Source organism: Phoenix dactylifera, unplaced genomic scaffold (genome assembly GCF_009389715.1).
Source record: "Phoenix dactylifera cultivar Barhee BC4 unplaced genomic scaffold, palm_55x_up_171113_PBpolish2nd_filt_p 000226F, whole genome shotgun sequence".
Lineage (NCBI taxonomy): Eukaryota > Viridiplantae > Streptophyta > Magnoliopsida > Arecales > Arecaceae > Phoenix > Phoenix dactylifera.
The window spans coordinates 34,631-106,719 of record NW_024067732.1 but is presented as its reverse complement, the minus strand read 5'-3'; the positions used below and the strand labels follow the sequence as shown (position 1 = coordinate 106,719).

At 41.2% G+C, this 72,089-nt stretch overlaps 1 protein-coding gene across 2 annotated transcripts; it reads right to left on the bottom strand.

The window, feature by feature from the left end:
* Window positions 1-32,880: 32,880 nt before the first annotated feature.
* On the bottom strand, window positions 32,881-47,514 carry LOC103696998 (MACPF domain-containing protein At4g24290-like). 2 transcript variants are annotated; one of them, XM_008778757.4, is made up of 7 exons: window positions 46,983-47,514; window positions 42,079-42,317; window positions 41,416-41,617; window positions 41,262-41,339; window positions 41,003-41,186; window positions 40,595-40,761; window positions 32,881-33,813 (listed from the first exon to the last, which is right to left on the bottom strand). In XM_008778757.4, exons 1-7 carry the CDS (start codon window positions 47,235-47,237, stop codon window positions 33,103-33,105), a joined length of 1,836 nt encoding a protein of 611 aa, XP_008776979.2. In that variant the 5' UTR covers window positions 47,238-47,514; the 3' UTR covers window positions 32,881-33,102. The 2 variants fall into 2 exon arrangements, with proteins under 2 accessions (XP_008776979.2, XP_026656894.2); XM_026801093.2 differs by lacking the exon at window positions 46,983-47,514 and adding an exon at window positions 46,620-46,951.
* Window positions 47,515-72,089: the final 24,575 nt, after the last annotated feature.

Here is a 72,089-nt window from a genome sequence, read left to right as displayed (position 1 = left end):
TAGAGACCTGAGAATTTTTTGCACCAATTCAGAGTTAGTATAAGAATTTCCTAAACTCTTTAGCCCATTTATGATTTCCGTGAAACGAGTAAACATTTCAGTTATGAACTCAGTGGATTCCATTTTAAACAATTCATATTTATGTTTAATATGTTTATTTTTGACTTCTTAACTTGATTAGTTCCTTCATGTGTGACCTCCAGTTTATCCCAAATTTCTTTTGCGGAGATGCATGTAGATATTCTATTGAATTCACTTACATCTAGTGAACAGTAAAGCACATTAATTGCTTTAGCATTTAGTTATGCTAGTCTTCTATCACTCTCATTCCAATCCATTTCTGGTTTGGGAATGATTGTGCCCTCTATACTAATTGTGGGTGTGTGAGGTCCTCTAGTTATAATATACCACAATTCATAGTCTAGAGCTTGAATGAATATCCTCATCCTAGCTTTCCAGTATGTGTAATTAGTGCCATTAAATAGAGGAGGTTTATTTGTGGATTGACCCTCACTCATAGAACATCCTACTTGGGTTGTCATGATCTTTGTCTCTTGATTGTGAGATCAACAAAATACTATTTGAGCACCTTGCTCTGATACCACTTGTTGCCCAAGGTGACAAGCCAAGAGGGGGGGGGGGTTGAATTAGTTTTTCTATATTTTTGCTATCTTACTTTAGTCAATTGATGAGTGAGTGAAATTAAACTAATATACAATACAAACACACAAGAAGTATAGTGGTTCGGTGCTCTCCTAAGCACCTACGTCCACTCCCCAAGCAACCCCTTGGGAATTCACTATAATCCCACGGATTACAGTTGGATTGTTTTCCGGGCTCACAATCTAAAAACTTTTACACTTTGCTTTTCCGGGATCACCAAAAACCTATGTTGGTTTTATGGGCTCACCAACGAACCTTTACAATTGGTTTTACGGGCTCACCAACAAACCTTTACAATTGGTTTTACGGGCTCACCAACAAACCTTTATAATGTGATTAAAAGGAGAAGAAAGTTGAAACTCCTAGATGAGCAACTATAACAATTATAAGCTACAAAGAAGAGTTTAGAATATAGTTATCACTTGATGAGACTTCTCTCTTCTTTGTCAAAAATGCTTCACTCTTCAAGGGTTGATGGAGCTCTTAAGGTTGCTTAAAATCTGCTTTACCACCTTCTTTTGACTCTTGAGTGAAGCACTTGGATGAAAAAGATTAGGACACTTGTCTTTCTTGTGTACGCTTTGATATTTTGCAAAAGGATATTTTCTCTGATGAATAGTATCCCTTTAAATAGTTTTCCTCATCCATTGGACACCCCCCATTGGTCAAATTTCAAAAACTAGCCGTTACTTGCTGTTGGGCGGACAAAAAGTACTTCTGCAGAACTAGCCGTTATGCTTCTGCCCGTGCTTGGGTCACCCAATCTTTCCTGGGGTCGACTCAAACCACTGTTCATCAGACTTGGGGTCGACTCAACTTTCACTAGGGTCGACCCAACTTTCACTTGGGTCGACCCAACTTTCACTTGGGTCGACTCATGCAACATTGGGGTCGACCCTCTCAGAAAATATAGAACCTTGTATTTTAGCCTTCCTTCACTTGGGTCGACTCAACTCTTTTTGGATCGATTCAAGGTTCACTAGGGTCGACTCAACTCAAATTCCACTCGGGTCGACTCAAATTCCACTCGGGTCGACCCTCTCAGGAATTCCAGAGAACTGATTTTTGAATGACATAGCCCTTTTAGGTATTTTCAACGTGAAACTTTGCCAAAATGGATTCTTGAGCTTTCTATCATTCTCTATTACAAATTATATCTCGTTATCAATTCTTGAGAGTGGTTTTGACCATATGTTCTTAATGTATCGTAAATGTATCGAGGGTGTGTCATTTATCAATGATATATCATAGTACCTTGTAATATTCAATTAGATATTCCTTCAATGGTTGGTTAATCATCAAAATACCACTATCATCCTCATTTAGATATCCCGTGACTCCTTACTGGGATTACCCTGGCCAAGATTTTGCTAAATTAATCACAAGACATTATCTTTTGTGTTCAGGAGGGGTCAATTTCATCTTGACTCACAACTGACTATGCAAGTACTTGACTGCACCCAGTAACCTTCTGTCACTAAATTAGAAATTTAGGTAGTCCGGTACCAAAGTACAGTGAGTTGCTTGCTAGTCACATATTGCGGTCTCAGGTCAGAGGGTCCAACTTATACCCATATCCACTTGGAACATCTCTCGACAGTAGAGCGTTCCGAAATTGGTTACGTTCGATGAAATGTACTCCTACACTTCACCTGTGTGGCATACCAGTGTCTCCACACTCCTTGGTTAAGAGGACAACCAACATATATGTCACACAACGACCTAATATCGATAATGCTGTCGTCCTAGTAACAACATATCATTTGGTCGCGAACAAGTTTAAGGACTCAAAGATAAATCTTCCTTTATCATAACATAAGTCCTAAGGACTTCATCATATATGAGTTCATTTGAAGATGAAATGATGAATAATGCCAAATAACACTTTATTAATTTGTCAATTCATTTACAAAATTCAATCATCAATATGCTGACGATTGACATTTAGGATACAAATCCCAACACTCAGAAACAATTTTTCCTCCTTGATTTAATCTTTGCCATTGATCTAGTAACCTCTGTTCGTAGGATAATGGGACGTATTTCTCTCTTAGCTTAATTTTCATCTGTCTCCATGTATTTATAGGTACTTTTTCTCTTTGCCTAGTGATCCTCTCAATATTTCTCTAGTATAATCTTGCATGTCATGTCAACCTAAGCTTGAAAAATTTGAATTTTCTTTCTTCCGACATTTCATACCACACAAAATATTGATCCACATCATTTTCCCAATCAATGTATACCTTAGGGTCTAGACTTCCTTCGAAGGAGGGTGCATCAAGTCTGATACTCCTAAGGACTCGTTCCTCCTGGTCTACATGATCCTGATGTGGTCGTCGCTGATTATGTTCAGAAGTGAAAAGGTGGCGATGGTGTTGGGGTGTCAATTTCGGCAATTCAGGTCCTACGTGGGTCTGTTGATTTTCCTCTAGGGTTTCTAGCCTCTCCTCAACTTGATCAAACCTATTGTTCAATTGTTTGAACTGCTCAGTCATAGTCCTTAGGATGGTCTCAAGATTGGGGTCCATGGCTTCAATGGGTTGTGTATGTGATGGGTTGTAGGGTGTTCCTGATCTAGTTGTCATACAAGGCTCAAAACAAAATGACTAACCTATGCTAGGGTTTGCTAAATCTAAATCAAAGACTTATCTAATCAAAATTGGTTCACCACTTGCCCAAGCCAGTTGGACCAAGAGTTCGTGTAACCGCCATTAACCATACTTAGCTGACACCAACCGCTTAATGGGGCTGGGCAGATAAGATGGTAGCCACGACCCTGATCGAAACTTTTCTAGACAACAAGGAATTAGCCAAATTCAATTAGCCTAAAGACTCGTTGTAGTTTATAAGTTAAGTTGGCTAGTTGAGTTTTAAATTAGGCTTGGATTCTAGATTTATGAGGGTGGTTGTTTTGGGCTAAGAAAAGGTGATAAAATCCTTCCCTTATGTTGTAATTAAAGTGCCCTTAATATGATTTATGATGGATGCAACTATTTTAAATGTCCACACAAGTTGAGATTTAAAATTTCAAATTTCAAATTTCGAATTTAAACTTTTGAATTTTGAATTTCAGATTTGAATTTATTTAGCTTTTGAATTTCAAATTTCAAATTCAAGTTTAAATTTCAAATTTAAATTTTGGAATCTCAGATTTTTTTTTTCAATTTAAGTCCCCACTTTTAATTTCAAATTTTGAATTTCAAATTTGGATTTTAGATTTAATGTTTCAAAATTTCAAGTTTTGAAATTCGGATTCACAAGTCAAATTGGAAATTTCAGATTTGGAGCCCAAATTTAGTTTTTCAAATTTAACTTTGAAATTGTTAACTTCAAATCCTAAATTTGTGAAGATCAAATCTCAACTTTAATAACTAAAATTCAGAATTAAAATTTGAAATATTCAAATTTAATTCATAAACTTAATAAGGCATGCAAACTAGGATTTTAGCATCAATGGATTTCAGCAAAGGGCAGAAATTTCAGCAAGTGTAGAATTTCAGCATAATCAATGTGCGTGTCCTAATTAGCCTGCTCTGATACCAAAAATGATGCTGGATGAATGCGAGGGATTTAAACATAAGGGTTATCAGTAAGTTATGTTGATTAACTAGCCTAATTGCAACAGAAAATTCAGTCACATATGAGCTAAGAAAGTATTATCATGAGCATAGTAATTTTAGGACTAGTTACCCGTATGTACTAATTCATTTAGAACTTAGGGTAATGGACCGTTGTGGTTGAGAAACCACTAGATGAAGATGCTTTCTTCAATAAATCAGACCTAGAGTTGAGGCTTACTAAATATTGAACTTCTGAAATTCTTCTGGAGGAGGATCCTTGATCTCACTCTTGAGGGTTGATGATTGAATAAGCAAGCTTTATCTTCCGTTGCAACAGAGCCCCCTTGCTATTGGTTTGAAAGAATAATAGACCCAATGACATGGAGTACTTTAAGGACCTACAAAGAAACAAGGATTAGAGGTTTGGTATGAGAGAGGAATGGAAATCACAAAAGAAAAGGGAGGCGAGAGGAGATAGGGCTGCGGTGGATGTCGAAGTCGCTTTAGCGCCTCACGCCCAACTTGGAACAAGGGCCTCACGCCCAACCTTCTCTCAAGGTGACAAAGCAAGACTGCTAAGGAAGAAAGAAGCTCTTTTTATTCATTCATCAACTGCCATTACAAGATGTCATGAGGAGGTATTTATAGACTTTCCTCATGATTTGAAATTTAAACACATAATGAATGGCGCCCCATATTTGAAGGCTTGATTGCTAAAGAAAAGGAAGAAAAGTTGGCCGGCTATAAGAGGAAGGTTTGAAGAGTTGTTGGCTCCCATTTGAAATTTTCTTGCATTTGAATTGTGGCCGACCTCTTGGACTTTGAATTTAGGTGATGTGTCAATTTGTATGAGGTGGCATGGTAATTGGTTCTTTTGATTTTGATTCTTCCATTTGGCATTATCCTCTTGGTTGAGATGATTGCTGATGTGGTGTTGAGGTGGCGTCCCAATAGATGGCACATAGCATGTTGCATAGAGATTGGTTCTTCTGATGAGGTGGCTGTTAGGTTTCCCAGTGCCCTAGGGCGTAACGGAAGATACGGGATTATAAAATTTTCTTATAAAACCCATTATATGAAATCCTAATAAGCCAAGATCACCTTAATAGTATAACCAAATAATGTAGAAAATATAATCTTGGTATAGAAGAATACCTATCACGCTATATCCAATATGTCTGAAGATGTCCTAAGGTGCCCAAATGTTCACCCTCTGATGTTGATCCACACTGGAATGGGTTCAAGACTCTAGCTCCACCAAAACTTAATTATAGTTGTTCAAGCCTTCCAAAGGATTTAATTGGCTGATTTTCCTTCACTTCCTTCTTCCTTTCTACCTCTAAAATATTCACTAGCCTTTTTGTCCTAAAGAAGATCCTCTTGTCTTGGCTTAGGACAAAAGAGGGAGGCTTGTAAAAAAGAAGGGATAAGGAAGAGAAGGAGAGGCTTTTTCTTGGATGATCTTTAGAACCCCAGGGCGCCTCCTTATTTATAAGAGATGGAGGGATGCATCATAAAGGGATGCATCCCATCCACACACCTCATCATGATGAGGCATGTGCCAAGAGAGGCATCCCATCATGATGGGGTGCTAAGGAGAAGGGTGTATCAACTTCTTTCTTATGTCTTCCTCTTAAATTCTGATGATCCAAGGGCCCAAATGCAGTGAACCAAAGCCAATGGTCTAAATCTAGGTGCCATCTAATGGTCCAGATCAAGGCATCATCATCCAGGGTTCCATCCAATGGTCCAGAAACAGGATGCCATCACCGATAGTCCAGATTCAGGCGTTGAGCAACGGTCCAGATCTTTCATTCAGAGAGCCATCCAGTGGTCCAGATTCAGGCGCCGAGCAACAGTCCAGATTTTTCATCTAGAGAGCCATCCAGTGCTCTAGAATAAAGCACCAACCAGTGGACCAAATCCTTCATCCAAGAAGCCATCCAATGGTCTAGATGAAGGCGCCAACCAGTGGACCAGATCCTTCATCCAGGGAGTGATCCAATGGTCCAGAAGTGAAGGCCCTATCAAACCCAATCCAATTGGGTTTAACCAACATAAAGAAAACATTAAATCTAATCAAATCATGTCTAATTAAAGCCAAATGGGTTCCAACTCTTGGCTAACCCATATTAGGTCATGATCTAATCATATTAGATCAACCTAATCTAAGAATCAGATTCGAATTTAATTTGAATAAGGAGCTAGGGTTTGCAACACGTGTTAGCATATTCATCTTGCAAACATGATCTAATCCAATTAGACCCTTGATCAATTCCCTTGTGTGTGACCCATTGGGTTTCTTATCTTAGCCAGCAGTAGGTGGAGGTGCAAGTTGACCTAATCTGATTAGAATACCTCTAATCCAATTTAGGTTCAATTTAGTGCTAAACCTGACTTAGCAATCAGAACCTTTCTGATGCTTTGATCTAATCAAACTCTTTGATCTGATCAACCCACAAGACAAGATTGACGTCTAGCAATATATCATGTCTATCTGGAAGATGAGGAATGTATTGGACAAATCCAAACATACCCTTCAGTGGCAAGTTACCGTGCAATTCAATCCCTCAGTCATACTAGATCCTGAATAAGTGCATAAGTATGGATTAATATCAAACTCAATCACTTATTCATGTCTCTCTCAATCTTTTATATGATAATTCAAACAATGAAACATTAAAAACTCTTTCTAATTTTCATTTTGCTTTGATCAAAGGCTTCTTAAATCATCATAAGATTAGAGTAAGTAGGATGTTACCTTCTCTTACTAGAAGTGACTGATTCCTTGTTAACCTACTCACAACCTTCGTACAAAATCCACCATATCCAGAATACCCCGTAAACAATGCAATGTCGTGAATGAGGGTAAACCAAAATATAGGTTCAAGTGCACAAGGTACCATGGTGATCTCAGGTCTAAGGCTCACTTGCACAACTCCCACTATGAGAACCATCTTTTGACAATTAAGTAAGAATCCATAAGATGTTCTCATGGCTGGTCATTTCAGTGAACTCATTCCTCTAATAAGCATGCACATCTTTGTATTAGTGTCTCACACAAGTGATTGTGAGATCAATCACCCTCTACATCGAGCATACATAAGATGTGCCAGTCTTTTCAGTAATATTGATCCCTGACTCAATATACCAATTTGACTAGAAAAATTCTAAATTAGGATTTTAGGATTTTAGGTGTTACTGGTATGATCTAATCATAACCCTAAAACCAATGTCCTAATTTATGGGGTTCATCATCCAATAATAAAATAGATAAGCAGCAAATGATGAAACACAATGCCTTTATTGATATATATCGAGTATCAAAGTACATGATTTGGAGGATTACAAAGAGAAACCCATCAAATGATTGGCTTATAGGGTATCTACCCTTTCAATCTTCCACTTGCACTAAAGCCAATTGCCCTTATATTTTAATCCCATACAATCGAGGTGACGATTGAATTACTGCTGTGGTAGAGCTTTAGTAAATGGGTCTGCTATATTGTTCTTTGTGTCTACTCGTCCAATCTTGACGTCTTGTCTTTCGATTATCTCTCGAATAAGGTGGAAGCGTCTCAAAATGTGCTTGGATCTATGATGAGACCTTGGTCCCTTAGCCTGTGCAACAGCTCCAGTGTTATCGCAATAAACTGGGACTAGTCCGATAATTTCAGGAACTACATCCAGCTCTGTGACAAACTTCTTCATCCAGACTGCTTCCTTAGCAGCTTCACTAACAGCTATGTATTCTGCCTCAGTAGTTGAGTCAGCTACAGTTTGCTGTTTGGAACTCTTCCAACTCACAGCTCCACCATTCAAAGTGAAGATATATCCAGAGATTGACTTGTTATCATCTGGATCAGATTGAAAGCTAGAATCTGAATAGCCTTCTAGTTTCAATTCTGATCCTTCATAAATCAGAAAAACATCTCTAGTCCTTCTCAAGTATTTGAGAATGCTTTTCACAATTTTTCAATGATCCTACCCGGGATCTGCCTGAAATCTACTTACCATACCCAAGACATAAGCTACATCAGGCTTGGTACATAACATAGCATACATGATCGACCCTACTGCCGAAGCATAGGGAATAGAACTCATTCTATTCCTCTCTTCAGATGTCTTAGGAGACATCGTCCTAGAGAGTTGTATGTCATGTCCTATGGGTAAGAAACCTTTCTTACTTCCATCCATGCTGAATCTCTTCAGCACATTATCTATGTACCTAGACTGGGACAAACCTAGCATCCTTTTAGATCTATCTCTATAGATCCTTATACCAAGTATATAGGGTGCTTCACCCAAGTCTTTCATAAAATTTTTTTTTGATAGCCAAGTCTTGACCGATTGCATCATTGGAACATCATTTCCAATGACTAATATATCGTCCACATATAATATCAAGAAGACAATAGCACTCCCACTAGTCTTCTTGTACACACAAGGTTCATCTATATTTTTAATGAAGCCAAACTCTTTGACTATCATGTCAAAATGGATGTTCCAACTCCTACATGCCTGCTTTAATCCATAAATGGATTTCTTAAGCCTACATACTTGCTTTGCTCTCCCTCTTGAGACAAATTTCTCTGGCTGTGTCATATAAACCTCTTCCTCAAGGTGACCATTAAGGAAGGCGGTTTTGACATCCATCTGCCAGATCTCATAATCATAGTATGCAGCTATAGCAAGCATAATCCGAATAGATTTGAGCATAGCTACTGGCGAAAAAGTTTCATCATAATCAATACCTTGTTTTTGCTTGAAATCTTTTGCCACTAGCCTGGCCTTGTAGGTTTCTACTTGGCCATCAGCTCCTATCTTCTTCTTGTATTCCCATTTGCACCCTATAGGAATCACTCCCTCAGGTGCATCAACCAAAGTCCGCACTTGGTTTGTATACATAGAATCTATCTCGAATTTCATGGCGTCCATCCATCTGTCAGAGTCCCTACTCTTGACGGCTTGCGAATAGGTCAGAGGGTCATCGTTATCAACGATGTGGGCTTCATCATTCTCAATGATAAATCCATACCTCTCAGGTGCATTTCACACTCTTTCTGATCTTCGGAGAGGAGTAGTGTGTAGTGGTTGTACCTCTTCCATGGGTACATCTGGTTGAGGATTATTATGTGTCTCACCTTGTAGGTCTTGAACTTCATCAAGTTCAATTCTTCTATCCTTGCCCTTTTCGAAGAAGAACTCTTTTTCCAAGAAAGTGGCATGCCTAGCAACAAATACCTTTTGTTCGGTAGGATCATAGAAGATATACCCTTTAATTTAAGATAGTCTAAAAATTTACTGGAAAGGTATTCTTCTCCTCGATCAAATCGAAGGATTTTAATACACTTTCCAGTTTGTTTTCGACCATACTTTGATACTCTTTAAATTTATCAAAGGCTTCGGATTTATGTTTCATTAGATACACAAAACAGAACCTTGATAAGTCATCAGTAAACGTGATGAAGTAAGAGTATCCTCCTCTAGCTGGAGTTAACATAGGACCGCACACATCAGTGTATACGAGTTCTAACAACTCACTTGCCCTTTCTCTATGTCTCGAGAATGGAGACTTGGTCATTTTTCCCATAAGACAAGATTCACAAGTTCCTAATGATTCAAAATCATAAGGGTCAAAGAATTTATCTTTATACAACTTGTGTAACCTTGTCTTACTAATGTGACCTAATCGATAATGCCAGAGGAGGGTATTATTAATATTCTCTCTTTTTTTTTATTATCTTTGCCAATATGAAACATAACATTATTAAGACATAATACTAAAAGACCATTTTCCATAGTGCCATGACAATAATACTCATTAGATAAATAAATAGAGCAACCATTGCTCTTTCCATTTATTTCGAATCCTTTCTTAAGCAACAAAGAAATTGAAATTACATTTCTAATGATTTTTGGCATAAAATAACAGTCTTCTAGCTTCAAGAATATTCTGAAGGGTAGCTCCAGTATGTAGGTGCCAACAGCTTCAGCCTGGATGGATTCTCCTCCAGCACTATATAGCTCGATGTCACCTTTCTTCAGACTTCTAATTTTCTGCAGTTCATGCAAAGATTTGCATATGTGAGAACCACAACCGGTATCCAATACCCATGAATTAGAATCAGAAGAACTTAATGTCATATTGGCATGTAATAAAAACATACCTTTTGATGCAACACTTGCATCAGGCTTCACACTTGCAAGAAAGCTCTTGCAGTTCCTTTTCCAATGCCCCGTCTTGCCGTAATGGAAACAGGTACCGGATCCAGAGATTTTCTTTCCCTTCTTCTTTTTGATGCGACTCTTAGGGTTTAGTTTTTTCTTTGATCCTCTGTTGCCTGACTTCTTCTTTGAGCTCTCACCAACAAGAAGGATCGGACCCTTGTCCTTCTTGATGTGAGACTCTGCTATTTTCAGCATATTTAGAAGCTCAGGCAGAAAGAAATTTAGTTTGTTCATGTGATAATTCACGATAAACTGCGAGAATGAGTCGGGTAGTGATTGCAGGATCAAATCCTGACTGAACTCACTGTCCATAGCAAAGCCAAGTTGACTCAATTGAGTGATCAAGTCTATAACCTTTAAACAGTGGTCTTGCACAGACGATCCCTCGATCATTCTAGCACGGAACAACTGCTTAGATATCTCATATCTAGCAGTTCTGCTCTGCTTACCATATAACTCCTTCAAGTTAAGGAGTATGGAGTGAGTATCCATGCTATATGCTACCTCTGCAATTCATTATTTATAGAAGCAAGCATTATACATTTGATAGTCAAACTATCATTTTTCCACATACGATATGTGGCCAATTCCTCCTCAGTTGCATCTTCCCCGCTGACCTCTAGGTCAGGGGTTTCAAGAATGTAGAAAAGTTTTTCTTGTGTGAGAATAATCTTTAAATTTCTCAACCAGTCCATATAGTTGGGACCAGTCAATTTGTTTGTATCTAAGATACCTCTAAGTGAGAGTGAAGATGTCATTTATGCAGAATTAATCTATAATTACAAAGAACACTAATATAAGCAGACCAATCATGATGACATGTATTCAATCAGACAAGGACTTTTATCTAATTGTTACTCCCACTATTTTTATCGAATATCATAACCCTCAAGTATGATGAACGAGAAAATACTAATTTTCTTAGTGGGGTTGAGATCCAAATTCCTTATAAAAGACCTTGTGGAAATCACAACAAGCCCTTATAAGTTCAAAGGTAGAAAACTCTTTCCAATTACATCCCATGCAATTTCCAACTTTATCCTGTCTTCTAGCACACATATAGTCTTGTAGGAATCACAACAAACTATTGTGTCTAGTTAAATCAAACCCTTCATTTTTATACAGTCATATTTGAATAATGCTGCCCTTGTGGGAATCACAACAAGGCGACATATTAAAATATGTCATATGCATCATATGCACCAAGATATTACAATATCAATCCCTAATACTAGCCTTGTGGGAATCACAACAAGCTAGCATAGATATTGACATAATAATATCCAAGCATGAAGGAAGGAACTTTATAGTGTTATATCAGCAATTAACTTATGCATGGAGATCAATCAAATAGTTGGCAAGGTAAGCAGATGGGAGGCTCTCCTTACTTAGTAAGGTCCTAATTAAATAACCACCGGTAGCCTCTTTCCTAGACACCAACTCAGTCAATTGATTCAGAATGGCTTAGCTTAAAGCATTTAATACTATGACTTAATTATGAATTTAGTGAGGACTTTCAAACAGTAGTATCTTACTAACATTAAGCTAAACCATACAGGACAATCAAATAATTGGCTAGAAAAGCAGGTGGGAGGCACCCCTCACTCAGAGAGTGAGGTCCTAATTAAGTAACCACCTGTGGCTTCCTTCCTAGACACCAACTGAGTCGATCCTTCCTAGACACCAACTGAGTCGATTGTTCCAGAATGGGTCAGCCCAAAGTTTTCATACTACTATATTGGTCTCATTGCTCATTCTATAATTTAGCACTAGCAATTATACTGTGCTACAACATTAATATAACACTATCTCATAGCATAAACTAATCATGCATACAAACAACCTAGCTATCTCATAGCATCAAGATAATAGCATGTATTATCATTTGGTTAAACTGATTAAGGGTGGCTCTGATACCACTGTTAGGTTTCCCAGTGCTCTAGGGCGCAGCGGAAGATACGAGATTATAAAATTTTCTTATAAAACCCATTATATGAAACCCTAATAAGCCAAGATCACCTTAATAGTATAACCAAATAATGTAGAAAATATAATCTTGGTATAGAAAAATACTTATCACGCTATATCCAATATGTCTGAAGATGTCCTAAGGTGCCCAAATATTCACCCTCCGATGTTGATCCGCACAGGAATGGGTTCAAGACTCTAGCTCCACCAAAACTTGATTATAGTTGTTCAAGCCTTCCAAAGGATTTAATTGGCTGATTTTCCTTCACTTTCTTCTTCCTTTCTACCTCTAAAACATTCACTAGCCTTTTTGTCCGAAAGAAGACCCTCTTGTCTTGGCTTAGTACAAAAGAGAGAAGCTTGTAAGAAAGAAGGGATAAGGGAGAGAGAAGGAGAGACTTTTTTTTGGATGATCTTTAGAACCCCAGGGCGCCTCCTTATTTATAAGAGATGGAGGGATGCATCATAAAGGGATACATCCCATCCACACAACTCATCATGATGAGGCATGTGCCAAGAGAGGCATCCCATCATGATGGGGTGCTAAGGAGAAGGGTGTATCAACTTCTTTCTCACATCACCCTCTTAAATCCTGATGATCCAAGGGCCTAAATGCAGTGAACCAAAGCCAATGGTCCAGATCTAGGCGCCATATAATGGTCCGATCAAGGCATCATCATCCAGGGTTCCATCCAATGGTCCAGAAGCAAGATGCCATCACCGATGGTCCAGATTCAGGCGCTGAGCAACAGTCCAGATCTTTCATTCAGAGAGCCATCCAGTGGTCCAGATTTAGGCGCTGAGCAACGGTCCAGATCTTTCATCTAGAGAGCCATCTAGTGGTCCAGAATAAAGCGCCAACCAGTGGACCAGATCCTTCATCCAAGAAGCCATCCAATGGTCCAAATGAAGACGCCAACCAGTGGGCTAGATGCTTCATCCAGGGAGCGATCCAATGGTCCAAAAATGAAGGCCCTATCAAACCCAATCCAATTGGGTTTAACCAACTTAAAGAAAACATTAAACCTAATTAAATCATGTCTAATTAAAGCCAAATGGGTTCCAACTCTTGGCTAACCTATATTAGGTCATGATCTAATCATATTAGGTCATGATCTAATCATATTAGATCAACCAAATCTAAGAATCAGATTCGAATTTAATTTGAATCAGGAGCTAGGGTTTGCAACACGTGCTAGCATGTTCATCTTGCAAACATGATCTAATCCAATTAGACCCTTGATCAATTTCCTTATGTGTGATCCCTTGGGTTTCTTATCTAGCTAGCAGTAGGTGCATGTGCAAGTTGACCTAACCTGATTAGAATACCTCTAATCCAATTTAGGTTCAATTTAATGCTAAACCTGACTTAGCAATCAGAACCTTTCTGATGCTTTGATCTAATCAAACTCTTTGATCTGATCAACCTATAAGACAAGATTGACGTCTAGCAACGTATCATGTCTTCTCGGAAGATGAGGAATGTATTGGACAAATCCAAACATACCCTTCAGTGGCAAGTTACCGTGCAATTCAATCCCTCAGTCATACTACATCCTGAATAAGTGTATGATTATGGATCAATATCAAACTTAATCACTTATTCATATCTCTCTCAATATTTTATATGATAATTCAAACAATGAAACATTAGAAACTCTTTCTAATTTTTATTTGCTTTGATCAAAGGCTTCTTGAATCATCATAAGATTAGAGTAAGTAGGATGTTGCCTTCTCTTACTAGAAGTGACTGATTCCTTATTGACCTACTCACAACCTTCGTACAAAATCCACCATATCCAGAATACCTGTACCCAACGCAATGTCGTGAATGAGGGTAAACCAAAATATAGGTTCAAGTGCACAAGGTACCATGGTGATCTCAGGTCTAAGGATCACTTGCACAACTTCCACTATGAGAACCATCTTTTGACAATGAAGTAAGAATCCATAAGATGTTCTCATGGCTGGTCATTTCAGTGAACTCATTCCTCTAATGAGCACCCACATCTTTGTATTAGTGTGTCACACAAGTGATTGTGAGATCAATCACCCTCTACATCGAGCATACATAAGATGTGTCAGTCCTTCCAGTAATATTAATCCCCGACTCAATATACCAATTTGATAGGGAATATTCTAAATTAGGATTTTAGGATTTTAGGTCTCACTGGTATGATCTCATCATAACCCTAAAACCAATGTCCTAATTTATGGGGTTCATCATCCAATAATAAAATAGATAAGCAGCAAATGATGAAATACAATGCCTTTATTGATATATATCGAGTGTCAAAATATATGATTTGGAGGATTACAAAGAGAAACCCATCAAATGATTGTCTTATAGGGCATCTACTCTTTCAGTGGCATGACATTGCATTGGTTCCTTTGATGAGATGGCATGATGTGGTCGGCTCCTTATGCTTGACTTCATCCTAGTTGGCGTGCTTCCATTGGTTGGAGTGGTGGTGAGGTGGCTAGCTGATGTTGATGTGGATGCTGAGGTGGTGCTCCAAGGGTGTGCAAAGGTGGTAGAAACCTCTTGCTTTCTGACTCAATGATTTTATTTACAAGACTCGATCAAATTTAAGTTAGCCACAGTGACCTTGAGTTAATTGATTGGAGTCTTTTCCGGATTCTGGTACCCGCACCAATACCTGCAGATCATCCTACAGCATCTTCAGAGGCTGAACCTTCGTCATCCAAACCTACGGGATGTACAGAGGAGTTTTGGAGTAGGATGACTGAGCTTGTGTCAGCTCAGGTGAGGACCCTCTCTGATGGCATGATGCGCAAAATGGACAGTATGACTGCTGAGATTAGAGGCCTCAGAGACCAAGTGATAGCATTAGAGAGAGAGAGGCTCATGGTCCATCTGTGCCCCGAGCAGCTGTGTCAGAGGTTTCGGCACAGAGTCACCCAGCTCACCGAGGTCCATGACAGACTCAGTCCCATCAGGCCAGACCTTCCATTGCCACTTATGTTAGGAGGATGAGGACCAGATCACAGCCCTTAGATTCCTCCTAGGCCCGATGATAAAACTACAGGAGTCCATCATGATTAGTGCCTAGGATTTATCTAGTTCTCATATGCATTTTACTTTGTTGATGTACTTTGCATCTTAATTGAAGAACATTGTACTTTTGAAATTAGTGTACTATAATATTTCATTTTGATCAATGAAATTTGGATTTCATCTTTTATTGCTTCTACTTATCTATTGCTATACATTCTTTTGATGGTAATAAAGGGGAGAAGTAAGAAAAGAAAGAAGCTGAGATATAGGGGGAGAAATAAGTTTAAAAATTATAGAAAGAGATAATATTCACTTAAGTGGGAGCAATATGTTACAATGAAAATTTTCAAAATAAGAAGTCTGAATTTTCAATCAAAATTTCTGAATTTGGCACATAATCTCATGCCTCGATACATAACCTGAAACTCTTGCTTTATCTCAAATTTTTGAAGTTTCATCTTTAATAAAATACAAAAGAAAGGTGGAGAAAATCAAAAGTTCAAATTGACAATATTTGGATGAAAGAGGGGGAGTTTTTACTTTCAAATTTGAAAAGCTAAAATTCAGCAACATAAGCTCTTTCTAAATCAAAACTCCTAAATTTAATATAAGTGTCAATTTGCTCGTGCTCAATGTTTTGTAATCATCCAAAAAGAGGAGATTGAGGATGATAATGTTATTTCGATGATTAACACAAATATTGAGAAAATATCAAATTAATAAAATAGTAATTTTTATTATTAAGGGTATGTAACTCAATCGTGGCATACACTCAAAATTACTTGAAATATATTTCATTGATTGTATGAATTAGTCTAGCCTTAAGATGCAGGAAAGTGTGGATTGAGTCGACCCCAACTTAAGTGGAGTCGACCCTGGCACACCTTGGAACCTTCTGGCACACCTTTGCAAAAATGGCACAGATGAATAGTAAGTGGAGTCAACCCCATGTATCTTTGAGTCGACTCCAGAAGAGGAGCCGACCCCAAAGAACCTTGAGCCGACCCTAGTTTCAAGCCTCATGAAAACAACTCTCTGAAATTTACTGAGAGGGCCGACCCCAAGTTTCCTTGAGCCGACCCCAGATGGAGCCGACCTCAGGAACACTTGAGTCGCCCCAAAGGAGCCGACCCCAACTGCACATGAGTCGACCCCAAGGATATGTGCTAAAAAACCACGTCTCCGGAATCCCTGAGAGGGTCGACCCCAATGGAGCTTTAGTCGACCCCACTGTAGCTTGGGTCGACCCCAAAAAAGGTTGAGTCGACCCTAGTAAAAATAGCCAAAAATGCAAGGTTCTGTGGTTCCTAGAAAGGCCGACCCCACTGTAGCCGGGGTCGACCCTAGTGAAGTTTGAGTCGACCCCAGTGTGAGTTGGGTCGACCCCAAGTCCAATGAACAGTAAGTTGAGTCGACCCCAGAAAAGTTTGGGTCGACCCCAGCACGGACAAGGGCATAACGGCTAATTCTGCAGAAGTGCTTTTTGACCTCCCAACGGCTAGTAACGGCTAGTTTTTCAAATCTAACTAATGGGGAGTGACCAATTGAAGTAGGAAAGTATTTAAATTAACACTATTCATCAGAGGAAGGATCTTTTGCCAAGAAACCAATAGCATATTCAAGAGAAAGCAAGTCCAAGTGCTCTTCATTAAGATTCTTCATTCAAGTCTCCAAAAGGAGGTGGTTGCTCAATTTCAACAACTCCACCAACCTATTGTGAAGTGAAGCAACCTTAGCAAAGAAGAGAAGAGGATCCTCAAAGCGATAACTATTTTTTTCCTCTCTTCTATTAGTGTAAAATTGTTATATTTGCTCTTTTAGAAGTTTCAAACTCTTTCTTCTTTATTACTTTGTAAGGTTTGTTGGTGAGCCCGTAAAACCGACGATGAAGGTTTGTTGGTGAGCCCGCAAAACTAACATAGGTTTTTGGTGATCCTGAAAAACCAAAGTGTAAAGGTTTTTGGATTGTGAGCACGGAAAACAATCCAACTGTAATCTGCGGGATTATAGTGAATTCCCAAGGGGACGCTTGGGGAATGGACGTAGTACTGAGTTATGCCTGTTGCCCAAGGTGACAAGCCAAGAGGGGGGGTGAATTGGTTTTTCTTAATTTTCGATTTCTTAATTATGCTAATTGATGAGCGAGTGATTTGGTTAATATAGATTAACTACAAATAGTGAAGTTAGAACAATGCACAATACAAACAACAAGAAGTATAATGGTTCGGTGCTCTCCTATGCATCTACGTCCACTCCCCAAGCGACCCCTTGGGAATTCATTATAATCTCGCGGATTACAGTTGGATTGTTTTCCGGGCTCACAATCCAAAAACCTTTACACTTGGTTTTCTGGGATCACCAAAAATCTATGTTGGTTTTACGGGCTCACCAACAAACCTTCACTGTTGGTTTTACAGGTTCACCAACGAACCTACACTATTGGTTTTACGGGCTCACCAACAAACCTTACAAGATTGTTAAGAAGAAGAACAAGGTTGAAACTTCTAGAGAGCAGATATAACAAATATAAGCTACAAAGAAGAGTTAGAATATAGTTATCGCTTTGATATGGCTCTTCTCTTCTTTATCAAGGAATGCTTCACTCTTCAAGGGTTGGTGGAGCTCTTAATGCTTCTTTTCATCTGCTCAACCACTTTCTTTTTTTTAACTCTTGAATGAAGCACCTTGATGAAGAATACTAGGGCTTTGTCTTTCTTGAGTAAACTTTGATTTTCATGCTAAAGATCTCTTGTTCTGATGAATAGTGTCATTATAAATACTTTTCCACATGTTTAGGTTACTCCTCATTGGTTAGATTTGAAAAACTATCCGTTACTAGCTGTTGGAAGGTCAAAAAGTAATTCTGCAGAACTAGCCGTTATGCTTCTGCCCGTGCTGGGGTCGACCCAAACTTTTCTGGGGTCGACTCAAACCACTGTTCATCAGACTTGGGGTCGACTCAACTTTCAGTGGGGTCGAGCCAACTTTTACTGCTATAGTGGGATCGACCCTCTCAGAAATCACAGAACCTTGTATTTCAGCTGTTTTTCACTGAGATCGACTCAACTCTTTTTGGGGTCGACTCAAGCTACAGTGGGGTCGACTCAAGTTCCATTGGGGTCGACCTTTTTAGGGATTGCAGAGACAGTTTTGAACGACATAGCCTTGGGGTCGACTCATGTTTAGTTGGGGTTGACTCATGTTTAGTTGGGGTCGACTCAAGCATTCCTGAGGTCGGCTCCATCTGGGGTCAGCTCAAGAAAAGTTGGGGTCGGCCCTCTCAGTAAATTTCAGAGACTTGTTTTCTTGAGGCTTGAAGCTGGGGTTGACTCAAGCATACTTGAGGTCGACTCCACTACTATTCATCCGTGCCATTTTCGCAGAGGCGTGCCTGATGGTTCCATGATGTGCCAAGATCGACTCCACCTTTGTTGGGGTCGACTCATTCCACACTTTGATGCATCTTAAGGTTACACTCATCCATACAATCAATGAAATATACTTCAAGTAATTTTGAATGTATGCTATGGTAGTACTATATATTCTTAACTATGAAAATTACTATTTTACCCTTAAGAGTACATTTTACTTGAAACTTTGCTGAATTAAAATTTAGAATTCACTATCCCTTTTCTATCACAAATTTTATCTCATTATTAATCATTGAAAGACATCTTGATCTCATTCTTCTAATGTATCGAGAGTATCGACTCAGTAATGATGTATCATGTTAACTTGTAGTATTTAATTAGATATTTTCTCAATGGTTGTGTTAATCATCAAAATAACACTATCATCCTCAATCTCCCCCTTTTTGATGATTACAAAATATTGAGTATGAACAGATTGATACTTATCTTAAAATTAGAAAGTTTGTCTTAGACGAGCTCAAGTTGCTGAATTTCAGCTTTTCAAATTTGAAAGTGAAATCTCCCCCTTTTTTCATCCAAATATTGCCAATTAGAACTTATGATTTTCTCCCCCTTTCTTTTATATTTGGTTAAGGATGAAACTTCAAAAATTTGATATTAAGCAAGAGTTTCAGGTTATGTATCGAGGCATAAGAGGCATGTGCCAAATTCTGAAATTTTGATTAAAAATTTAGACTTTAAAATTTTCATTATTATAGATTGCTCCTCCTTAAGTGAATATTATCTCCTACTATAATTTTCAAACTTATTTGTCAGCTTATTTGTTTTCAAACTTATTTGTCAACTTATTTATCCCTTTATATTGCAACTTCTTTCTTTCCTTACTTCTTCTCCTTTTTGTTATCATCAAACAAGTGTATGGCAATAGATAAGTAGATGCAGTAAATAATAAACATTCAAGTTTCATGGATCAAAATAGAACATTGTAGTACATTAATGCCAAAAATACAATGTTCTTCAATCAAAGTGCAAAGTACATCAACAAAACAAAATACATATGAGAATTAGATAAATTCTAGGCACTAATCATAATGCTAACATCAGCCTAGGGGGTATCTAAGGGCTATGATCAAGTCCTCATCCTTCTAGTATAAGTGGCGAGCGGAGGTCGAGCCTGATGGGACCGAGTCTGACGTGGACCTCGCTGAGCTGGATGACTCTGTGCCGAAACCTCCGACTCAGCTGCTCGGGGCACAGATGGACCATGAGCCTCTCTCTCTCTGTAATGCTCCCACCTGCTCTCTGAGGTCTCTAATCTCAGCAGTCACAATGTCCATTGATAAGTGCTAAATAATGCATAAATTAATATCTTATTCATAGCACTTATCATTATTTTAATTCATATATTTTGAATATTTAACTAAAAAAATTGTGTTACCTTCATCTTTTAATAAATTAAAGGTAATTCGTGTTTTACTTATTTATTTACTGGTCAAGTTTAATGTGTGTAGGTCGAGTCGAACTAATTAGGATGATGTCTGAACTAATGTGTGCAGGTCGTGTTTGCAGCTGAACCCATGTCCACGTCACCCTTTAAGTGCTTAGAGAACAAGCTTCCACGTCATCCCTTTCCTCCCCTATTTTAAGCTTCAAAATAGAGTCCAGCTTTCCCAACGTCCCGAGTTCATCTCGCGTCTGCATCCTTCTCCATCTGAAACTTCATCCTCATCCCCTGTGTCCAGCTAACAGAGCACTCCTCGTTTCTCCCTCTCCCGTTTGGAATTGACTCCATCCACGGATGAGTTCACCTCTCCGAATCCCATGCATCCCGGCATTCTGAATTGATCCCAGCTAACATTTCCGTTGTCTATACTTTATCTCCCCTTCAAGCCATTCACAACTCCAATCTTCTTCCCGAGTTAATCACATCCTCATCCCGTGACCACTCAGATTAGTATCCCGTTTACAAATCCAACCAAACTCCCAACCGTGTCATTATCCCCTGCTTCTATGCTTCAGCTGAGTCCCACCGTCAGCTGTCCTTTCAAACACCCACGTCGATTAACCCCAGCTTCATTCCTTCCGCGTTCAAAGCTCATCTCCTCTTCATTCCGTTCAGCATCCACTTCATCCGAACCAGCCCAGCATTCAGGATTGATCCCAGCCAACCGAAAATCAAAATCAAAGTCACTCGTATCCCCTGTTTTAGATTCAAAACAGAGCCAATCCATATCTTTTCCAACTCATCCCATTGTGATCTTCTTCAGCCCGGATTAGCTCCAATTCCAGCGGTCTGCAAGGTGTCCACTTCCTCCCAACCGGGAACATCATCCCATTCGGATCCCAACTTCTTCCGATAGATCACAGCGAGGATGAGCCTTCCGAACTCCCAGATTTCTTCCCAGCATCCCATGAATCTAGCTTACATTTCGTTGTGATCCATCTTCATCTCCACAGACTGCATCTCAATCAAATCCCATCAAATCCCAGCTTCCTCCCGCGATGCATGCCAAGCAAAGGATCTTCTGACTGCGTCCACTTCTTCCATCCCACATCCGGATTTCCTTTTCCGTGAATTCCTCCCAGCTCCTCTTCTTCATCCAAACCGAATCCTCTATTTCAGCCGTGAGAACAAAATGCCCAGCAAGTTGCAACCAAACAACTGATTCATTCACATCCCCTGCTCCTAAATCATCTCCTCTTCATCACGAATCAAAGCAACCACATTCCCCTCCACGGATCTCCCCCCCAGCCATCAAATCTTCTTTCGGATTCCCTTGTTTCCGAACAGAGTTCAATTTGGTTTTACGTGATCCATCCTTATCCAGCAACCGCAAGTGATCTCCCTATCCATGGACAGAGCCCTCCGTGATTGCAGCAATGTCACCTTGGATCGAGCTTTCATCTCTTCACGTATCTGCTCTCATCCCCTGCACCCACCGATCGGATCAAGCGACTCAACCCGTGTGCATCCCGAGCCTCACGGATCGGTTTCCACCCATGAACAAATTTCCCTGTTCCAGGAGCACTGCCACCCGAATCCAGCCGTTCACAGCTGCATTCTGCGTCCGCGGAGCAAGACCGTTCCTCTCCTTTATCTTCTCCCTCGGAAGAATATATCTGGAGGTTGATAATAGAGGCTATGAGGGCTATAAAAAGAGAGAGCTTGACAAGAACCCACCAGGAGACCTGCCCTAGGAACCCTTGAATCAATTTGCTATACTTGCCCCGAGATCGCTAGAAAAACAAGTTGTAGGAGATCAGATTAGAACTCTAAGGAAACTAAGTCCTTAAAACCCTAATCCTTGAAGACGCCACAAAGGTTGATCACTCCCTTTGATAAGTCAGAATTTTGTATTCTAATCTAAGAACACAAAAGAGCATAGCAAAGCTTGCCAACACTTTAATTCATTCATAATAATCCCTTGGTTACATATGGCAGCCTTTATATAGGCTTCAAACTAAGCTATTGGAAAGGACACCATCCCCTTTCCAAGGCAATAAGTAAAAAACGTTTTCCAAGTCACAACTTCCAAGTTACAACTTCAAAATAATAAATGACACAACTTTCAAGGTTCCTAACTACGAAGTACATGAATAACTTAGGAAAAACGAGTTGACAAGTCAAAACTTCATGTACAAGTAATTAGGAACACAACAAGACTCAAGCCCAAAAGTACCCACGAAAAATGGGCCTAAATAGCATCTCCACGTGGATCAGCCTTGTTTAATGGCTCCAAGCTTTGTTCTTCAGCATTTACTATGTAAAGATAAGTGATCAATCTTGGTGAAGCCTTAGAGTCTTCTAGAGCAGCCTCCTTCTCTTGAATTTCCATGACTAGTCCATATAAAGCTTCTTTCATTTGTTTTGCCCTTGCTCTAGTCATTGGACCTCCAATTCCTTATAATGGATCTTTGGAATTAGCTTGAACCATTCGGCCAGCCCCTTGATCTCTATCATTCCCTCCCTCCTCGAAAGGATTCGTCCTCGAATCACCTACATCAAATAAGGATAAATCAGCAACATTAAAAGTAGCACTAATATTACTATAGTTGCTTGGCAAATCCAGCTTGTAGGCGTTGTCATTGATCCTCTCTAAGACTTGAAAAGGTCCATCTCCTCTAGGCTGTAGTTTGGATTTTCGTTGTGTTAGAAACCGTTCTTTCCTCATATGCACCCAGACCCAATCACCAGGTTCAAAAACAATCTTTACACGTCCTTTGTTGGCTTGCTTAGCATATTGCTCATTCTTCTTTTCAATGTTAGCCCGAACCTTGGCATGTAAATCCTTCACAAATTCTGCCTTTTGCTTTCCATCAAGATTAGCACGTTCTTTAGTAGGCAAAGATAGAATATCCAAGGGAGTTAAAGGATTAAAGCCATAGACAACTTCAAAAGGTGAAAATGAAGTAGAAGAATGAACAGATGAATCAGGTAAATCTGTAGATCAAAAGATGTATAGAGGTATGATAGGGTCTTTATTGTATCTCACTGCAAGTAGACCTGATATCATGTTTAGTGTATGCATGTGTGCTAGATATCAGTCTAATCCTAAGGAATCTCATCTAATTGCAGTAAAAAGAATCTTTAAATACCTAATAGGAACAAAAGTATAAGTTTATGGTATTCTAAAGAATCTAGTCTGAACTTAATAGGATACACAGATTCAGACTTTGCTGGTTGTAAACTTGATAGAAAAAGCACCAGCGGGTCATGTCAATTCCTAGGAGAAAACTTAATTTCATGGTTTAGCAAGAAACAAAACTCGGTTGCATTATCTACTGCTGAAGCTGAATATGTTGCAGCCGGAAGTTGTTGTGCTCAAATCATGTGGATCAAACAACAATTGGAAGATTATGGCATTAAACAAGATAAAATTCCCATTAATTGTGATAATACAAGTGCCATTAATCTAACTAAAAATCCAATTCAGCATTCAAGAACTAAACATATTGAGATAAGACATCACTTCATAAGAGATCATGTACTGAATGATGATGTGACACTTCAATTTGTTTGCACTGATGATCAATTAGCTGATATCTTTACAAAACCCTTGAGTGAAGAGAGATTTAGTGTGCTTAGGAGAGGATTAGGAGTGATTGATCCATCCTAGTGATGTTCTCTTCTAGTTCGTTAATTTTGATGATTAGATTGTGCTAAATATAGAGTTTCTCATCTATGATCATTAAATCAGATCATAACTTAGTGATTGTCCCTCATTCGGCACGAAAATAGCATGATTTTTAGGTGCGTGCCAGAGTTCGAGACGACTCGAGTAAGTTTCAGAGTCGGCTCATAAGGGGGAGTCGACTCGCACATAGATGGGAGTCAACTCGAGGTCGATGACAGCATTAGGGGAGTCCACTCGCGCATATTTTGGAGTCGACTCGAGGTCGAGTCGACTCGCGACTCTGTGGAGTCGACTCGAGGTCGGGATCCGAATTTTTTAACCCTAATCCAAGCATTTAATCAACACTTCTATTCACCGCCGCCACTATTCATAAACCCTAGAGCCGTCTCCTATGTCGTCTCCGACCATCCTTAGGGCTTTTCCGTCGACCCTCTTCCGTCCCTTAGGGTTCATTCCTCTTCCCTAGGTCTAGAATGCCTCGGAAAACCGTTGTCCCAAGCCGGAGGAGGCCCCAACCCGCGACCGGTGCCGAGCGACGGTCCAAGGCTCGGAACGATCCCGTGAGGCCACAACCTCCGGCTCGTTCCCCGCCGAGGCCCGTTCCCTCGCGTCCGTGCGCCGAGAAGGCGGTCTCTACCGGGAGATATGTCAACTTTGACTATCTCTCCCGGAAGGGCTTCACCATAGGAGATAGGTTGAAGGCCCAGGGTTTAGAGTTCTTTTGTTCCTTGGATCTCCCCACATACCCTGGTCTAGTTAGGGAGTTCTATGGAACAGTACATAGGGGAAATGGTGGGATAGAGGGGACCGTAGCGGGTGTCCCACTATTTATTTCGGAGGATATCATTGCTCAAATCCTCCATCTTCCCCAAGTAGGGGTATCACCTACTCATCCTGAGGATAGGACTGAGGCCCTTACGGCCATTTTAGGGAGTCCACCCCAGTCCCCATTAGATGAGGTGTCCGCCAGCTCACTGTCAGTTGAGATGCGGCTCCTCCTGAGCATTATTTCTAGGACACTATTCCCTAAAACCGGCCGTTTTGACTTTGTGTCTGAGAGGGACCTAGCCCTTATGTTCTACCTCCTTCAGGATACTCCAATCAACTTTCCCAAACTAATCTACAAGTACCTATGTGAGCCACTAGACAGGCCTAGGCTCACCCTTCCCTATGGTATGATGTACACTCTTATCTTTAGGGAGTCCGGGATCCCCATTCCTGAGGGGGAACCCTCTCGCACACTGCGATGGATAGATCGCATGAGTGAGGGAACCTTTCACAGGATGGGTTTTCATAAGGTAGAGGGAACTTGGGTCAGGAAACCATCCTCCTCCACACCTACCACTAGACGCTCCCCCAGTCCTGATCCAGATTCAGACTTTCCTACCTTTTCCTCCACCTCAGCACCCTCCACCTCAGCCGGACCCTCCTCCTCAGCTCCACCCACTCAGCCGATGGAGGTCTGGATATCTCCTGAGCAGCTCCGGGAGTTGCGGCAGGAGATTGTTCGGGATCTTCGGGACGACCTGCTGAGGGAGCTCCGAGGTCCAGCCCCTGCACCTTCTTCTGCATTGGTTCCCTCTCTATCAGCCGTGACCGAGATGACGGCTCATCTGAGGGAGGAGATCTTCAATGTCAGAAGCCTGATACAAGCCCAGTTCTCCAACATGAGCGATGTCACAAGCAACACACGGAAGATGCGAGATGACATCCGACACGATATGGGCACTACCTGTCAGGGGGCCGAGCGCCTGGCGAATGTGATGATCGCCAAGCTGGACACACTTCAGGAGACTCTGATCGAGCTCTCCACGACACACAGCAGGGCCACCTCGGCCATTATCACACAGTTAGGGCACGTCACCGATGCGGTCACCGTACTCATGGAACAACAGTCCAGACTGCCCAAGGGAGCTGCATCCTCCTCGAAGAAGCCCTAGCTTATTTTGTTTACTTTGACATGTATTTACTGCTTTACTTATTGTATTCACAAATGTACTTACATATACATCAATACAATGAGTAGACAAATTTCTTCAAAATTGTGTAAATTGATCTCCGCTTGCTTGTGTGTTCTGCTTACTTCCTTTTTGATGCAATGACAAAAAGGGGGAGAAATATATTTAATAGATATATAAAAGAAATCAATGAAAATCAATAAAAAGAAAATTTTTATAACACACAAGAATTTGTTCTTAGTGGATTCGATACCTCGAGGCTCATTATCTCTCTGTTGGGGCTCCTAATGGAGTAATCTCCAGAATCTATTCAAGGGATATTCGGAGATTAGTTGAATCATACTTAAGAACAAATTGACAGATTTTCCCTCTAAAAATCAAAAATTTAAGGTTAAATTCTGAGAATCAAAACTAAGTTGAATGCCTGTATTGAGGGGGAGAATCTGAATATTTAAGAAAGCAAAATCATTAAAAATATATAAGCCAAACAATTGATTGCATGATATGAAGGCTTATATAATTCCAAATGAAAGGAGGAGCCTTAACTTCAAAATTTATTGTTTCACACCTTTCAGGTTTGGATAAATTAAATAACCAGACATTTGAATTCATTTTAAAATTTTACTATAATTCTCCTTGTTTGTTGAGCAATTCACTTTACATATACTCAATATTTTGTCATCATCAAAAAGGGGGAGATTGTGGAGTGATTGATTATAACCCTATTTGATTTTGATGAGCTCAAAGCATTTGAGTATATCTTATGTTTACTAATGAATTCAATCTAGTGTTTCAGTGATATTCTTGTAAATTTATGGTTAAGTGTCTCTAGATTTGGTTCAAGACAATTTGGATAAGTTAAGAAGTCAAGATGAACCAAAGTCTGAGATTCGAGTCGACTCCAGGATATTACGAGTCGACTCCAAGCGTATCAGAAGCACTGGCACAGGCTCGAGTCGACTTCGGAACATTACAAGTCGACTCCGACTGAGAACAGACAGACGAGCAGAAAGATACAACTCAAAACCTGTCAGCGAGTCGACTCCTGAAGAGCGCGAGTCGACTCCGATGCTAGCCGAGTCGACTCCAGAGCAGTATGAGTCGACTCCAGGGAGTTACAGACAAAAAGTCAGAGAGTAGTTTTCGGACCCTGAGAGCCGAGTCGACTCCTGAGGAACGCGAGTCGACTCCGATGGTTGGCAGGTCGACTCCAAAGAAAGCGAGAGTCGACTCTCAGTGTTATACAAGGCAAAAGTCAGAGACCAACTTTCGGGCACTGAGAGGCGAGTCGACTCCCGCAAAGCCCGAGTCGACTCCGAGACAGCGCGACCCCAAAAAGACAGAAGACAGTATTGTTGTCTCTGAGACGCGAGTCGACTCCAAGATAGTTCGAGTCGACTCTAAGGCAGCGCTACTCCAAAAAGACAGAAGACTATTTTTCGGATACTGAGAGCCGAGTCGACTCCGGAACAGATCGAGTCGACTCCAAGACTGCACGAGCCAAAAGACAAAAGATCGGGAGTTCGGCCTCTGAGCGCCGAGTCGACTCCCAGAATTCACGAGTCAACTCGAGTGAGCCAAGTTGAAGAATACATCTATGGATTCCTTGGGATGAGCCGACTCCAAAAGTGCAAGGTCAGCTCCAGATTTTGGCGAGTCGACTCCGGGTTAAGTCGAGTCGACTCCCAGTCGAGAAGACCACTTTAATTCAAATCTGGAATAGTTGCCGAGCCGACTCCAGAAAAGCATGAGTCGACTCCTGCTACAGCCGAGTCGACTCTAGATCGCGCGAGTCGACTCCGATCCCAACGGACACATTGTCAGGATGTGCAGAATGTGCAGAACGGCTAGAAAAGTGTGTCTAACGGCTAGTTTCCGTGGGAAATGGCTTAAATATTTACAGAGGACTGTAGCAAGGTAGAAAAGTGAGACTCCATTCAAAGCAAAAGAGATTTCCACCAACCAAGAGCTCTCTAGAGTGATTACACGAAAAAGAAGGAAGAAGTGCATTGAAGTCGACTCTCCAACTCTCTTCCTTACATTCAAGGCTCTCCTCCTGACAGCAAGTCTGCATCAAATTCAAGAGGAGACCCGAAGTTCGAGAAGCCCTCCTCTAAATCGTCATAAAATAGTTTGAGGGCTCTTAACTTCTCTATTGTTTATATTGCTGAATATCTGATTTCTTAGAAGCTGTATTTTTCTCTTTGTTCCTTCTTTCCATTTTGTCTTTACTTGATTCAATCAGGGGATTGAATCAAGGGTGTAAAGGTTTGTTGGTGAGCCTAGGTTGAAACCAACGGTGTAAGGGTTCGATTGTGATCCCGAAAAAACAATCGGGCGGTTCTAGTCGGTGAGCCTGGGAAAACCGACCGAGTTCGTTGTGACCTCGTAAAACAATAAGTTGGGTTGTGAGCTTGCAAAACAACCGGCTGTAATCCGAGGGGTTATAGTGAATTCCCAAGTGAGACTTGGGGAGTGGACGTAGGAGCAAGGGTTAGCTCCGAACTACTATAAAATCCTTGTGTTTGTGATTGTCTTGTTATTTGCACTTTCTTTTCATTCGCTGCACACAGCATCTAATTAATTAACCTGCAAAAAGAATTAATTAGTTATCCACAAACGTTTTAATTGCAAAATTAGTGTAAAACCCAATTTACCCCCCCTCTTGGGTTGTCTATCTGGGCAACAGGAACGACATCAGTGGAGGGTGCACTGTGTGAACCTCTCAGCTCCCTCACTATGTCATCTCTCAGTTCCCTCACTATCTCAACTCTCATCTCCCGGAGCTGCTCAATGCTGATCCTGACTTCTAGGGGCTGCTGAGGTGGTGGTACGGTAGAGGATCCAGCTGAAGTAGATGGCTCAGCAGGGATTGAAGGACCAGATGTGGATGGGAAGGTAGAAGAATCTGTGGAGTGGTCCTGGTCATGATCAGAGCTAGGTGAATGATGAGTAGTGGGGTCAGATGGTGTGGATGTGGATGTTTTCCTAACCCAGACACCCTCCACCTTGTGGAAACCCATTCGGTGGAGAGTCCCCTCACCCATGTGGTCAGTGTATCTGAGGGAGCGAGAGGGTTCTCCCTCAGGGATAGGAACTTCTAACTCCCTAAAGATGAGTGTGAAAAGCTTGCCATACGGGAGACTCAACCTAGGTTTGTCTAGGGGTTCACAGATATATCTATAGATGAGTTTGGGGAAGTTCAGGGGGATGTCCTATAGAATGTGAAACCTCAAGCCTAGGTCTCTCTCAGAAATGAAGTCAAACCTCCCGGTCTTAGGAAAGAGAGTTCTAGAGATGATACTTAGGAGAAGTCGCATTTTAGCTGAAAGCTGATTTGCAATTTATATTTCTGATTTTTTGGTAGTTTAACAATTCATAATTAATTATTAGATCTTAGTTTAGTCCCCATCTGAATTCAAAAGGGTTCTGAATCGTTCTGATTCAGAAAAATTTTGAAATCTACCCGATCTTGTTCCGACGTATGCGATGCACCGGGCCCGGCATGCGGATTCCGCCGCGAACGTCGCGCCGCTGTGGGGCAATCCAACACTTATACCCATATCCACTCAGAACATCTCTTGACAGGAGCATTCCGAAATTGGTCACGTTCAAGGAAGTGTACTCCTATACTTCACCTGTGTGACATATCAGTATCTCCACACTCCTTGGTTAGGAGGACAACCAACGTATATGTCACACAACGATCTAATCTTGATAATGCTATCGTCCTAGTAACAGCATATCATTTGGCCGAGAACAGGTTTAAGGACTCGAAGATAAATCCTCCTTTAACTTACAATAAGTCCTAAGGACTTCATCATATAAGAGTTTATTTGAAGATGTACAATAAAATGATGAATAATGTCAAATAACACTTTATTAATTTGTCAATTCATTTACAAAATTCATTCATCAACATGCTGACGATTGACATTTAGGATACAAATCCCAACAAAGCACAGCTCTGTCCACCACCATCCTCCGAGGTAACCTCCTGCCCTCGAACAAGCCTGCATTCCTGTCCAGCCATATATAGTAAGCCAAGTATGCCCATAAAATCTTTGCCTCGACAGTACAAGAGCTCCGCATAGAAACTCTTAGCTGATGAATCAGGTCCTGTGCCAACTCCACCGAGTGGGGCAGGGGAACAGGTGACCTGCTCCATACTCCCTAGCCATGGGACACCACAGAAGTACACGATCAGTGGTCTCCTCAATATCCATGCACACCACACAGCACTGAGAGACCCTCATCCCTTGCCGGGCTAACAGACATCTAATCGGTAGGCAGCTCCATTCTACCTTCCATATGAAGAGTGCCACACGCGGGTGAACCTGCATCCTCCAAATCCATCCTCCCTCTATCCGCCGGACTGGCTCCGTAGTCAGCAGCACCTGAAGATCCCTGACTCATACCCGTGACCGTCCTGTCGGCATCCAAACTAGCCTATTCTGACTCTCTTATGCAGGAACCAATAGGGCCAGAACCATCTCTGCCAGCTGCTCCCCAAAGACCTCCCGAATCAACCCCTCCCTCCAACGTCCCCTACCGGGCTCGAATAGGTCACTGACCCTGTAATCGGCTAACCTTGATGTATCCACCATGGTCGGCACTCTACTGATCGGCTACTCAGTCACCCAGCTATCCTCCAACACATCGATGGATCGTCCATCACCAATAGCCCATCTGATCTTCGAAAGCATCAATGCAGCTCTAGCACACACCTCCCTCCAAATCGGTGAATGGTGACAATTAGCTCGGACTCCATGCACTAGAGTGCCATACTTGACCCTCATCAGGGAGGACCACATGCCGTCAGGCTCAAGCACAAATCTCATTGCATGTCGTGCTGCTAAGACCTCCCGTCTTGCCACCAAGGACTGCACCCCAAATCCCCATAGTTGGTTGGCTGACAAATGACATCCCACGCCACCAAAAGAATGCCACCTCTCTCGCTACCTCTTCCCCATATGAAGTTTCTGAAGATCTGCTCAAGGGACCTCAGAAGCGCTACTGGTAAGAAAGAGTTGGAAAGAAAGTAGATGAAAATCGAAGAAAGAACTGATCGCGCTAGGGTAACCCTGCCCATCATGGAAAGTTAATGCATCTGCCAACCCTCCAGTCTGTGTCTGATACTAAGCTCAAGGAAGGAGCAATCCCTACTACGCAAACGTTGGCCAGAGAGCGGCACCCCTAGATACCTCAACATCCCCTCCTGCTCTCCCACCCCCAGAATCTCCAATATGGAGGCCTTCACAGCCGGTCTAGTCTTTGGGCTAAAGCAAATTGCTGACTTGTTAACATTGACCCATTGACCAGACACTGCGCAATAATCCCGAAGGATCCTATTGATAGCCCAAGCGGCCTGCCTAGTCGACCGGGCTAACAGTAGACAGTCATCTACGTAAAGCAGATGGAAAATCAAAATAGCCTCCGGCACTGGCTTGTAAGCCTCCAACTCCTAAGTGAACACAGCATGATGAAGAGCTCTGGACAGTGCGTCTACACCAAGTATAAAGAGTAGCAGAGAAAGAGGGCACCCCTGGCGCAAACCTCCGGATGACTCGAAGAAACGAGATGGCATACCATTCATCAGAATGGCGAAAGATGGGGCTCGGACACAACCCATAACCCATTTGATCTATGTCTCATGAAATCCAAACCCCTCTAAAGACTGCTGCACAAAGTCCTACCTCATCCTATCGTAGGCCCGTTCCATGTCTAGCTTGATCCCCCTCAAGCTCCTCCTGCTCGAGGCCCTACGAAGGTCAAACATGAACTCCTAGATAATAAGGACATTATCTGAGATGTACCGAATATGAATTATATACATGATCAGCCTATGTTATTTTTCTTGTATGGATTCTGTACACGAGTATATATAACCCCTGAGATCTACCAAATATGATGAAACAGAGCTATACAGTTCTTTTTCTTTTGTTTTTCTCTTTTGCAAATATTTTAACAAAAACCAAGCTAAGCCAATGAAAAGAAAGATCAAAATTATAATTCATGTTCTCTATTTTGCTTAATGTGTCCAATTAGATACTGTCTTATATAAGCGAACATGAAGATAGAAGATAAATGACACAAGCAGGGATTACTGGACCAGAGAGAGGTGGTGATTCTCAACTAGTTGTTAGCATGACTTTGCCGCTGCAAGTTTTGTTTAGTATATAGTTCTTGGGACTTGGGTGATTCATTATTAAGCAACTTTGATTATAGGCATACCAGTCTTTTGCTAACTAGGAATTTGTTCTAGTGGAGTTGAATGAGAAATGTTACTAAAATTTGGTGATAAAATCCTGTTATAAAATCCTAATTTGAGATGGGTCCTTCCCATCCTGTTACAAAATCCTGTAAATATGAAAATAGGGACTCAATCCAGAATTAAACTCTCACTTATGTATATAACCTCAAATGCAACTAAAACAAAGTCAAGAATGTTGAGCGAGCATATTCGTTTTTTTAATTGTATGTAGACATACCTTTTGTTTTGGAAGCTAGCAGAGCTGCAAAAAACTGACCCTATTTCCCACCCCTTTGGCTTCTTCTGCCTCAGATATCTAATAACATCTTCAATTTAGCGGTTAGTTGGTGTATACTAAGTAGTTCATTGAAAATCTAAATTTGTTGAAATTTATCTTGTAATAATAATTAATTGTCATCAGTGGTGGAACAGTGCTGAATCGTATTTAATAAAATAATTGTTTGCGATTGTTCTGAATAGCTTGCAATTTAAATAATGTGAAGCTATTTAAATAACATGCTGATTCAATTGTAGTAAATCTGAGTTTTTGTAATCAATTCATGTTTGTGTTCAGAGGATTAAAAGATGTTCACTTACTTTCCTTGGTATCATTTCATATTGCTGGGTGTGATAAATTGTAGGAATATTTATTCCTTTATTAACAAGCTTTTCAGCTAGTATCCTTGGTACTTCCAGCTCTTTGAGAACAAAAGCTTGATTCATAGTGAATAATAACTCCAACATGAAAGCTAATTGAACCTCCAACACGAAAGCTAAATTGAACAAGTAATGGGTATGCACAACCTCTCCAAGTCTCATGCAGTTTATTACTGTCTTCTATACAATTAGTCACTCAAAAAATCAAGAGTAAATGCACAGATTGGCCTAAATATGCTATCAAAATCCTAAAATCTACAGAAGAGATGCACACTCCGATATGTACATCAGCTAATCATTTCAATCTGAGGTGTATGGTTCAACAGAGCAAATTTTACATGCAAGCCGATCTTTCCTCCCTCTTTGACAAGCTTGGCAGCTGTCACCAGCCAATGTCCTGGCACATCATGGGGACCCCGAACCACCTCAACCATATCGACAAACTTTAATAACTTTCGTGATTGGATTGGAACAGGTGGACCATCGGGGTAAACTCCTGAATTCAGCTGTGCAGGCTCATGCTTTGGGGGTGGAGGAGCATCCCGTTGCAAGAATGGGGTGCTAAATGTTGTACTGAGATTTGTTAGAAAGCTTCCCTTGTGAGAAGTAGCTGGTGCACGAGTCCACTCAGTTTTTCGAATCGTACAATTCGGGATGTGAGTGAAGAGCAGGCGAAGATGAAGCACCTTCTTCGCCCACTTCCCTTTGGTGACAAGCTGAGCACCTGTGACCACAAAAACGCCATCAGATACTCTCTGGAGCCATTCAGGATTGTGCTTTACAGCGGCTGTGCAAACACACGAGTATCTCTTCCACTGGATAGGCTCAAAGTATTCCGAATCTGAGTCTTCAGATCCTTGCCACTGAGACATCCCAGACGAGGTGCTGAGCATGCTGGGGAGACTTGAAAGGTGCTGCACATGTATGGCTAATCGATTGCATTTCCTACCCTCCAAGTACAATCGTAGACCAACTACTGGCTTCTGGCCACTTGACACCTGAAAAGTATATGAGAGTTTCATTCAGAAAAATAAAAACCCACAGCTTCTCAGAATTGGCGAGAATGTGCCTGGCAATAAATTCCAAAGGCAGAAAACGTCAATTCATGAAATAAATTATTTCTTTTATTCAGAAAAAGTAGAAGCCAGCAGATGCTCCAGTTCTATAGACAAGATTGTTCTTATCATTCAGATCCTTTACTGCAGACTAATCTACCCAACATCTGGTGCATCAATGATAAGAAGTTTCTATCAGCATGATTCTGTTTATAAATTTCTTGTTGAAGAGTAACGTTCTTTCACAACAAAAGTATATACTCCAGGCTAGAGAGCAAATGTTGCAGTGCATGTCAATGATTGCTACTGGTTTAAATATGAACTTCTTGAACAAAAACCTCCAATGGTCGGGGTGTAGCAGCATGGTTTAGGGTTTAGGAGCATGAGTTGCATATAGACTTCCAATGCACGCAAGGAATTCAAATCAGGCGAAAACCTTAAATTTTGGAAAATGAGGCAGTTTTAAAATAGCAAAACATGTGGAATGTGGGAGCTTATGGAAATCCAAGGTTCATGGAAACTTCGGGGCAGGTTTGATGCTGTCGCTTTTTTGTGTTCTTGTTCCCCTACAAATGAGTGAAATATCACACAGAGATTGATGTGGAAGATAGCATTTGCAAAAAGGTTTTGCTATTACTGCCTTCTATTTTCACTCCTTTTTGAAAGCAATAGATCTTTGCTTCCAAAACAACTGAACATTTCAAAAGCAATTTAAAAAAAAAAAAAAGGGTTTCATTATACATTCTATTCAGTTTGGTTCATTTTATTTCTTGGTTTTTTGAAAACAATAACAGAAAACAGAAGCAAAACCAAATGGGCCTCAGCTTTTAGGAAGTTTGGACTCCACTTTTCAATCATGGAAACTGCACAACATGACACTCATAAGCATCTGCATGGCACTCTTTGCTCTTAAAAATGGAATATTCCACTCAAATTGACTAGAACTATCAACACTCAGAATGACTTTCTGGAACAGTTGAATGCAAGTAATGGCACTCAGATTATCATCTATTTTGACTGCTAGCATATATTATCCAAAGTGTGTTTGGACACTTCTAGGCAAGGTTTACCATCCCGGTACCAGATCCCATACCGGTGCCACACTAGCATAGTATCGGTACGGTACCGTACGAATTTTTTTGGCGTACCGAGTGTTGGTACGCCACATGTACCGGATACTGGTACGGAACCGGTACGGTATAGTATGTCCTGTACCGCCAGATTTAGGCCGGTATGACATACCTTGCTTCTAGGAGTCACTTTCTTTTTTTTCAACTTTTTGCTACATTTATAATGTGATATAACATGAACCAAGCTTTCAGCAAAAAGTACCATTCTTTCATTCAAATTTCGTCCAGTATTAATGCAATATGTGTACTAATATCTATACTTCAAAGATCTATATTAATATGTAGAAATTATAGGTATTCTCAAAATTTCATGACACCCTTCCATTCATGAAGAAAATTTTTTCAAAACCAAAGGATCACATTAAGTGTTTTCGCCATATCAAGAAATCACAAACCCAACATGTTATAAAATCCAAGAAGTTTATGTCCCAAGAATGAAGTACAGTAGCCAATAAATAAATAAAACCCAAAGTGGCTCAAGGAGAAGGAGAGGAGAAAAAGAAATAAAGGAGAGAACCCAACTTGATTCTGTCAGGCCATGTGGGGCTCATTAACTTGCACTAAATTAAAGCAATCAAAGTAGGGGCAAAAGATAATTTGTCTCATAAGTGATCAGCGATATAACATATACATGTAATGGGACTAAAAATAGGAGCAAATGATTAGAGTATGGCATTGTGACATCCAATGTAAAGTAAGGCTAAAATTGGTCACATATTAAGTATATATGTCTTCTCAGAAAATCTAATATAGCAAACTAAAAAATATTTTTATTATAATAGTATCAGTAAGGATATTTGTTTTAACATTAAAATAACAAAAATAATTATATCAAGAATGAAGGGATGATCAAGGGCTTCAAATCTGTTTAATCAAACAATAACTGGAATATTCATATAGTCATGAATCAGGAACCAAAGTTCTCACATCACCGGTAATTTTGATGGTCAAGGCCATATCGACAAGAAAGAATTAGAATTAGGCACTGAAATGTTAAAATTCTACTTATCAAAGAGTTGTACTTTGCATCTGTTTACTACATTAAAAAGCACATTTGTTTTACGTAGGATTCAGATCATAGACAGATGGAATGGATGAGCTAAAAGATGTAAAATGACCACATATCCTTCAGATCTAGGAACAACTAAGGCAAGGAGAGCCTTTTTTAAACATCAATTTAGCACAGTAATAAAATTAACTTTGTGAAAGATGAAGGAAGACTCGGTTAAAGTATCATGTGAGATAAAGGTGGGATCTGATTAGTCATCAATTCTCTAACACTACTCATTTTGTGAGAGTACTCTTGAGAAGTGTTCATCAGTATGTCTCTATCCTCACATTTTCTGGGTGGTTGATGGTTAACAGGGTAAAGAGTGCTTTGTTTGAAGCTCTATTGATGAAGGATAGTTCATAAGTGAGTGCTAGTTTTATGGGGTACTTTCCTAGAAAGCTACAAATCAAGTATTTTGGGGTTTTTTCCTGTTAAGTACCATAGTCTAAAAATTCCAGATTTATGGTGAAGGGTCTGAAAAAGGGTCAAGGACGACTAAGTCTCACAAGGAGTATAACTAACTGCAAGTGAGGTAACCAACTGACAAATGACATCAGTAAAAGGACGTGGAAAAAAATCAAGGTAGATATTGAAGAAATAAAGAGGTTGTTTAAATCAATGTGAAATGAAAATTGAAACCATGAGTAGGCTTTGTTCAACATCTTTAAAGGAAGTGGTAGTTGTGGAAAGGATGTCAGATATCTTTCCAGGTTCATGTTATGCACCAAGATCTGTAAGAGCAAAGGTTGCCGAGCCCCCTAGATCACTCTGATACCATGACATAATGTTCTAAGAATAAGCCAGCTCCCCTACATCACTTTTTATCTTACCTTTTACCTACATTACTGATGAGATTGGCTTGCAAGTCTACATCCCAGACTTTCATAGCAAATCTGTATCATCCCCTTTTCAGCACGGAAACACTTCCCTGTCACAACAGTCCACCTCCAGATATAGGAGGTCATTGAATTTTTCTTGCTCCATCTAAATCATCATTTAGGCCTTCTTAACTATTGTAACTTCATCCAAATCACCTCCAATTAAAATGAGACCATCCATGTAGATTAGTACCACAATAATCCACTTGTTCTTCGGTTTAAAGAATAAATTGGAATCAACTGTGTCAATTACCAAACCCACTAATCACAAGGAATTCTTCAATCTTGACATATCCTGCACTGGACCTAGTTTCAATCCATACAGCACCTTGCATACATAGCCTGCTTTATTCGCCCTTGAAAGCTGCATCCCTGCTTTATGTAGATGTCTGAATCAATTACCCAACATTGCAATGCATTTTTAACATCCAGCTTTAAGAGCTTCCCATCCATGCTTGATGAAATGGCAACCAATAGATGCACACTAGTGATTGTTGCTGCTAGACTGAAAATCTCATCAATATCAGTCCTATACTTTTGGCCCACAAGCCACCACATGTGTTTTATAGCAGTGAATAGACCTAGCTGATTTCCACGTCACCTTGTAAAACCACTTATTTAACCAGCTTACTCCCCTTGGAAGTAGGACAAGTCTCCACATTTTGTTCTCTAACAAGGCTGTTGTCTCCTGACTCAATAGTGTCTTCCCACTCTTTGATCCACTGTGCTGCTTGAAAATTAGTCAGCTCTTCAACCTTGTGGAACACCAAAGCACTGCAAAAGCCATCCAAGCTCTGCATAAGCCTCACCAGCCTGCTCTGGCTCATCAATCTCAATCCCTTTAGAACTTGAATCAATCTGCACTTGCTATAAAATCATCATGTTTGAAATAGTCCTACACTTCTTCAATCTCCAATGATTTTGACAACATGGATTCATTTTCTCCTGAAGCTGCAGCAACCTCGCCATTGATATCATGCATAATCAGCATGAAGAATGCTCCTTAACTACCTTTAAGCTGGATCAATCACTACCTCCACCACCTTCATAGCTACCAAGTAATTCACCCCTAAATCCCTACCTTTGTCACTGGCTCCCCCTTGCTGACTGGCTCCGCTATCCAGCAAACCATCAATAGGTATATTACTTTGTGTTGGAACAAGCTTCACCCTGCATGAAATGATCTGGTTTCCCACAATAATAGCAAACCCTACTCATTTACCTATGTTGTCCCTTATCACCCTTGGCACTCTCAAAGAGGACAAGATAGATTTCTTGGATTTGATTTTATGGTGAAATTGGCTTCAAAGAGTCATTTCCATGCGAGGTCCGCCGTACCGGTCCGGTCGGCGTACCGGTGGCCGGCCGGACCGGTACGGTACCGGTCCGGACCGGTACCGTACCGGTCCGGACCACTTTCTTTCCCATCAAAAAAAAAAAAAAAACCACAGCGAGGCGCTGTGGTTCCCCCCCCCCAAAAAAAAACACCGTACCGGTGCGAACGGCCGGTTCGCACCGGTACGAGGCCGGTACCAAGCGGTACCGGCCGGTACCGACCGGTACGGTCTCCGTACCGGCCGGTTCACAGAAGAAAACCGGAAATACCGGTTTTCATCTGTGTCCGGTACCGGTCAGGGACCGGACCGGTACGTACCGGCCCGTACCGGCCGGTACGGGCCGGTACGGCATTCCTTGATTTCCATTCCATGCTTTACCAAATTGTTTGCAATATAAACACTATAATAAAGGGTTATTGGAGATAGATTAGGGGGATGAATAGATGCTTTTCAAGATTTTTTTGAGTAAATGAAGAGACTATTCATCTTGTACCATTGCTTCCTGAAAATTGAAGATTGATAAATACTACATTGTATGAATAAGAGGATGAGATTCCTAAGCAGCTAGTACTCCATTGTGAATTCACTTTTAGGTCTTTATTATAAGCCCTTGTCCCATGCTGGATACTAATACTCAAATTTTCAAGCCATGGCATGAGAATTAAAATTTTGAATTTCCTAATAATAAGTTACTCCACACGAGTGACTACTTTGTTGCAAGAGTGATTCAAGAGAATGTTGTTTTGTGTAAATATTCCCTTTTGCATTGTTTAAGATTTTCCTATTTTTGTTGGTTACATTTCTATAACACCTTGTTTAGCAAGAGGGTTATTATGTTTTATTGTACACTTTCAGTTATAAATTCTATAAATTTGTACAGCCTTCAAGATATGGAAATGGAATAAAGTTTCTAAAATAAATTACAGCCAACCTTGGACATAAACATACCCTAGACCTAAATATTGCAATTTAAGATTTGAAGCACATGTGAATACTCTCCTGGAGGTGTTAATTCTCCTCACTCAGTATACAAGTTTGCTGATGGAGTCCAGCAGTCCAACTTTTGGATATGACAAAGCATTACAGTTTGCAAAGTAGCAATTTGAAAAAGCCCCACAAGCCCCTCCATGAAACTCACAACTCTCATGCACGACTGAGAGAAGAGAGTAGCAAGTGCAATCAACAAGAACTGAAATTTTGTATATCACAAGCCATAAGGATTTGCCCTTCTCAAGATTGTTCAAAAAGGGATGAAGAGAAAACAGGACGGGATGTCTCTTTCATGAAGAGATGAATAAGAAAAGAAAGAGAAGACCCATTGAAGTAGTTCCTTGGCTAAGGAGAGATCTCAAGAACAGTTGATTTTATCACATTTTAAAAACCAACAATAGCTAATGGAAAACCAGTGCACATCAAGTTATAGAACCATATTTATAAATCATGATCTATCATGGACTAAGGCTATTGACATAGATATTGACTTTGGATTCAATAATGTACTTTCACATGTTACGTCTAATACACACCTACCACATTTCTTCCTTTTTGATATACACCTACACTTGCAAAGGACTTTACTCTTAGGACTAGATAAAACCCCTAAACTCCCCTAGAACTTAGTAAGAATTTCATTGTTTTTCTGTACCTAGGCATCTATGCTTGTTTCACATGTCACATCTAATATGCATCTCCTTCTCTACATACACCAACACTGGCACAAAACTTTAGGCACTAGAGAAGAAAAAATCTCTAGACCCCCTTAGACTGCATTAAGGTTTACCTTGTTTATCTTGAAAATTGGCATCTATTGTTGAAATATGCATGTACAAAGACCAAAATCATTAGATTTTCCTTATATTAGGTTAACATTTTGTGACAGTGTTGCATTTTTTTATTTTCCTTTTGTTCATGAATAAGTGCATGTCTTTGATGTGTCACTAGTAATTGTTTTACCTAGTGTTTCACATTTTGCATTCCTATTAATTTAGTTAGTGAATGCTTTAAGGCTTGTATTTTCTGGTTCTTTTACCAATAGTTTTACATTTTAGTTTAGTCTATGATTATAGTCATAAATAAAAAATTGAAGTCACAAAGCTTCCATGAATTTTGTATAGTTATAAATTCTTTTACAGTCAACCTGTCATAACTGATAATTGTAGCTGATTGCATATGCTAGTGGTTATAATCTGTAATAGAAAGTTTAATACCAAAAACAAAGAACCCTGACAATCTTTCTTAGAATGCCTGAATTGTTCTCATACAATCAACAAATTCATGATCAAAGAAGAAAAGAGTTAGTCCATCGAAAGGTAAAAGCACCAGTTCTACCTGAGCAGTGTTCACATGAAGTCTGGGACCCAAAAATCTAAATTGCAGTGTGGGGTAGGATGCCTTTCTTCTGTGTGGTCCCAGAGCCAGTTCATTGAACATCGGTGCCCATTGACGAGGGACTTGGAATTCCAAGAAATACTGTAAATCGTCGGGATCAGGTTTGTCTGTTGAGGAAGCATTATATCAGAACATCTCATTTTGTTCAATCTCCTCATGGGTAGAAGTAAAGAGAACTGAAACATGACATTCATATTTTTACACTTCAAATATGAAGATGCCTTGGTGGTTTTTAAAACTAGTATAGCTATAAAATAATGATGTCAGAGCAATGTGTATAGATCTCATATAGAAGCGCTAATAACAACTAAAAAAATATTCAAATGTTTCCTTGTGCAGAGGACTTACAGCGAAGATATAGATTGATTGCATGACTAAGATATCCACTGCCTGGGATGCCAGTCAGAAGAGAAGTGATGGGGACAAATTTAAAGAGTATAGCATCAGGATTATTTGGTACTGTTTGTAACCAACTGGAGTGACCAGACACATATATGTCTCCTCCCCTTTTTGAGCAAATGACTGTGAGGCCCTGTTTATATCCAAAAATTGAGCTTAATTTTTCAAAAATCAATAGAATGTCAGAGACAAGTTTTATGAGTCCTACATCCTTGCTTGAACTTTCTGAATGGCTAGCCAGGTGCAAAGTGTTTGATTGCAAGATTCTGACGAAGACATCAGGCACCTATATAAAAGACCACCTCAATCAACTGTGCAACTGCATAAAACAAGACCTACTCTGTAAATATAAGTAAATAGACCTTGTTCCTTCCTTCTCCAGTCTTCCGATGTAGTGGAGAGAGGCTTCTTCCATCAGAAAATAAAAAATCTCCAAGATCTTCAAGATGCACCTTAAGCTCGGCAGGAGAAATGGTCGAAGAAGGACTTTGCCTAAGACGAACTACATCCTGTCCTCCAATTCCTATTTCCACAATTATGTGAGTCCCAAATGTCTGGATGAACCTGAGGAGAGGTAAAGTCTGCGTATTATTACATTTCTCTATGAAAAATAATGATGCACTGAAATTTGCTCATTCATATCGAGACCACCATATCTTGGGAGTAAGAATATATCTTGATAAAAATTCTCAGACTACCAAAGCTAGGCTGCAGCACAGGAAGACAGAAAACAGGTCTATGATGAAGCATATAGACCAACTAACCTTCATTAGTTGATGAATAGATCTATAGGTTATGCTTCACTGTGTCAACTCCAGGTTATTGGTTTAAAAAAAATTTTGTTCAAGTTGATCAGAAAACTATTATCAGGCTGCTGGACATTCTTAGCAAACAAAGATGCAAACTGAATAGCATAAATTGTCTTACTGATGTGTAGACGAACCAGATATTGCTGAACTTCCACAGCATTAGGCAGCTTCATTATGTAAAAATATAAGAAACATTAGAAGTAATGTAGTTCTTACCTAGATAATGATACAGGATCCCACTTTGGTGGAACAGCCTTTTTCACATCATCTCGGAGAACCAACGGAGAAGCCCTTAGGTGCAGATTGTACAAGGAAATGAAGGAACCATCAAAGGCAAGAAATTTAGTCTCCTTGATGTCATTCAACCATGCTCCACTTAATCCAAAAAGTGCATTAAAATAACCAGAAGGCACTTTCCCTTGCACTGAAGACTTCTGATTGAGTAACTCAGACATCTGTCATTGGAAAAAGCTGATGTGGTGAACAAATTGTAACTCTAACATGGCAGAAGGGAGATTTAGGACATCTAAAAAAAAGAGAAAATTGAAATTTAATCTGAATTAACAATAATAAAGTCTAGTTTGATCCACTGTCTGAAAAAGGATCTACTTTTCTGACCTTAATCAATTTAGGAAAGGAGAAAGAAAGGAAAAGCAACTAATCAGATATGAGTTTTAAGCTGTACCTTCATAGAAATCAGATTACATCATAATATTCATGATGTACAATAGTCAAGGAAAGTTTAGATTGAATAAATTCAAGAAAGATTATGTCTAAAATTTGAAAGGAGAGAACTCACTCAGGCAGCCTAGTCTTAAATGTGTCTGAACCTCCTCACTGACTGCCTAGGTGGCTTCTTCATGGGGCTTGACCACCAAAAATGAACCTAAGCTACCTTCCTGGTTGGGTTGGACAATCTTCTTGGCTGGGATAGGTGAAATATTAGGCATGTTGGGTCAGCAGGCTAACCCTCTCTGCTTGGTGCTTTAGCATAGCTATATTTTATATCACACGCTTCACCAATTATGATCAGTTATTTTTATTTCCAACCTATACTGATTAGTTGCTACTTGACAGAGTTGTTTGTTTCATTAAGTTACTTAAAGTATTGAACTTTTTTTTTAATGTTGGAGGATTTGTAGTCTTGGACTATATAGGGAACTTAATGTATTGCATAGAAAAAATTTGATAAAATTGATGAAATACATCTATATAAAAAAATAAGTAGAAAATTAAATATTAAGTAAAAATGCCAAGGAACTTAAAAGCAAGGTTAGGTGTCCTCGAGTGAGTTGGGCAGACTGGTCAAACCCACTCTTCCTGATACCCTAAGACCTTCCACTAATTACAACTCATGCTACAAATTTCAGCAGTTAATGATCAGTAAACTAACCGTATCAAAAACATAAATAATATATATTACAGAAAAACCCTAATAAAAGATTATTACTGAGTAGCACAGCACACAAGATGCACAAACATTGCATCTAACACTGAAGAAGCTGCATTTTCATTGCATTGAATGATGCCAAGAGAGAAGATAATATTCCTTTTATTGTTTATTGTCATTTGTAATAGAGGCTTATGCCTTCTATAGGCTCTTAGGGGTTCCTTCTAGCTTGAAGAATGCAAAAACATAAAGGAGTTCTGATTCCCTCCAGTAACTGGAGACCTTTAGTTCACCTGCCGTCTGTGTGTCTTGCAATGGGCTAGTGATAGGACAAAAAGGACATATGTCCCAGCCCTGTCCAAACACCTGCTATTGCTTGATAGATGGACAGTGGATGATGTGGCCCTGGACCTTTCCAATTCAACTAAAAATGGGAGAGTGACCCAACTCAACATCAGACAAGAATAACTGCCTCCTCCTAATAGAACAATAAGGGCTTTTATTACGGCAAAAACAATGCTATCTAGGCCTTTCATAAAGAGATTCACCAACACATGAGAAAGAAAATAAAAGCAAACAGCTTGTGGAACATGTAAAAAGGACACCCAAAGCTTTACAAAACATGGTCCTAATGAGTTGAGGACTCTCCCGAGCCAAAGAATATCTAAAATAGGATCCTTAAAATACTTATCCTGTCCTTAATAGGACTCTAAACAAACCCCAAATATAGCTCATAAAATGAATGTGAAAATTGCTATAAGATTAAAATACACAAAAATATAAGCTATTTTTGGATCCTTGAGTACACCAAAAGTGATCCCACCTAACATAGTACTAAAATGTTAGCTACATATTTTGTTTTTACCAAAATTTGGATGCATGCACAAGCGCGTTCATATGCACATGGATATATATAGGGGTTTTCTATGGTGCTTCCTAAAATCCAAACGAGATAAAGTTTTGAATGTTGCTTTGTTGTTTATTGTACAATGACGGTGCGTGATCATTCCTACGATCACCGGCTATAGCCCATAAATAACCCAAGTATGAGCGGCAAGTACAATAGTTTGGGCGAAATGGAAGGGTCTTAATTGATAACCTTTTTCCTTCTTTCACTCTCGGACCAACAACCCAATCAGTGCCTTTCCCTAATCAACAAACTAGCATCCCCTTCTTTCTTCATCCACTCACCCCCACAACCAACTCGACAACTCCCTCCCCCCTCCACCACTCAACTTACTTAGCACCCCACAGCTCAGCCACCCCCTCCTCCATCCTTCACTCAAACCCACGTCCAAGCTTCCACCCTCCACTCCATCTCCATTCATTCACCATTGTCAACCTCATCATTGTCGACCTAGTTGAGATGGTGTACCATCATATAAGAGGGGGCCTTGAGGAGCTCCTCCAGCTCGAGCTTGAACCACTTGTCCACTTCCAAGAAGATCTCCCCGCTCTATCCATACCGACGCTCCTCTATCACTACAGCTGACCCTGAGAGATCTAGCCGGAGAACAAATTATAAGAGAGATTTAGCAATGCTAGAGAGCTATGGGATGGCAACAATTATAAGAGGGAGGGATCAATTAAACAAATTGGAGGAGAAGTCAAGATGGAGAGGGGGTTCAAAGTGTCGATTCCAGCAAGGAGTGCCCTAGAGAGGTTAATATTAGTGAGGTCGAGGGCAATGAGGATCCATAGGGTAGTGATGGTGGCGGGATGAGGTTAGAGAGGAGGGAGCGCTTAGACGAGAGGTAGCCCTCGAGGAAGCAGTTGGAAAGAGAGAGGATGGTGACCCAACCACCATGGAAGGTGATGTCAAGCCAGTCGTAGAGGTTTCGGTTGGAGCCAAGCTAGACGACAAGGACGCAAGTAGGTTGGAGGAGACCGCCGACTTGAGGGCCAGGAGGGCAAAACATAGGAGAGAGGAGCGGAGGGAGAGAAGATAGTATTTTTTTTCTTTTAAATATTAATATATTAAAATAATTTTTGATCCACAACCTCGATACTAGGTACCTACTAATACATTATCATTCGGTATGGTATGGTTGATACAGTACAATACGCACCCTATATCGAGATAGCCTCCATCTTTTTTCTCACTTTTATCACTCCTAAACTAGGTGGTACAGGTTGGTACAGTACAATACGCGCATTGGTATGGGACAGTCTCACTCGACTAGGACCAATATGGACTAGTATTGGTCAGTTCAGATCAGCTTGAGGTCTATACTGAGCCAAAACCCCATCTCATCCTGGTTCCCACCCAGTACAGGTTAGTACTCCCTAAACCAAGCAATTTGGGATGAGATGACAATCGTTGAATTTTTTTATAAAATAAAAGTGGGGAGGTAGGCAACCGGTTGGAAACCTATATTTAACATAATACCATAAATTTCCTAATTATTGGATGTTTAGGATGTTTCTTACTTTCGTATAGAATAATATAAGAAGTATCATGGCCAAACCCATTTATATATAATTCCTAGATTCCAAGAACACCATTTACCAATTTAGAATATAGTGCACAATCAAGAAATCAAGGACAACCTACCAAAAATAATGCACTAGAGTTTATTAAATTTCATTATCTGTTTTATATTTTCATGTCTTAGTATCCTTTCTAGTGATTCTTTTTTCTTTATTTTCTTATTTGCAAATTTGAAACATTTTCGTGGAAGGCATATCTAAGGCTTTTCTGACTACATCCACCATGGCAAAGGGAACTCCAGAACACCTTGAAGCTCACAGATAAGTCCACATAAAATGAGGCATGAATATCCATAAAGAGACTTGCTTGAGGTGCATGAGCCATGTCTTTTCTCATGATTACATTTAAGGCATATATGTTGGGCTACGACTGTTTCAACCATCAAAGTAAAGGGAGAGGTGGCCTATGTTCACAAAAGCATTATAGCGATACTTTACTCTTTGATACTTTTCCTCCAAAATTTTTGCACCAATGGACATATGCAATACAAAATCCTTAGCAACAACTAGCTGAATAACAAATTCCAAACACAATAAATCATTTCTTCATCGTGCTACCTGACATGGGCTTTTTCCCCTATGCATCTCTTTCATATAAAGGTTACTTCATGTAGCTTACCCTTCAAACATACATTCATGCATTAACATGAGTCTCTGCATGGTTGAGCAGGCCATATAGTCCTAATAGGCAGGTGGAATTCATTTTGAGAGAATTCCAAGTAATTTCTTGCTCTGAAAAAGTCCAACACTTCATCATTTTGCTGACAACGTAACTTCCTATGAAGTGAACTGTAACAAATCGATACCAATTATCAATTTTAATTGACTCGTTGTGACCTCATACATCCATGCAACTGTTTTTGCAAACTAGTTATACCTTCTAGAGGGGCTTTCCAAACGCAGCATGCAATATCAGTATCAATTCCCTTTCAGTCAAACAACTGGTGCTCGGTCATGACACGCTTGTGCTACCGCCCCTTATTCAACTTTGTCCGACTCTTTTCACAGACTTCCCTTCCCACAACCGTAGACTAGGATGGCCAACAGACAAGTGAATCACAGTAAAAAAAATATATCAGATCTTATCAAAATTCTTGGAAACACCCCTATCAAATTTTCGCCTGCAGCTTATTAAAATTAATTTCCGACAACTACGAATCCCAATTCCAATCAACCAAGAGAGCAAAAAGAACAAAAATTAAAAAGGGAAGAGATATATGGTAGCTATAAATAACATCACCTGATTGAACTCGAGCACATCGGAGCGGAACCGCATGCGATCACCTTTGTCGAAGCCGATATCCTTGGAGACGCCACGAATTGTAGGGCCCCCGGGGATATCTATGTCCCAGGTATTAGTTTCATCGAGCTCCACGAGCCGGCAGTGGGGGTATCCTTTGGCGAACCGGAGCTGGAAATCGCAGGTCAGGTCGAAGCCCAGACCCAGCGACCGGAGCGCCCTCAGCTCCACCGGCTCTCGCCACTCCCCTTCCATCGAAACAGAGATCTAAGAGAGAAGCAACACAGGCATCTACAAGAGGGAACGAGAGAGCTCGGCCGAAAGAAGAGTCGGGGGATTAATTCAAAGGGGCGCAGACATGGAAGAAAGAGGGATCGAGGAGGCGATGGAGACCTTTTGTTTGTCGTTGCTTATCGAGGTGGGAAAGTTTGACCCGAAGGGAGTCCACGAAAGGAAGCAAAAATAATTCGACGGGGGGAGTTGGTTTGTTTAATGGGATGGGATGGACGATGGAGGGGTTGCTTCTCGGAAGGCCGCGGGGGGCAAAGTGAGGGCGAGAATTGCTAGCAGGTCGAGCGGAGTCGGAGATGTATCTTTGCACGAAAGAAGAATTCACCTTTCTTCGCGCGAATTCACCGTTGGATCATCCGTGATCGCTTTGCGATATGTGCACAGAGAGAAGGGTGAGTTCGGATCGCCTTGAGATCTGGGCGGCGAGAGATCTCCCACGGTCGATTCGCACGAAGGAAGGAGAAACCTTGTTTCGCGCGAATGGTACGACCCCGATCCCGCAGCGCAAGAGAGGGACGTGCGAGTGGGCCCCACGTAGCGTACCGGGGCGGACCGGCAAATAGGTCAACCCGGGAGTGGGTCCCCCGTGAAGCTGAACGTCGGGTAGCTCTCGGGACTTTTGGTACCTTGGAGACGCGGTTTGGGTGTCGCACCTATCACGGCTGCGCGGATTGATTTTCCCCTGGTGCGGAGGGCAGCCGTTTGGTGCGTGCTTTTGGGTCCTGGTTATTGCATTTATTTCCTGTGGTACCTACGGCGGGTTGTTCGCATTTAGTTTTCACCTCGCTGCGACACTACCTTAGGTTTAGGTGGGTGGCAAATGGGCCAAGCTAAATAGGCAGTAGCCTAGTTTTGCAAGTAAACGATGGTGTTTGAGTTTGTTGAAGTCTGGTACTAGGCCATTTTCAGTTTCTATAGGGGTTGCGTTGGAGTCATTCCGAGGTCCAGGAGTCCAACAAGTATTAACCGATGTTGTTGAATGTAGAGCTAGATGAGTTGCTAAAGAGTTTGGATGATTAGTCATTCAAACAGTGAAGATTGGTCTAAGGTCATAATATGCCTACAAGATGGTGGGATGGTGGTTGATGTGCTCGCATGGCAATAGCTCGAATACTGATTGCTCCCAAGATGGTACTGAAAAAGGAAGACCATACTTGGACCTTCCTTTTGACACCGGATCTGACCTGAAATAGTATCTGTTGCTGAGGGTCCAAACCGAGAACGATTGGCACAGCGGTGTGAATGGGGTTCCCTTGGAATTACTTCGGTTGCGCTCCGCCTTCCGCCGGGAGACCTGCAAGCAAGCCTCGCACCACCAGCGGGGTAGTGGGGGCCCTCCGACGATCAAGTTAGGGGAGATCGAAGGAGAAGAAGAGGTAGCAGGTAAGATAATACTCTGGAAAATCTTGCTTACCCTCCCCCTTCCCCCCCAGCCCCATATATATCAGGCTGGGGGGTTTTTCTGGGGATTGGTCATCGTGTGGCACGATGGGGTTGCCACTGACGTGGCCGTTACAGGGCGTCGTGGGGCAGCGCCGGGTACGGCCATGGCAGGGCGTAGTGGAGCTCCGCTTTGTACGCTGTTACAGGGGATCGTGGGGCAGCGCCGGATTCGGCCGTTGCAGGGAGTAGTGGAGCAGGGGGCCGCGTCGTGCCTCAGGGGAACAGTCTGTTATTGTCAAGAGATTGCCGACCCGAGGTCGGATTGCTGGATCAAGGGGCAGCCGACTCGGGGTCGGGCTGCGGAGCCGAAGATATCCGACCCGAGGTCGGATTGCTGGATCAAGGGGCAGCCGACTCGGGGTCGGGCTGCGGAGCCGAAGATATCCGACCCGAGGTCGGATTGCTGGATCAAGGGGCAGCCGTAGTCTTCCTGGGCGCGCGTGCCGGTCACGTGGGGCATGGTGACTAAGTTCCCTGTTGCCCAAATAGACAACCCAAGAGGGGGGGGTGAATTGGGTTTTAAATTAATTTGGATAATTAAACGTTATGGATGATTAATTAAAAACTATTGCAAGTTATTTAATTAATGCTAAGTGCTGTGAGTGATGTGAGAGGAAGAAGAGAAGAGACAATCCAATGCAAACACAGAGTTTTATAGTGGTTCGGAGCTACCCCTTGCTCCTGCGTCCACTCCCCAAGTCTCTCTTGGGAATTCACTATAACCCCCTTGGATTACAGCCGGTTGTTTTGCAAGCTCACAACCAAACTTGTTGTTTTACGAGCTCACAACGAACTCGGTCGGTTTTCCCAAGCTCACCGACTAGAACCAACCCCGATTGTTTTCCCGGGCTCACAATCAAACCCTTACACACGTTGGTTTTTAACTTGGCTCACCAACCAACCTTAATCCCCTTGATTCAATCCCCCGATTGAACCAAGTAATTACAAGTTATAGAAAGAAAGGAAAATAAGCTTCTCAAAAGCAGATGTAAAACAATATAATCAAAAGAGGAGTTTAGAAGCCCTCAAACGCTTTTAAGCTGAAGTAGAGGAATGGCTTCTTGAACTCCGGTCTCCTCTAGAATGAGTAATCGACTTGAATGCAGGAGGAGGAGGCTTTAATTGCTGGGAAGATGTAGTTGGTTGCAGTAAATGCTGATCTTCCCCTTTTTCGTTGAAGAGCACGTTGCAGAGCTTGAAAGCTTGAATGCTTGGAGTGGAATGGTTGTTCTCTTCCTTGCTACAGTCTTCTGTGGCTATTTAAGCCAACCCCCACGGAAACTAGCCGTTACACTGCTTTTTCTGCCCGTTTTGCACACTCTGCGCAGCCTGACAATATGACCGTTGGTGGGTTGGAGTCGACTCGCGCGATCAGGAGTCGACTCAAGCTTTTCCGGAATCGACTCGGCAACTGTTCCAAATTTGAATTAAAGTTGCCGTCACGACTGGGAGTCGACTCGTCTTGACCCGGAGTCGACTCGCCAACTTCTGGAGCTGACCTGGCAATTTTGGAGTCGGCTCATCCACTGAAGTCCGTGGATCCAATTTTGAATTTTGTCCACTCGAGTCGACTCGACTGTCCTTGGAGTCGACTCGAATCTCAGAGCCCGAACTCCCGATTCTCTATCTTTTGGCTCATCCAGTCTTGGAGTCGACTCGAACTTCCTTGGAGTCGACTCGGCTCTCAGTTTCCGAAAGTTGGTCTTCTGCCTTTTGATGTGAAGCTTGTCTTGGAGTCGACTCGAGCTGTCTGGGAGTCGACTCGAATCTCAGAGGCAGTAACATGGTTTTCTGTCTGTCGATGGTCGCACAGTCTCGGAGTCGACTCGCGTATTGCGGGAGTCGACTCGAATCTCAGAGTCCATAAAATGCTCTCTGACCTTTTCTTTGTGTACCGCTGAGAGTCGACTCTTGCTTTCTCTGGAGTCGACTTGCCAACCATCGGAGTCGACTCGCGTTCCACTGGAGTCGACTCGAATCTCAGACTCGAAAACTGCTCTCTGACTTTTCTTTGTGTACCTCTTGGAGTCGACTCTTACTACCCTCGAGTCGACTCGTTGAACATTGGAGTCGACTCGCGCACTTCAGGAGTCGACTCGTTGACAGGTTCTGAGATGAGGCTTTCTGTTCTTCTTTCTGTTCTCAGTCGGAGTCGACTCGTACTAGTCTGGAGTCGACTCGAGCTCGTGCAAGTGAACTTGATACGCTTGGAGTCGACTCGTGATACTCGGGAGTCGACTCGAGTCTCAGACTTTGGTTCAGCAGACTTCTTAACTTATCCAAAATACTATGAACCAAATCTAGAGACACTTGGACAGGATTTTCACTGAAACACTCAATTGAATTCATTAGTAATCACAAGATATACTCAAATGCTTTGAGCTCATCAAAATCAAATGGGGTTTTAATCAATCACTCCACAATCTCCCCCTTTTTGATGATGACAAAACTTTGAGTATATGTAAAATGACTTGCTCAATAAATAATGAAATAAAATCCATAAATGAATTCAAATGTCTGATAATTTAATTTATCCAAGTTTGAAAGGAGTAAAACAGCAAATTTCGGAGTTAAAGCTCTCCCTTTCATTTGGAATTATATAAGCCTTCATATTATGCAATCAATTATTTGGCTTATATGTCATTAATGATTTAGCTTGATTAAAATTCAGATTCTCCCCCTCAACATATGCATTCAACTATGTTTTGATTCTCTGAATTTCCTTTTAATGCTATGAAGTTTTTGAACTGAATTTTTTGTTTGTTCTTGAGTAGGATTCAGCTAATCTCCGAATATCCCTTGAATAGATTCTGGAGATTACTCCATTAGGAGCCCCAAAAGAGAGATAATGAGCCTCGAGGTACCAAATCCACTTAGAATAAATTTGTGTGTGTTTTTAAGAGTTTATCTTTTTATTGATTTCTTTTACATATTTTATCCATGTTTCTCCCCTTTTACATATTTTATACATATTTCTCCCCCTTTTTGTCATCATATCAAAAAGGAGGTAATCACACACAATCAATGGCACAAATGGCACAAATGGCACAGAAATGAAGATAAGATGTCTACTCATTGTATTGATATGAATGTGAATACATTTGAGCATACAATAAGTAAAGCAAAACAATACAAAACAGAACTCAAACACATCTATGTCCTCCTCGAGGATGAAGCTCTCCCTCTCGAGGATGCATCTCCTCCTCTGGAGGATGTGGCTCCTCCTCTCGAGGATGTGGCTCCTCCTCTCAATCGGCTCTGCTCCATGAGGAGGGTGACTGCATCTGTGACATGGCCAAGCTGTGTGATGATAGACGTGGTGGCTCTGCTATGTGTAGTGGAGAGCTCTGTCACCGACGCCTGAAGCCCAGTCACCGATGTCTGAAGTGCGTCCAGCTTGTCGATGAGTACATTCGCCAAGCGCTCGGCCCCCTCGGTAGTGGTGTGCATGTCACGACCTATCTCCTCTCGCATCTGTCGAGTGGAGCTCGTGACCTCACTCATGCTGTGGAACTGGGCCTGGACCAAACTCCGGACATTGTAGATCTCTTCCCGTACATGAGCCGTCATGTCAGTCACGGCTGTCAAGGAAGGGACCAACTGAGAAGAGACGGGTGCAGGAGTGGGAGCAGGCACCGCACCTCGGAGCTCCCGAAGCAGCTCATCCCTCACCTCTCTGACTATCTCCTGTCGCAGCTCCCGGAGCTGCTCAGGATCAATCCGGACTGCCATAGAGGGTGGTGCCGAGGAGGAAGGTCCGGCGGAGGTGGTAGGAGCAGGAGGAGTGGATGGGGGGTCTGGATGGTCTGGAAGGTCTGGGTAGTCTGAATCGGGCTCAGGACTAGGTGAAGGTCTGGTGGTCTGAGCGGTGAGGGTAGACTTCCTAACCCAGATCCCTTCTCTCTTCCGAAACCCCATCCTGTGCATGGTCCCCGTACACAAGCGATCTGTCCATCGCAATGCACGAGAGGGTTCCCTCTCAGGAATGGGAATCTCGTACTCCCTAAAGAGAAGAGTAAAAATCATGCCGTATGGGAGGGTGAGCCTAGGTCTATCTAGGGGCTCACACATATACCTATAGATGAGTTTAGAGAAGTTGATTGGGGTGTCCTGAAGAATGTAAGACATAACAGCTAGGTCCCTCTCATTTACAAAATCAAATCTTCCTGTCTTAGGGAAGATGGATCTGGACAGAATACTCAAAAGGATTCTCACTTCAATAGGAAGTGAGCTAGCAGATACCTCGTCTAGGGGGGACTGAGGTGGATGCCCTAAGACGACCGTAAGGGCCTCAACTCTATCCTCAGGGTGTGCGGGAGCCATCCCTACTAATGGAAGGTGGAGGATGTGGGCAATGAGATCCTCCATGACACGCACAGGGACACCTACTACTGTGCCCTCGATACCTCCATCTCTCCGATGGACGGTACTATAAAACTCTTGAACAAGGCCAGGGTAAGTGGGAAGGTCCAAAGTGAGGAAGTACTCTAGGCCCTGAGCTCTAAGCCTATCACCTATGGTGAACCCTTCCCGGGAGAGATAGTTAAAGTCGACATACCTCCCGGTGGTGACGGCCTTCCCGGCCAACGGCCTTGCGGAAACCGCCCTAGGCGGGGAACGAGCCGGAGGTGGTTGCCTCGCGGGATCGTGCCGCGCCTTGGAGCGCCGCTCGGGACCGGCCTCGGGACGGGACCTCTTCCTAACCACGGTCTTACGAGGCATCTTGACCTAAACGGGAAGAAACACCTAAAGGACGGAGAAAGGTCGACGGAGGAGACTCGGGACGGACCGGAGACGACCTAGGAACGGACGAAAACCCTAAGAACCGGTGAAAAATCGACCGAACAGAGGTTGGAGACGATCGGGAAAGACCTCGGAGTCGGCTCTAGGGCTTTTTGAACAGTGGCGGCTTGAAAGAGAAGTGTTTGCGAAACGACAAACCTAGGGTTAAAAAGTCGGATCCCGACTGCGAGTCGACTCCCCTGAGTCGCGAGTCGACTCGACCTCGAGTCGACTTCAGAATATGTTGGGAATTGTGTCCCAAAGCCAATTTTTAATTGTAAGAAATTGGATTATGTATATATTTTTTATTAAAATGAATAAAAATTTATTCTGGCAATTTTCTATTCATCACAAGTGTTACATCTTCAAATTGAACTCCTGTGTATTGTGATGAAGTCCTTAGGACTAATTTAGTGGATAAAAGAGGTTTTATCATTTAGTCCTTAAACCAGTTCGCGACCAAATGATGAGCTGTCAATTGGACAATAGCTATGTCAAGTATAGGTCGTTGTGTGTCATTTAGTTGGTTGTCCTCTTAAACCAAAAAGTGTGGAGACACTGTATGGCATACAGGTGAGATGTAGGAGTACATCATCACTGAACAGTGACTCACCTGCGTAGCACTCCACTGTCGGGAGTTAGCTCGCAAAGCGTATGGGCATAAGTACCCCTTAGACCTGAGACTGTCACGGTGACTTGCAAGCAACTCACTGTACTTAGGCACTGGATGACCTGAATTTCTAATTCAGGGATCGGAAGGAAGCTGGGTGCAGTCAAGTACTCGCGAAGTCTGTGTACGAGTCAAGATGGGATTGACCGCTCCAGATTATAGGAGTTGATGTCTCGCTGTATTTCAATTCAGTAAAACCTTGGCCAGGGTAAACCAAGTGATGGTCACTTGATTTGATTAATTGAAATACACTATGGATGACCGGACCCAGAGTTCGACAGTCCACTCTGAGGTCATCTTGAGCATCGATGGTCATAGGGATGAATTATGCAACAACCATACGTCTAGGTTCTTGAATGTTGCTTTGCATATTCGACCTATCCGGACGTCGGGTATCATTGCTAGATGGTCACCTCGATTAGTGCATGGAGTAGTCCATGTACTACCGGCTTAGTGTTCGAACCTATCGGAGTCACGCACATTAGTCAAGCTAAGTAGGAAGGTCTTGACCCAATTTAATTAAGAATTAAATTGTGGGTCATTTGGAATTTAGTTCTGTCTATGTTCAGCTAGCACTGAACATGAGGTACATGCTAAAATTCATGGATGAACAACTAATTAAGTCTGTATTTCGGGTCAATCAAGTTTTAATTAATATAATTGAACTTGATCAGGACTCAATTGTTGAGATTGGATTTGATTGGGTCTAAATTAGTGTAATTGGGCTCGATCATGATTTAATTGGGATTTAATTTCATATTTGTTCTGATCTAAGTCGGACTTGGATCGAGCCGAAACTGGACCTAATTGTATCTCTCATGAGTCGGACTCATGTGGAATTTTTTCGGGTCAAAAATCATTCAAATGGGCTGTCAATTTGGTTTAGAACCAAATAGGCTTGCTTTATTTCAAAATGGGCTAACCCATTTCCTATTTGACTAATCCTAGTTAAATGGTTACGGCTGACATGTTTTTAAACTCCCATAGACCCGTGGACCACTCCCCCTCATGGACCCTTAAGGATTTTTTTGTGAACCGCGATGGAGAAAAGCCTGGGAGGAGAAAACAGAGCCTTCTTCCTCCCGGCTTCGTCCCCACACCGTGCCACCGTCTGGCCTCCGGCCGCTCTGCCGTCTGGACCGGAATGTCCGGTTTTGAACCCGCTACATTCCGGTTAAATTTGATTTTTGAAATCCGGCTGTTATCGGATGGATTTACTGTTTTTTCCCCACGTTTGTTTTTGAAACAAACGTTATGAATTTATAACGTATGGATTCGTAAAGACAGTCATTACTCCTCTTAAATCCTCTCTGCGTTGGCCTATAGAAACCAACGTTTTCCTCTTGAATACAGAACGAATCAGAGAGAAAAAGGTGTGAATCTATCCGTGAAATTTTGGGAAGAAACTTCACAGACAGAGGCGGCTTCGGTGGGATTTTTCTAAAGGAGAAGAGGAAGAGAGAAGAAGTGGTCCTTCTCTCTCAATCTTCTCCCAGTGGCAAGCATTCAGATCCGGCTTTCTAGTCTCCTCTCTTCTCCTCTGCGATCAGTCCAAAATTGAAGCTCTCGGGTTGGAAACGGGAGAGAAGGAAGAAGAAGAAGAGAAGAAAAGAAAAGTGTTTCTTCTAGGGTCCTTTTTGCAAAAAGTGGTTTTGCAAAATACAGATATCGTCCAACCTTCCTACGAAGCTCGACGTGCGTGCGAAGTAGAGGGCTTGCAGATCCAGGCCTTACAGAGCTACCTTTAGGGATCTAGATCCAGATCCAGATTCAAATTACCTCGACCAACTTCCGCTACGGGCTTGAGGTAATTTTACATAAAAGTTAAATTTAATATTTATAATTATTATAAATAAAATAAAAAAATTAAAACTGATTTTTCATGCCTGGCGTTCGATTTTATCGGACAACTCGGAAATTTTTCCTTCAACTGGTATCAGAGCAAGGTTGGCCGATGGAATTGGCCTATAATATCTAGAATTATGCATGATTTAATTTTTTAAATTTAGATTAGATCTAGATTTATTGATAAAATATCAATCTTGTGCTGAATTATAAGGTTGTCCTGCTATAAGGTTAACCCCTTATAGTGAAAAGGTTGTCCTAGCACAAAATTGAGATTAATTTGTATCATAAAATAAATAGTTTATTTTTGTGAAATTATGCATAATTGATGTTTATGAAATTTCAGTTTTAAATTTATTATGACCACAAAATTTAAATATAAATTGTTTATATTTGGAATAAATTGACACCTTGAATCCATGATCATAATGCATTTAATAAAGAATTAAATGTTGAATTTAAAATTTAAAATTTAAATTTCAAATAAAGATTTAAAATTCAAAATTTGAAATTCGAATTAAAATTTAAATTTGAACATCGGATTTGGGGCATGGGTTAGCACAATCAGATTAGTTGACTAGGTTAGACCTAATCATGAAATCAAATAGAAATGGACTAACTTAAGAAACATGATTTAATCTAATCAATAGTTGAACTATACTAAATCAAGGTTTATAAAATGATCAAACTCAATAGTTGTAGTTTATCATATCCAAACATTTCAATTGGATCTGATTGTGGCTCAGTGGTCGAGCCCGAGTTCCCAAGGATAACCTAAATCAACTTGATAAACCAATTGGTGTCTAAGGTAAGTCGGCATTTGATCATGGTTTTTAATTGGGGCTACCTCTTACCTGGCCAACATAGTTGGTGTCTAGGAAAGAGGTTAATGGCGTAACCCTCCCATGATCTCTCTTACCTAGCCAATTTGGTCGATCAAGTTTTGATTAAGGTACCTTGAGACTTGGCACTCACCCATGCCATTAAGGAAATCAGTGTGACTGATTAGGTGTCTAATAGACCAATAAGAGCTAGTTCTCTATATGATTTGGTGAAATCAGTGGGAGGATTTAGAATTATCGATCAGGTTACATATCATTTAAAATCCTCTAAATTATTAGGTCCTTAAAATGATAAAGTTATATAGATAACTAGATCATAGCCTCCCATTAAGGTGAATGATAATAGGTCCAATATTACAGTTGAACATGCAGGACGCTTCCGTCTGGTGTTCCTCTAAATACTGGAATTATCCTTCATTATATGATAGCTTTTTGAGCTATCTAATTGTGATTAGGTTGGCCGAGCCTTCCTCGGGCCTGATCATACATTAGGTAGTATCATCGAGTTAGTTCATTAATGGTTGGACCTAACCAGGATTTTCAGTGGAGGCCTCCGCCTACTGATTACCACTTGGGGCAAAATTGATTGCTAGAAATTGTTTAGAGAAATAATTGGTAATGTACCTACCCTTAGATGCACATGGGTTGGCCGAGCCTTCCTTGGGCCCGTATGCAGTCTATGCGGATTCTAGTACCCACTAGGGAATTAAAGTAATTCCTCGAATTAAAGGTAGAGGCTATTAATTCGATTAAAATAGTGGGAGAAAATTTTAGACTAAAGTCCAAGTCTTTAGGATTAAATAAATCATATACTGATTAGTTGGGTTTTTTCCTTTATTTTTCAGATATGGCTAACTCATTATCCCTCCGAACACTATTAGACAATGATAAGCTTAATGGACCTAACTTCGATAGCTGGTATCGAAAGATGAAAATAGTATTAGAGCATGAGCGGATCCTGTATGTGATATCGGATCCTGCACCTGAGGAACCTGCAGCCAATGCACCACGTGCAATCAGAGACGCTTATCAAAAGTGGCTCAACGATCGCACTACAGTGCGTTGCATCATGAGGGCCTCGATGAATGACGAGTTTAGTCGTAAATTCGAGGAAGCGCAGCCAGTGGAAATCCTTCAAATGTTGAAGGAGTCTTTCGGCACACCTGATGATGTTGAACGACATAAGACCTCCTGCGCTATATTCAATGCCCGCATGAGGGAAGGGGCATCGGTCACCGATCATGTATTGTACATGGTCGAACAAATCGATCGCCTAAGTAAACTTAGTTTTCCTTTGCACGAGCAATTGGGCAAGGATGCCATTTTGAATTCACTTCCCAAGTCCTACCTGACCTTCCTTAGTCATTATAGAATGACTAAACCTGAAGTATCCTATCATGGTTTGCTAGGTTTACTGCAGACCTATGAGAAGGATCACCAACTCAAAAAGGAGTCGGTGAATGTGGTAGGTGGGACTTCTGCAGGACTTTCTTCCTTTAAGAAAGAAAAGAAGAAGAAGGTGCAGAAAGCTCGTGCTGGGGTCTCTAAGCCCAGCCAGACTAAGAAGCGTAAAGCCGATAAGAGCAAGGCAGAATGCTTCTTCTGTAAGAAGATGGGTCATTGGAAGCGGAACTGTCCGGCTTACATAGCGTCCCTTGATCCAAACAGGCCTAAGAAGAAAAAGCAGCAAACAGTTGCTGCACAAGGTAATTATATGATAACACCTTGTAATTTTTCAATTTATGATTCTACCACTTGGGTATTGGATACCGGAAGTCCAATTAATATTTGCAATTCGTTGCAGGGACTTCAAGTTAGTAGAAGATTCAAGAATGACGAGAGATTCCTGAACGTTGGAGATGGAAGATCAGTTCCAGTCCTAGCTTTAGGAGTCATTCAGCTTGTTTTTGAATCTGGAGTAGTCATATTAGATGATTGTCATTATTGTCCAACATTTTTAATGAATGTCATCTCTGTAGGCCTTTTGGCCAAAAATGGTTATTGTTTATCAATAAAAGAAAATTTTTGTGATATCATTTTGAATGGTATTAAAATTTTTCGTGGACAATTGAAATATGGCATTTATACTCTATCACTGCCTGTGAATGTAATGTACACCTCTAATAAACGCCCTAAGTTAGATAATGTCAATGAAGCCTATTTGTGGCATTGCCGGTTAGGTCACATAAATAAAAACAGGATAAACAGGTTAGCCCAACAGGGCATTTTAGAAATCAATGATTGTGAATCATTGCCAACTTGTGAATCCTGTCTTCTGGGTAAGATGACCAAGTCACCTTTTTCTGGAAAGGGTGAACGAGCCAGCGATGTTCTTGGCCTCATACATACTGATGTATGTGGACCTATGAACGTAAGTGCCAAAGGTGGTTATGCCTACTTCATAACCTTCACAGATGACCTATCCAGGTATGGGTATGTCTATCTGATGAAGCATAAGTCGGAATCATTTGAAATGTTCAAACAATTTCGTAATGAAGTAGAAAAACAGACTGGAAAGAGTATTAAGATCCTTCGGTCAGACCGAGGAGGAGAATACCTTTCTGGTGATTTCTTGACTTATTTAGAGGAGAATGGGATTCTCTCACAATGGACCCCTCCAGGAACACCTCAGCACAATGGTGTATCCGAAAGAAGGAATCGAACTCTGTTAGACATGGTTCGATCCATGATGGGATTTACTAGTCTGCCTGTATCTTTTTGGGGTTATGCTTTAGAGTCTGCATGTATAATACTAAATAAGGTTCCAAGTAAGTCTGTTGAGAAGACTCCATATGAGATATGGACTGGGCGTAAGCCGACACTTTCATACCTTAGGGTTTGGGGATGTCCGGCTTATGTTAAACGTTCTCAAATTGACAAACTTGGTCCTAGATCCGATAAGTGTTATTTTGTAGGGTACCCCAAGGAAACTAGGGGTTATTACTTCTACCTTCCTAATGAACAAAAGGTGTTCGTAGGACTTAAGGCAACCTTTTTGGAAAAAGAATTCCTTAGTGAAGGAATTGTTGCCTCTAAGGTTGAACTTAATGAAGCTCAACAGATGGAAGATTTAACACAAACTACTGAACCCACAAAACCGGATTCGATTAGATCAAACCTGGAGCCCAATGTAGAAGCACCATTAAGGCGATCAGGTAGAGTACCGCGTCAAGTGGACAGATACTACGGTTTCTTGGTCCAAGACGCAGATCCCATTGAGCTTGATGAGAACAATGAGGATCCGATTACCTATATGGATGCTATGCAAAGGTCCGACTCTGAGTTATGGCTTAATGCCATGAGATCCGAAATGAAATCCATGGAAATCAATAGTGTATGGACACTAGTTGATCCACCCGAAGGGATAAAACCCATAGGGTGCAAATGGATCTTCAAAAGAAAGAGAGGCGCAGACGGAAAGGTGGAGACCTATAAAGCCCGTCTGGTTGCCAAGGGGTATCGTCAACGTTATGGTATCGATTATAACGAGACTTTTTCCCCTGTGGCAATGCTAAAATCTATTCGGATCATGCTAGCTATAGCAGCATATATGGATTATGAAATTTGGCAAATGGATGTAAAAACAGCTTTTCTAAATGGAGAGCTGGAAGAAGAGGTGTATATGATACAACCTGAGGGTTTCACATCCATAGACGAGTCCAAAGTATGCAAGCTACAAAAGTCCATTTATGGACTTAAGCAAGCTTCTCGAAGTTGGAACATACGTTTCGATAAAACTATCAAAACATATGGCTTCGTTAAGAACGAAGAAGAACCTTGTGTCTACAAGTGGGTTAACGGTTTAGTGATCACATTTCTTGTGTTGTATGTGGATGACATTCTCTTAATTGGGAATGACATTCCTGCATTACAAAATGTAAAACTCTGGCTGTCATCACAGTTCTCCATGAAGGATCTGGGAGAAGCATCCTACATCCTAGGGATGAAAATCTATAGAGATAGATCTAAGAGGTTGCTTGGATTGTCCCAATCCACGTACATCGACACTATGTTGAAGCGGTTCAACATGGAGAATTCCAAGAAGGGCTATCTTCCGATAGGCCAAGGAATTTCTCTCTCTAAGAAAGATTGTCCGACAACTTCCGAAGAGAGAGAGCGTATGAGTAGAATCCCATATGCTTCTGCAATAGGTTCTATCATGTACGCCATGACATGTACAAGACCGGATGTTGCTTACTCACTAGCAGTAGCGAGTAGGTATCAGTCTGATCCGGGTGAGAACCATTGGAAGGTGGTGAAAACCATCCTTAAGTATTTAAGAAATACTAAGGACCAATGGTTAATCTATGGAGAATCTGACTTAAAACTTGTGGGGTTTACAGACTCTAGTTTTCAGTCAGACCATGATGACAGTAAGAGTATGTCAGGATTTGTGTTTACCCTGAATGGAGGAGCAGTCTGCTGGAAAAGTTCCAAGCAGCATTCAGTAGCCGATTCCGTATGCGAAGCAGAGTATGTTGCTGCATCAGATGCGGCAAAGGAAGCTGTTTGGATCAAGAAATTTGTAAATCAACTTGGTGTTGCTCCCTCAATCAACGGTCCAGTTCTTTTGTATTGTGACAATACTGGAGCCATTGCACAAGCAAAGGAGCCAAAGTCTCACCACAGGACCAAGCACATTCTGCGTCGCTACCACCTTGTACGAGAGATCGTAGAACGAGGTGACGTCAATCTTCAGAAGATCGATGGAAAGGAGAACCTAGCTGACCCATTCACTAAAGCCCTTTCTGTAAAGGAGTTCGATTATCACAAATCGAAGATGGGTATAAGATACTGTACAAATTGGCTTTAGTCCAAGTGGGAGTTGTTGGGAATTCTGTCCCAAAGCCAATTTTTAATTGTAAGAAATTGGGTTATGTATATATTTTTTATTAAAATGAATAAAAATTTATTCTGGTAATTTTCTATTCATCACAAGTGCATCTTCAAATTGAACTCCTGTGTATTGTGATGAAGTCCTTAGGACTAATTTAGTGGATAAAAGAGGTTTTATCATTTAGTCCTTAAACCAGTTCGCGACCAAATGATGAGCTGTCAATTGGACAATAGCTATGTCAAGTATAGGTCGTTGTGTGTCATTTAGTTGGTTGTCCTCTTAAACCAAGAAGTGTGGAGACACTGTATGGCATACAGGTGAGATGTAGGAGTACATCATCACTGAACAGTGACTCACCTGCGTAGCACTCCACTGTCGGGAGTTAGCTCGCAAAGCGTATGGGCATAAGTACCCCTTAGACCTGAGACTGTCACGGTGACTTGCAAGCAACTCACTGTACTTAGGCACTGGATGACCTGAATTTCTAATTCAGGGATCGGAAGGAAGCTGGGTGCAGTCAAGTACTCGCGAAGTCTATGTACGAGTCAAGATGGGATTGACCGCTCCAGATTATAGGAGTTGATGTCTCGCTGTATTTCAATTCAGTAAAACCTTGGCCAGGGTAAACCAAGTGATGGTCACTTGATTTGATTAATTGAAATACACTATGGATGACCGGACCCAGAGTTCGACAGTCCACTCTGAGGTCATCTTGAGCATCGATGGTCATAGGGATGAATTATGCAACAACCATACGTCTAGGTTCTTGAATGTTGCTTTGCATATTCGACCTATCCGGACGTCGGGTATCATTGCTAGATGGTCACCTCGATTAGTGCATGGAGTAGTCCATGTACTACCGGCTTAGTGTTCGAACCTATCGGAGTCACGCACATTAGTCAAGCTAAGTAGGAAGGTCTTGACCCAATTTAATTAAGAATTAAATTGTGGGTCATTTGGAATTTGGTTCTGTCTATGTTCAGCTAGCACTGAATATGAGGTACATGCTAAAATTCATGGATGAACAACTAATTAAGTCTGTATTTCGGGTCAATCAAGTTTTAATTAATATAATTGAACTTGATCAGGACTCAATTGTTGAGATTGGATTTGATTGGGTCTAAATTAGTGTAATTGGGCTCGATCATGATTTAATTGGGATTTAATTTCATATTTGTTCTGATCTAAGTCGGACTTGGATCGAGCCGAAACTGGACCTAATTGTATCTCTCATGAGTCGGACTCATGTGGAATTTTTTCGGATCAAAAATCATTCAAATGGGCTGTCAATTTGGTTTAGAACCAAATAGGCTTGCTTTATTTTAAAATGGGCTAACCCATTTCCTATTTGACTAATCCTAGTTAAATGGTTACGGCTGACTTGTTTTTAAACTCCCATAGACCCGTGGACCACTCCCCCTCATGGACCCTTAAGGATTTTTTTGTGAACCGCGATGGAGAAAAGCCTGGGAGGAGAAAACAGAGCCTTCTTCCTCCCGGCTTCGTCCCCACACCGTGCCACCGTCTGGCCTCCGGCCGCTCTGCCGTCTGGACCGGAATGTCCGGTTTTGAACCCGCTACATTTCGGTTAAATTTGATTTTTGAAATCCGGCTGTTATCGGATGGATTTACTGTTTTTTCCCCACGTTTGTTTTTGAAACAAACGTTATAAATTTATAACGTATGGATTCGTAAAGACAGTCATTACTCCTCTTAAATCCTCTCTGCGTTGGCCTATAGATAGACCAACGTTTTCCTCTTGAATATAGAACGAATCAGAGAGAAAAAGGTGTGAATCTGTCCGTGAAATTTTGGGAAGAAACTTCACAGACAGAGGCGGCTTCGGTGGGATTTTTCTAAAGGAGAAGAGGAAGAGAGAAGAAGTGGTCCTTCTCTCTCAATCTTCTCCCAGTGGCAAGCATTCAGATCCGGCTTTCTAGTCTCCTCTCTTCTCCTCTGCGATCAGTCCAAAATTGAAGCTCTCGGGTTGGAAACGGGAGAGAAGGAAGAAGAAGAAGAGAAGAAAAGAAAAGTGTTTCTTCTAGGGTCCTTTTTGCAAAAAGTGGTTTTGCAAAATACAGATATCGTCCAACCTTCCTACGAAGCTCGACGTGCGTGCGAAGTAGAGGGCTTGCAGATCCAGGCCTTACAGAGCTACCTTCAGGGATCTAGATCCAGATCCAGATTCAAATTACCTCGACCAACTTCCGCTACGGGCTTGAGGTAATTTTACATAAAAGTTAAATTTAATATTTATAATTGTTATAAATAAAATAAAAAAATTAAAACTGATTTTTCATGCCTGGCGTTCGATTTTATCGGACAACTCGGAAATTTTTCCTTCAGAATATGCGCGAGTCGACTCTCCTTATGCGCCTGTAGACTTCGAGTCGACTCCCGACAATGTGCGAGTCGACTCCCCCTCAGCTGCCATCTTTGCGAGTCAACTCCCGCAAATGCGCGAGTCGACTCCCCCTTAGGAGCCGGCTCTGAAACTTACTCGAGTCGTCTCTAACCTTGGCACGCACCTAAAAGTCATGCTATAACCGTGCCAAATGAGGGAAAATCACCTAATTGGGATCTGATTTGATGATCATTGAATGTAAACTCTATTTTAACCGTATTCTAATCATCAAAATCAATTAATCTAGTGGAAACTCCCACTAGGATGGATCAATCACTCCTAATCCCCTCCTAAGCACGCTAAACCTCTCTTCACTTAGGGGTTTTGTAAAAATATCTGCTAATTGATTATCAGTACAAACAAATTGGAGTGACACATCACCATTCAATACATGATCTCTTATGAAGTGATGTCTTATCTCAATGTGTTTAGTTCTTGAATGTTGAATTGGATTTTTAGTTAGATTTATGGCACTTGTATTATCACAATTAATGGGGATTTTAGCTTGTTTAATGCCATAATCTTCTAATTGTTGTTTAATCCACAAGATTTGAGCACAACAACTCCCGGCTGCCACATATTCAGCTTCTGCAGTGGATAATGCAACCGAGTTTTGTTTCTTGCTAAACCATGAGATTAGGTTTTCTCCTAGAAACTGACACGACCCGCTGGTACTTTTTCTATCAAGCTTACATCCAGCGAAGTCTGAATCTGTGTACCCTATTAAGTTTAGGCTAGATTCTTTAGAGTACCATAGCCCTATGTTCTTAGTTCCTATTAAGTATTTAAAAATTCTCTTAACTGCAGCTAGGTGTGATTCTTTAGGATTAGCCTGATATCTAGCACACATGCAAACACTAAACATAATATCAGGTTTACTTGCAGTAAGATATAGTAAAGATCCTATCATACCTCTATAAAGTTTTTGATCTACAGATTTACCTGATTCATCTTGGTCTAATTTGCATGATGAGCTCATGGGGGTGCTGATTGATTTGTTTTCCTCCATATCAAACTTCTTGAGCATCTCCTTGATATATTTTGCTTGATTGATGAAGATGCCTCCTTCAGATTGTTTGATTTGAAGCCCGAGGAAGTAGTTCAGCTCTCCCATCATGCTCATCTCAAACTCACTCTGCATCAAATCAGCAAACTCTTCGCAGAGGCGATTGTTAGTAGCACCGAAAATGATATCATCAACATAAATCTGTACTAATAGCATCTCCTTATTTTGCTTTTTCAGAAATAATGTTGTGTCTACATTTTCCCTAGAGAATTCATGTTCTAATAGGAATTTACTAAGTCTCTCATACCATGCTCTAGGTGCTTGTTTTAATCTATAAAGTGCTTTGTTCAGTTTATACACATGATTAGGGTATTGATGATTTTCAAAACCAGGAGGTTGTTCTACATACACTTCCTCATTAATATACCCATTTAAAAATGCACTTTTTACATCCATTTGAAATAGTTTGAAATCCTTACAGCATGCATATGCTAATAATAGTCTAATAGCCTCAAGTCTAGCTACGGGAGCAAAGGTTTCATCAAAATCTATGCCTTCTTCTTGATTATAACCCTTTGCCACTAGTCTAGCCTTATTCCTTATAACAATTCCATTTTCATCTAGCTTATTTTTATATATCCATTTTGTACCTATAATTGGATATTTAGAAGGTCTCTCTACTAGATCCCACACTTTGTTTCTAGTAAATTGGTTTAGTTCTTCTTACATTGCATTTATCCAATTTACATCATTTTCGGCTTCTTCTATATGTTTGGGCTCAAAGTGTGAAACAAAAGCTAGATGGTTATTTAGATTTCTAAGTGAAGCTCTAGTCCTAACCGGTTGAGATGGATCATCTAGAATGAGTTCCTTAGGATGCCCGTGAGCATACCTCCAAGCTTTTGTTAGCCCATGATCCACAATAGCCTCTTAGCTTGATGATTCTCCTTCAATCAACTTTTGATTATCATCTTGTAATCCCATCTCATCTATCTTTTCCTCAAGTATTTCAACATCATCATCAAAATTAACTTTCTTACTAGAGGAGATGTCACTAGAGTCATCAAATACTACATGTATAGATTCTTCTATGACTAAGGTTCTTTTATTAAATACTCTATAGGCTTTACTAGTTGTAGAATAACCTAAGAATATTCCTTCATCAGATTTAGGGTCAAATTTTTCTAGATTATCTTTCCCATTATTATGCACAAAACACCTACATCCAAAAACATGAAAATAATTAACCTTTGGTTTTCTGTTTTTCCACAGTTCATAAGGTGTTTTCTTTATAATGGGTCTCAATAGAACTCTATTTAATATGTGACAAGAGGTATTAATGGCTTCTCCCCAAAAGTACTTAGGGAGGTTACTTTCACATAACATAGTCCTAGCCATTTCCTCTAGTGTTCTATTCTTCCTTTCCACAACTCCATTTTGTTGTGGTGTCCTAGGTGCTGAGAAATTATGGGTTATCCCCTTTTTACTACAAAATTCATCAAATGATTGATTTTCGAATTCGGTACCATGGTCACTTCTAATGGCTATGACTGAAGACTCTCTAGCATTTGTTACTTCCTTATGGAACTTCTTAAACATAGAAAATGCTTGATCCTTATGCGCTAGAAACATGACCCATGTGTACCTAGAGTAATCATCTACTATAACTAGACCATATTTATTTCTACCTAGGCTTGTTGTTCTAGTTGGACCAAATAGGTCCATGTGTAGTAATTCTAGAGGCCTAGAAGTAGAGACACATTTTATGGATTTAAAAGAGTTCCTAGATTGTTTGCCAAATTGACATGCTTCACATATTTTGTTCTTTTCAAATTTTAATTTTGGCAAACCTATCACGGAGTCTCTTTTAACTAGTTTAGTTATTGTGTCCATGCTTGCATGACCTAACTTACGGTGCCATAACCAACTAGCATCATTATCTTTAGTTTCATTTACAACTAGACATTGGTTATGTTTTGCAAGATCTTCTAGGTCTACAACATATACATTTCCACGTCTAATTCCTTTAAAAACTAAACTGTTATCATTAGGATTTGTTATAATGCATAGTGATGCTTTAAACATAACATCATATCCTTTATCACATAATTGACTAATGCTTAACAAGTTATGCTTAAGACCATCAACATATCTAACATTATCTATAAAAGCAGAAGGGGTGATTTGAACTTTACCAAAACCAATGATGTGACCTTGGTTGTTGTCTCCAAACGTCACAGCACCCCCTTCTTAGCTTCAAGGGTGAAAAATTGATCTTTATCACCCGTCATGTGCCTTGAGCAGCCACTATCCAAATACCAGCAGTTTTTGTTGACTTTGGCTGCAAGACACTCCTACGCAAGCAAATCATGTCATCTTAGGTACCCAAGTTTTCTTGGGTCCTTCATGGTTAGTCAAGTTGGTTCCTTTTGGAATCCATACCTTTTTAATTTTTTTTTTAGTTTTACTTTTCCTAAAATTACACACATTTACTTTATGACCTACTGTACCACAACAAAAGCAAGTTATTTTCTTAATTTTAGTTTCCCCAGCTTTTACAAAGAAGTTACTGAGAAGTTTTTATTTATTTCTTGGTTTATATCCTAAACCCGCTTTATTAAATACGGCTCGTTGATTATTAAGTATCATATTTAACTTTTCAGAACTATACGTAAACCTTTCAACTAAAGGTTTGTATTTTCCAAGTTCTTTAGTTAATGTTTGATTTTCTGCTTTTAAATCATTTAGTTCTTTTGTGAGATCCTTGTTTAAGATTTGTTTATGGTTTTTAAGTTCTGAAAGTTCCTTAGTTAGTTTTTCATTATCTTTCGTTAAGTTGTTAGTCTTCTTAATTAAGAGTTGGTTGCTTGTCTTAAGTTCTAGATTTTCTTTGGTAAGATTATCTTTATCCTTAATTAATGAATCATGCTTATGAATGTAAGTTTGGTTAGTTACTTTTAGTTCTCTGTTTTTAACATTTATGTTCTTATATTCAATCATTAATTCATTAAACGCATCATAAAGTTCATCAAATGTAAAATCAAAATGCGTATCGGAAGTTACCTCGTTTTCGTTGGCCATGAAGCAAAAATTTGCCTTCTCTTCTTGTTCTTCATCTGATGATGAAGATGATGCGTCGGAGTCCGATAGGGTGGTGACAAGGGCTTTCTTCTTCTTCTTGTACTTGCTGCCCTTCTTTAGTAAGGGACACTCAGCTCTGATGTGTCCCGGCTTTTTGCACTCATAGCACCCAATCCCCTCATTTTCTCTTTCCTTACCTTTGTCCTTGCGGTAGAAATTTGAGGGGCCTCTCCTTTGATGATAGGACTTCTTGTAGTTGATGAATTTCTTGAACTTGCGCACAAGAAGTGCCTCACCACCATCTTCCTCATCTTCTTCTTCTTCACTACTGCTACTGCAAGATAAGTCTTTGTTAGATGAAGTAGATTTTAAAGCTATTACCTTTTTCTTATGGGAGGACTCTTCCTCGTTGTGTTGTTTCATGGTGAGCTCGTGCGTCATAAGGGATCCAAGAAGCTCCTCAAGTGGTAGCTTGTTCAAGTCCTTGGCTTCTTGGATTGCCGTCACTTTAGCTTCCCACGACCTTGGTAGACACCGAAGGATTTTCCTGACAAGCTCACTGTTAATATAGTTCTTGCCAAGGCTTTTTAGGCCATTGACAATATCAGTAAACCTAGTGAACATGCATGTGATTGTTTCATTTGAATCCATTTTAAATAGTTCATATTTATGAACCAAGATGTTTATTTTGGATTCCTTGACTTGATTCGTGCCCTCATGGGTCACTTCAAGTCTGTCCCAAATTTCTTTTGCAGAATTACAAGTTGAAACCCTATTGAATTCATTACGGTCTAAGGCACAATAAAACACATTCATAGCTTTAGAGTTTAATTGTGCCTTCCTCATGTCATGTTCATCCCAATCCTTTTCTAATTTGGGTACCTTAACACCCTCTACATATGTGGATGGGATGTATGGGCCATTCACTACAATGGTCCACATCTCATAGTCTTGGGCTTGGATGAATATTCTCATCCTAGCCTTCCAGTATGAGTAGTCGGATCCATTGAAGAAAGGGGGTCTTTGGGTGGACTGACCCTCAATGTGAGAAGATCCAAATGGGGTTGTCATTTTGATCTTTTAACTCTTGAGTGGAAGAGTTTTTGGCTCTGATACCACTTGTTGCCCAAATAGACAACCCAAGAGGGGGGGGGGTGAATTGGGTTTTAAATTAATTTGGATAATTAAACGTTATGGATGATTAATTAAAAACTATTGCAAGTTATTTAATTAATGCTAAGTGCTGTGAGTGATGTGAGAGGAAGAAGAGAAGAGACAATCCAATGCAAACACAGAGTTTTATAGTGGTTCGGAGCTACCCCTTGCTCCTACGTCCACTCCCCAAGTCTCTCTTGGGAATTCACTATAACCCCCTTGGATTACAGCCGGTTGTTTTGCAAGCTCACAACCAAACTTGTTGTTTTACGAGCTCACAACGAACTCGGTCGGTTTTCCCAGGCTCACCGACTAGAACCAACCCCGATTGTTTTCCCGGGCTCACAATCAAACCCTTACACACGTTGGTTTTTAACTTGGCTCACCAACCAACCTTAATCCCCTTGATTCAATCCCCCGATTGAACCAAGTAATTACAAGTTATAGAAAGAAAGGAAAATAAGCTTCTCAAAAGCAGATGTAAAACAATATAATCAAAAGAGGAGTTTAGAAGCCCTCAAACGCTTTTAAGCTGAAGTAGAGGAATGGCTTCTTGAACTCCGGTCTCCTCTAGAATGAGTAGTCGACTTGAATGCAGGAGGAGGAGGCTTTAATTGCTGGGAAGATGTAGTTGGTTGCAGTAAATGCTGATCTTCCCCTTTTTCATTGAAGAGCACGTTGCAGAGCTTGAAAGCTTGAATGCTTGGAGTGGAATGGTTGTTCTCTTCCTTGCTACAGTCTTCTGTGGCTATTTAAGCCAACCCCCACGGAAACTAGCCGTTACACTGCTTTTTCTGCCCGTTTTGCACACTCTGCGCAGCCTGACAATATGACCGTTGGTGGGTTGGAGTCGACTCGCGCGATCAGGAGTCGACTCGGCTGTAGCGGGAGTCGACTCAAGCTTTTCCGGAATCGACTCGGCAACTGTTCCAAATTTGAATTAAAGTTGCCGTCACGACTGGGAGTCGACTCGTCTTGACCCGGAGTCGACTCGCCAACTTCTGGAGCTGACCTGGCAATTTTGGAGTCGGCTCATCCACTGAAGTCCGTGGATCCAATTTTGAATTTTGTCCACTCGAGTCGACTCGACTGTCCTTGGAGTCGACTCGAATCTCAGAGCCCGAACTCCCGATTCTCTGTCTTTTGGCTCATCCAGTCTTGGAGTCGACTCGAACTTCCTTGGAGTCGACTCGGCTCTCAGTTTCCGAAAGTTGGTCTTCTGCCTTTTGATGTGAAGCTTGTCTTGGAGTCGACTCGAGCTGTCTGGGAGTCGACTCGAATCTCAGAGGCAGTAACATGGTTTTCTGTCTGTCGATGGTCGCACAGTCTCGGAGTCGACTCGCGTATTGCGGGAGTCGACTCGAATCTCAGAGTCCATAAAATGCTCTCTGACCTTTTCTTTGTGTACCGCTGAGAGTCGACTCTTGCTTTCTCTGGAGTCGACTTGCCAACCATCGGAGTCGACTCGCGTTCCACTGGAGTCGACTCGAATCTCAAACTCGAAAACTGCTCTCTGACTTTTCTTTGTGTACCTCTTGGAGTCGACTCTTACTACCCTGGAGTCGACTCGTTGAACATTGGAGTCGACTCGCGCACTTCAGGAGTCGACTCGTTGACAGGTTCTGAGATGAGGCTTTCTGTTCTTCTTTCTGTTCTCAGTCGGAGTCGACTCGTACTAGTCTGGAGTCGACTCGAGCTCGTGCAAGTGAACTTGATACGCTTGGAGTCGACTCGTGATACTCGGGAGTCGACTCGAGTCTCAGACTTTGGTTCAGCAGACTTCTTAACTTATCCAAAATACTATGAACCAAATCTAGAGACACTTGGACAGGATTTTCACTGAAACACTCAATTGAATTCATTAGTAATCACAAGATATACTCAAATGCTTTGAGCTCATCAAAATCAAATGGGGTTTTAATCAATCACTCCACAATCTCCCCCTTTTTGATGATGACAAAACTTTGAGTATATGTAAAATGACTTGCTCAATAAATAATGAAATAAAATCCATAAATTGAAGCGGTCCGGAGGAAGAAACGGACTCCTCCGAGCGGGGTCCCACCGGCGAAGAAGCCCCGTCAGCAGGCGACTCCGACGCCGACAGACGGGTCCGGGCCCACCGATCAGGGGGACGCCGCGGGCTCGGACCGACAGTTGACGCCGCATCAGCCCTTCAGTGATGAGACTACCGTTTTTCTGGAGGTGTCATCCGGGCGCGCCCGAGACGGCCGGGTCGGACGCGGTCGGTCCCCAGCCCGACCTTCGACTCGGTCGGCTTCGGATGATACGGGAAGGAGGAGCGCGCCGAGGCCCCGGCCGAGCGGGACCCTGTCGATTTCTGGCGCGGCCCCCGCCCCGAGCACGGTCGGCATGACTCTCCCCCAAGCGATGGGTAAGGGTAAGGCTGCAGAACCACCATCCGGCTCCGGGGCGAAGTCGGGGTCGGCCTTCACTTTCGCCGGCGCCCGAAACCTCGTCGAGACGGTGCTGCTGGAGGGGGACCGTAGGCAGGTCCGGCAGATGGGTATCCCTGAAGTTGGAGCTGCCAGCTGCGTCTGTCTCATGTCGGTGAGTGTTCTTTTGGTCGCTTTCGTCATTTATAGGCTCTATTGATCCCCGTCTGACGCTCTCATTTTTCCTACCTCTTAGCTCGCCCAATACATGATCCGCCTGGAGGAGAGCCACGAGGAACAGGCGAGGCTTCTGGCGAGGGCCGAGAGCCGACTGAAAGCTATAGAGGAGGGAGGC

What these genes read in the sequence shown, in the direction of transcription:
- LOC103696998 (XM_008778757.4), bottom strand. Translation starts at nt 47,237, where the DNA reads ATGGAAGGGGAGTGGCGAGAGCCGGTGGAGCTGAGGGCGCTCCGGTCG. An exon ending in GATCCTGTATCATTATCTAG is followed by an intron (nt 41,618 to 42,078) that starts GTAAGAACTACA and finishes ACCTCTCCTCAG; the next exon opens with GTTCATCCAGACATTTGGGA. An exon ending in AATCAATCTATATCTTCGCT is followed by an intron (nt 40,762 to 41,002) that starts GTAAGTCCTCTG and finishes CTTCCTCAACAG; the next exon opens with ACAAACCTGATCCCGACGAT.